Consider the following 72,089-nt stretch of genomic DNA (forward strand, 5'->3'; position numbering starts at 1 on the left):
TCGCCTTTGCTGATTCTCCTTCGCCGATCAGTACTGGCAGGGTCGCTATTCCATCTGTTTCGACCTGATTGTCTCCGACCCCTATCAAGCAAGATTTATAATATTTGAGATGGCGTTCGCTTACCCCGAGTTTTAGGAAGCACGTTCGACTCATGACCTCTGTGGAGCTCCCCGTATCGACCAGAATGCGTCCTATCCTCCAATTGGCGACTACGGCTGTTATTACCAGCGATCTGCGTGTGGAGTTATTACTCAGACCAGATCGTCATCTGTGAAGACAATGGGCGGAGTTTCCATGGAAGGCTTGATTAGAAAGACTGGCCGGTTCTTTGCTTCGTTGGCATATCTGCGCTGCTCGCCTTTGGTTGCTCCTCATAGGGTAGGTCCTCCTGCTATGGTATTGATATTCTCCATTACTCCGGTAGACCCCTCTAGGCCTTTGTTTGCTTTTCTAGAAGTAGGGCCCTGACCGTTGGTTTCAGATCCTGATCCAATTCCTGCCCTGTTTACTGGCTTTTGTTTCGGTATACGTAGGGTCGCTGTTCTTTATGGAAGTATTTATCCAGTTCTCCTTTTCTTACCATCTCCTCAATCAAATTCTTGAGGTGCCGACAGTCGTCGGTCTTGTGGCCGTAACCTCTATGGAAAACACACCACGTCGTCATATCTTTGGATCTGAACTCTCCTCGGTCGTCATTGGGTTTGGGCAGTTCAGCCTTTCCTTTCGCTATCAATACCTGCAAGATTTCCTCCCTCCCTTTCATTAGGGGGTGTAGGTTGTGAAGTCAGCCCTGGGTCTCCTGCCTCGCTCTCGTTCCCTGGGTAGCCTGGCTTCCTCCCGTTTTTTTTTTCGGGGGCGTTCACTTTCGTAAGGAATATTGGCCACCTCCTTCATCCGCAAATAATTCTCCTCTGCCCTGATAAACTGTTGTAATCTTTTTATCAGATCTGCGAGGCTACCTGGCTTTCTCCCCGAGATATTTTTGATTATGTCATCCTGTCTGAGACCTCTCTGCAGGGCGACAAAAGCGACGCTTGTTTCCAGGTCGGGAACCTGTACCATAAGGTTGCGAAATCTCTGCCAGTAGCTTGCTAGAGTTTCGCTCTTTCCTTGTACCACGTTGAACAGCTCGTCGGTTCCTTTCTTGATACTGGTGCTTCCTCGGAAAGCTTCGCAGAAAGCTTGGGCGAGCTGGTCAAAAGTTTTTATTGACCCTGGGGCTAGCGCTTGGTACCATGCCTGAGCTGGTCCTTTTAAGATGGTGGCGAATACCACACACCATATATTTCGGTTGGTTGTACACAAATTCATCCTCGCAACGTAGTTGTTCATGAACACCCCCGGGTCTTCCACGTCGTGATAGTGTTCTAACGTGGGGTATTTGAAGTTTGCCGGTTTTTTGGATTCCAGTATTTCCCGGCAGAGAGGTGGCTTTCGAATTACCGTCCTTCCCTAGAGTTTGTCTTTATCTTTTTCTCTTGTTAGTTCTGCTACCTGGTGTATGAGCAACTCGCAGAGGGTGGGGTCGTCCACGCACCCCTGGCCTATCCCAACATTCTTGGGGGTATAAAGTTCATCTGGATTTTGCCCGCCTTGTTCCCTCAAGATACTCTCCAAGCGCATTTGGTCGCCTGGTTGCAGAGTTAGGGTCTCAGGTGCGTAGGTGTCGCCGGGCGAGAAGAGCCTTCTTGCGAACGTCCTGAGCACTTCTTTCCTTTCATTGGGTGTTGCGGCCTTCCTAGCTATCTCAGCTTTGCGGAGGCTTTCCTCCATTCGCTTTGCATCCTAGTCCCTTCGGAGGGAATCAGTCTTGAGTTGTTCAAGTACAACCGCGAGCTCATCTGCGCTCCGGGATCTGTGGGGTGTCCCACGTGGGATGTGCTCGTCTGAAGACATGTTTGCCTGAAGAGCTCAGGAAGTAGCTAGTTCTGAAAAAAGTATTGAGTAGGGTTTGGGTTACCGAATCTGGTGATTTGCTGGAGAGATCCCCTTCTTCTAGCGCAAAATACTGATGTCGAAAATTGGCTCCCGGTTAAATCAACATGAAAAAGGGAGTTGATGCATGACAACCTCCGTTATGATGGTATATTCTGTTTAGATAGGAGAGATTCCTCTACTCAGCTCTGCTACTCTGCTTCTATCTATTCCTCGCTCCTTGCTCCAGCTCTTGACTCCTTGGTCCAACTCTTGGCTCCTTGGTCCTGTTCGTCTGTTCTCGTGGGGGGAAAACCTGCAAAGGGTTCGAAAACCGCTCCGACGCTCAAGACAGTCAGGGTGCTCTTTGCAGTAAAAGAATGAATATTGATTGATCCTTTTGGGGGGCGAGTTATGAGAACTCTGTTTTTTGGAGGGTGATCCTTCTTGGTATGAAGGGATCGTATTTTTGGGAGAGAGTGTGTGTTTTTCCTCCAGAGAGCGTGTCCTTTGAGGGACGATGTGGGGGGCCTTTTATAGGCGAAGTTAGGCCGACTGTGATTAGTGGCGGTGGTGAGGCGGTGACCGTCAAAACGTAATAGAAGTTACCTCTTTTGCGTATCTAGGGTTTCTCTTCCATGTTCACTAATTAGGGTTCTTTCATTAGATCACGTATCTAATAAACCTACCAGGAACACTCCATTATTTTGGACTGTCATCTAAATTCTAAACCATGATTTAGACGACGAAATAAACTGAGTTTATTTCGGATAACAAGAGTTTGTAAATATTGAGCACCGCGTAAACTCTTTTACGTTTCTCAATTTTAGAAGTCTTTTTAGGATTTTCTTCCTTAATCCTAATTCCTTAGATCCGTTCATCTTCCATGTCCGTTCTAAGGTGACAGTTTAGTTTATGTTTTTCACTTCGCTTATTATTATCATGCTTCAGAATTCCTTCGTAAGCTATTATGATAATGTCAATTTCTTGAACTGAAATCAGCACTTCCCAAGTTCTAATTCTGGTTTCTTATCTAGTAGAGTTAGCAACGACTCCCGGCATGAAAACTCCTTTTCATTTGTTCGCCCTTCCTAAAAGATTTTTATCTTTATTCTCGGAAGATTGCTTTTATGACTTTCTTCAACTTCTGTTTTCAGAGACATAATTTTGAATGCTCTCAGCACTCTCGGTCCTTTCTTTGACTTTCATGGGTGACGACATCTTTTGTATTTTAAGTACATTTTAGATGTGCGGGTAAACATCAATCATCTCCATGACCGATCTTATGTTTTCCTGACATAAGTATTTCTCTCATGTTCTGCTTTCGCTTGTCAGGATTTCCAAATTTTGAGTTTCGCTAGGCAGGTCTCATGTGACATGGGTGGAAACTCTTCTCCAAGAGTTCTTGATCTCTTTCAAAACTTCTTTTGAAATGAGTCTCTTCGTCACTTTAATCTATTGACATAGATTGTGATGCTCTAATAAATTTACCCTCGTCTCTTGTCCTATTGAGTCAATTCTCTAACTGTTTTTCTCAATCCCAGTATGTCTCCACATACAGGATTTTGAAACGATCTTGTTTCTGTCCCACTTACCTTCTTGTCGAACAAGACTATTCATTCTAAGAAATTGAATCCGATCAAATTTCTTTGCGAAAGTTAGAGCCCCACTCCTTTTAGATCTCATCTCTTTAGACTCTCAGTCTAAACTCGGAGTAGTTTTCCTAGTTTCTGTGAATCTTCTCTAAGACTCACTCGGGCTTTTGAGCAATACCTTCTTAGTTTCTTTAAGAGGTTTCATCGTGAGTAATTTCTTACTCTCGTTATGGAAAGTAACTCCTTACTTCCATTATAGTGAGTAACTCTTTACTCCTATTTGTTGCTCTTTTTATTCGAACTTCTTTCGAATGTTTTATTTCCTCCCACTTGTCCCATTATCAAAGAACGCTTTCTTTTTAATAGGACACCATCGAGAGCAACAATCTAATTGTGTTTCGATGATTTGTGAAAAAACCCCGTTATTCTTCGCTTGAAGAATCTATGTCTAAAGGTCTTTAGACTTGGAATAAAAGATCATTTTAGAACTCTTCTAAAATCCATATTCGTATGGAATCCTTTTATTCACTATATCTTTCCAGGTCTTAGTGGTATGGCTTTTGTGCATTTAGACTTTTGCTTTCGGAAGACTTTATGACTTTTAGACTTATGATCTTATCATAATCTTTTAGTCAGATTTGATCCTTACTTGATTTAGGTTTAGTCTCCAAGACTTCCTTAAATCTAGTATTTAGTATATTCTAGTCACATTAATCACTTTCTTATGTCTAACATAAGCTTTTAGTGAGTAATTGACTCTGGAGATCTTGTCAAGTACATTTGTTGAACCATGATTAACTATCGTTGTGGGATACGAGATCACTCAACTTTTAGCGTCATCCATGTTCTTTCAAATTTGTTTGACTAGATTAGAATAACTAAATTGGATTCTTTGGTATAATTCTTTAAAAGTTGAGTAGGCATCTTTTAAGAACATCATAAAATACTGAATATTTTATTTATCTCCATGATCTCATTACAGAGTCAATGTTCGAAAAAGAAAAAGGAAAACTAAAACTAATTTAGAGTTATCCCTATGCCCATGATCCTTCTCTAGCTTTATGCATCAAGTATTGCTCCTTTTAGCTTTTGACAGGTTCATCTCCTTACTCATTAAATACTCAGCTTCCACTTGTTCCTGTCATTCATAATGAAAAGAACAATTTCAGGTATCCAATACCTTTTGTGGAATTCTATTTAATTGAATCAACTTTTAATATATTTTACCTTGACCGGAAACCACCTTTCCGTTCTTTTTATCTTCCTCGAATTTGGGACAACTTCTCTTCCAATGGCCTATGCCATTGCAGTAGAAACAGTTGGAATCAGATTACGCACTTCTGTTTTTGGCAACTTGTTTGCCTTTTCATTTGGCCATCTTCTTCTTCTTGAATCTCTGATTTCCTTCCTTTTTAAATCCCTTTTCCTTTTGAAACATCAGAATTTCTTTCTTAGGTTCCACCACTGCGATATTCTCTTCGGCTGTCTGGAGCATAGCGTGTAGTTCCTCCAGAGATTTATCCCATCCATTCATGTTGTAGTGCATTCTAAATTGACTGAACCCATCATGAAGTGAATGCAGGATAATATGTGTGGCAAAATCTCGGCCATGGTCGACTCCAACTCAAGCTAGTTTCTCAAAATGACTAATCATTTTGAAAACATGTGGCCTTACAGGCTTTCCCTTCTCAAGGCGCATGTCCAATATTGCCTTTGAAGTCTCATACCTTTCCATCCTCGACTTCTTTTGGAACAAATTCCTAAGTTGTCGAATCATGGTGTAAGCATCCATTTGAATGAACTTATCCTGAAGATTAAGTTCCATGGTTTCTAACATAAGGCATGTTATAGGTTCAACCTTCTTTCGGAGACTTCTTTCTGAATCTATCTCTTCATCAGTCGAATCTTCAGTGATTATCGGAAGTGGTGTGTCTTGAATGCTTGCCTTGTTTTCGGATCTGAGAACGAGTTCCAGATTCCTTTCCCATACAATGAAGTTATCTCCGTTCAGTTTTTCTTTCTCTAGTAGCCAGTGGATGTTGAAGGATTCTTTGGTTGTCATAATTAAACTACATGTAAGAAACGCAAAGTGATTTAAACTTGTTATCCTTGCATAATTCCTGTATTCCTATATTATTCTATATTTGTTGTTCCCTAAGAATAATATAAATCGAAGATCCCATTCTTCCGGAATTAAGCGTACTAAGGCATTGCCCTTAATCCATCGTCCTGGGTGAGTAACTCCTTACTGATCATACTCCTATGATTCTTGGTTGACAAATTTCACACTTGTGTGTCAAATTATCCTTTTGCCTCGAAATCCAAAACCCTTTTGCTGACTCGTTGAGAATAACCATTTAGACATGTAGGTCTCTGCTATAGATCTACCCGTATTGTCCCGAGGTAAAAGATGGCACGCGAAAGCCGACCCACCATCGATGAACAAGGGACAACAGGTGTCTTAATCTGGGTAGGCATTTACTCAAAATTCTTTTTGGGACTTTTTATGTGATTTATCAAGTTGTGTTACTGTGAACTCTGGCATAACCAATTAAGATTTATTACGTAAAGTTTATGTGGGTTTACGTAAAGATTTCTTACATCTTTTAGTATTACCCCTAAAAGATCTCATCTTTTAGGTTATTTCTTGTTCGCCTACGGTTCGTACGGATTCTTATCCTTGAACCACCATTGAGTACTCCCACTCGAATCATGATCTCATCATTCGATTCGTCAATGGCTACTTAAGACCCTATACTCTATTATTCGGGCACTTTCACTTGTGATTAAGAACATGAAACGTTTACCTAACTAAAGGTATACTAAGCTACGCAATCACATAAAATATACGTACATCCAGAAATATGACAATGATATAAGATAAAATATGTATCCTAGATTCGTTTCTAAGTTCGCTATGTCTCGTATAGCTAATTGTGGGAAATTGTGACATTCCAATGTCTAATGTGAGTTCTAAGTCTATTTTCTTAAAATACGGACTTATAACATGTTATGTTTCTTCCTTAATGATTTCCAAAATCGATTCTAGAAAATACTCCATTTGGATCATCCGATGGCCCGGGACAATTTCGGAAAAAGAAGTTTGAAATTCGGAGAAAATGTTTGAAAAACTCCCACTCGGGTCAAGATCCAAAATCTTCGAGTCAAACTCAAAATGGACCAAAGTCAGCTTTGGTAAAACCCTAGACAGACCCTTGGTCAAAGTCCTGGTCAAACCCCGGTCAAACCCTTAGTCAAACCCTAGTCAAACTCGGTCCAGGGACCTTTGACCAGTCAAGGGACCTTTGACCACTCAAGGATGAACCAAGATCGGTCAAAGTCAAGGTCCGGACCCGGCTCGGCACGTTCTGAGCCGTGCAGTATCCCTCGGGTGAACGCGTCTAGACGAGTCTGTCCGAGTTCGTAACATCTCGGATCCCATCCGTGATGCTAGGGATGCGTCCGACGCATCCCTAGGACGCGTCCTGGCCCGTCTCGGACTCCTAGTCCGAGACGACCTAGGACTTATCCAGGTCGGGTCTCGGTCTAATCCGAGACGCGTCCGAAGATATCACAGGTCGCGTCTGGAAGATGCGACCTTTTCAAGATATACTCGGATATCCCAGTCCGTGTCGGACTGGGATGCGTCCGAGACAATCTCGGAGTCCCAGTCCGAGACGGACTGGGACGCGTCCTGGCGCACGCGACTGGCCAGACGCATCCAGGCCAGTCCGGCCTGGGACAGACTTCATCTTCGTCCTATTTTCTTGCTGTCCCTTGATTTTTCTGCTGTTCTTTCATGGTTCAGCTGCTGCTTTTCACTGTTTTTTATGATTTTCATCATCAAAACAGTGGGTTTTGACACTTTTTTGCTAAATTTTAAAACCCTAAAACTAGTTTTCGAAAACTTTTTCAAAAAACTAAAGTTTTAGTGTATTAGGCTATTGAATCTACATCAAAAACCCTGATTTTCATGTACAAATATTTATTTAAACAATGGTGTTTTCTAGTCATTCAAGCTCGAATCTTATTCGTCTAGTCAAAGATAGTTGCACGTAACCGGCTCGTGATGCCACTGTAGGGTTACGGATGTGTCTAACACACCTTTTCTAGTGTTTATTGCGGAATCTCAAACATCTAATGTTAACACTAGACTCCCAGGATCTAATTATACATAAACTAATCAATGAACTAGATATGGAAAGATGATTACCTTTAATCGCTTTCCCACGAACAAAATTCCGACAAGATTCGGAAGATCAAGAACTCCAATTGTAGGTCCTCTACTCGAGACACCAAGTGTATGACTTGAACTCCCTCCTTCGAGTTAGCTAGAATTCTCTTGAAGGTTGAGATGAAGAACACCTTCTTCTTGACTAGATAATCGAGAAAACTCCTTTTCTCTCTTTTGGCTTATCTCTCTAAAAGCTCTCTTGAATTGTCTCTTGATTTTCGTCCAAAATTATGTCTTAAGGAGGTCTATTTATAGGGACCAAAGAGAAGGTATTTGACCCAAACTAGGATTCCTAAAATATCTCCTTCAAGACATATCTTTTTGTGTCCCATATGAAACCCTAAAAGGGTTTGTGTGGCCGGCCAATATAAGCCTCTATGGGCTTTATGGCCGGCCACACAAGGGGTCTAACCGGCCATGTGTTGGCCGGCCCCTTCCTAAGGTCGGCCATCACATGGCCGGCCCCTTTATTGGCACCCCCGGGCTCCCTTTTTAGCCCGGGGTTACGTACACTTGTCTGGACTCTTCCGAACTATTTTTGGCCTCAAATAAAAGATCCAATCCACTCATTTGCAACTTTATATCTAGTCAATATCTCTCCGTTCAAACCATCACTCTTATGTGTGACTCTTGTAGGATCCGGTCTATATTAGCCGCGGATTACCGAAGTTATCCGACGATCGTAGTTGGCTTCTAGCTAAGCATTACGACTCCTAATTCGACCGGACTAATGATCTTCCAAATAAGGTCATTACGATCCTATTCGCCAAACCGTACGCATTGTCATCTTGATTGAAGGACATCCCTTAGAAGGATACCATTCCTTCGGACCGAGGGAATATATCCTTCAAGTACGTGGGAAGATTCAACAGGGAGAAGGTGTCAATCCCACATTGCAACACCAAGACAGTTGTGGATGCCTTCAGGCAATGGCTCCTTCATGATGAAGAACTGTACAAAGAGATGACCAGGTTTAACTGTACGACCCTCGACGATGTATTGTCAAGAGTTTGGTTAGAGATAAGGTGGGAAGAAGACAAGACCCATAGAAATAAGGGATTCTCGTACGACGGTCATGTTGGGAATTCGTGGTGTCTACTAATGTCGAGTCGAATATTCCTATTCTTATAGCTAATGAAACTGCGAAATCTCATCGACCTCACGTGCTTGTCTTCCTTAGTCATTGTTGTTCATGCAACGACCTGGACTAGGGAGATGATAATAAATATTCCAAGTTCACTTAATAGGGTTTCATTCATCAGATCATGTATCTGACAAAACCTATTCGGAATATTTTATTATCCGTAGACTGTCGTTTAAATACTAAACCCAATTTACACGACTAATTTATTTCCGATAACGAGAGTTTGTAAGATTGAGCCTCTTCCGTAAAACTCCTTTCACCCACTCAATTTACTTGTTAAGGTTTATTCAAAATATACCTCATGCCTTAGACTTGTGCATGAGTCTCATACTTTGTCTTAGGTGACAGTTTAGTTTTGTTGGGAATTGGTGGTGTCAACTAATATCGTTAGCGGAATCTGAGACATCACATGTCTAACATTAATATCCCAGGATCACATGCATAAACTAATAATCAACTAAGAGTTTAGAGATTATCTTAATAACTAGTTTTCTCTCAAATCTTTCCAATCGCTTTGAGAAGACCAAGAGCTCCAATTGTCGCTCCTCTACTTGGGACACCAAATGGTCTACTTAATCTCCCACCTTGTAAGCTAGCTAGGACTCCAATGGTAGTTTGATAATAAGACTACTTCTTTATTTGACTAGATGATAACTTTTTGGGAATTAGCTCACTTTCCCCTCTCTACTTGATGTTGTATAGTAAGAAAGCTCTTAAAGAAATTCCACACCTTATTCACTGCCCTAAGGGTCATTATATCGAACCCTAATAAGAGTACCACTCAAATTTGGTTTCCTAAAAGACCCTTTTGGATAAGATTAAGAAAATAGTCGAAAATAAAAACCAGTTGCTATTTTCTCAATTCCTTGATGAAGGGACGTCCAAACGAGGCCAAAATTGGCAGATCTGACCTTCCTTATTAGGGTAACTAACGCTCCAATTTTCAGCCAATCTGAGCCGTAAAAGTCCCTTTTTGGCTCTAGGCCGCAAACCCCTCTTTCGGGCCTTTTGTGCTATCTTTGCCTAAACTTGTTTTAGGTGTATGAGACATATTTATGGAACTCTCCCATGATTATATATATATAACTCCCACTAGTCATATCATCTGATTAAATCGCCATTCTTATGTGTAACCCGTTGTAGGATCCGGTCGAAGTTAGCCACAAATTACTTCGTAATTCGACGATCGTAGTTGGTTTTTAGCTAAACACTACGACCCCTAAATCAACTGGACTTCGTATCTTCTTCATCAATTATCCTATCCGATAAATTTCTCGCATTACATTCTTGGTCGAAGGACATCTCCTTCAGACTCCCACTTGTACTTTGAACAAGTGCAATGCTCGATTCCCGTGTCAATTTGTATCTCATCTGATAAGTCACATCTTTCAGACTTTCTTGATACCGAGCTCAACTGTCAAAGACAAACGATTAAATTTTAATCCGTTTGAGCGCGGCCACCCATTTTCAATTGCTACTCATCAAGCGGCCCTGAGACACTTTTCCTAATGTAATTAGGATGACACAATCCATTCTTGTACTCCCACTCAACTTCATGTCTATTATGTCCTTCCCAGTAACCGCCTTTATAACCTCCTTTTACGGCGCGGCGTTTAACGAAATCAAAGTCGGACATTCCTTACATAAGATGAGTGGAGCACTCATGTTTTGAGGAATCTATCCAATTTTGTTAATGAGAAGTGTTTGACGTTTATCACGAGTGATGTACTTCTCATTTGAGGGTTAACCAGTGTATAATCCCTATTATACACCCACGTAGTCGAGTCGAATACTTCTATTCTAAAGCTCATGAAACTGCGCTATCTCATCGACCTCACGTGCTAGTCTTCCTTAGTAATTGTTGTCCATGTAACGACCTTGACTAGGGAGATGATAATAAATATTCCAAGTTCACTTAATAGGGTTTCATTCATCAAATCACGTATCTGACAAACCTATTCGGAATGTTCTATTATCCCTGGACTGTCGTTTAAATACTAAACTAAATTTAGACGACCATGAAATAACTAGTTTATTTCTGATAATGAGAGTTTGTAAATTTGAGCCTCTCCCGTAAAACTCCTTTTACACGTTCAATTTACTTGTCAAAGTTTATTCAAAATATACCTCATGCCTTAGACTTGTGTATGTGTCTCATACTTTGTCTTAGGTGACAGGTTAGTTTGAGTACAGATGTAGTCAGTTTAAACTTTTCCAATTATCAATTAATTTGAAGATTGCTTTCTTCAACCTTGATAATTTTTATTAATCTTTACTAGTATTAAGGCTTTATTTCTTTTGTAGAACTTGCAACAGTTCCCGACTAGAAACACTCTCAGCCTACTTTCCTTCCATGTCTAGAAGCTTGCTAAGATGACTTGTTCAACTTTCATACTACTTCATCCTACAACCTTCTAGGATGTTCTTAAGTAGTGTTCCGGATTCTTCAATCCGAATTTGAATGTTGACATCAGTGCTCTAGATATCTAAATGCTAATCATGTCCTCCATGACCGACTTTATGTTTTGTACATAAATGTCTCTCTCATGCGTGTTTTGCTCATCGGTGTCTTCTAGACTCCGAGTCTTGCAACGCTCTCTGTCATGAGTTTTTAGGTCGAAGTTATCATAGACTTTTCCGAGTGAAGGACCTTTCGAGTTTGGACTTCAAGAATCTTTGGCGTACCAAGGATTCTTAATCCTATCATCTTTTTGATCTATGCTTATAAACCTTTGATACCCAATATGGCATTTTATCCTTTTGTCTGTCGTCCTTTATTGATTCAATTCCTAACTATTTTACTAACATTTCTATGGTGTACTTAATCTCTTGTATGTGTTCTGCATACGAACCTGGAAAGTTTGTTATTCCCACTTACCTTCTTGAAATTTCGTGATTCAAGATTTTCTTCATTCCTCCGGAATCAAACTACTTTTATTACTTTGAAGATTCCAACTCTTGTGTGCTTTAATCTGTTGATTGATTCCTGAAGAATGTGTATGGACATAACTGGACTTAGAAGAATCTTTTTCGTCTTGTCTAGTTTTGGGAAATATTAAGGTTTCCATCTTTATCAGTTTTCTTATCATGGAAAACTAATTTAAGTCTTCCGTTGACTAAATTATCAAGCTTCATGGCTTGATGAGATATGAATTCCATACTTTTCGACTTTTGGCCAAAAGCTAAAGTCGGTTTCCGTCTCTGCGCAGGTCTTTTATCTCTTCAGAAAGAACTTAATCTTATGAGTTCTTGAGATGAACTTTTGACCTTAGGGGCTTTTGAGCAACAATTTAGATTACTCTCAACTACTTGAGATATTCTCGTTTTGAGCTACTTTCAACTACTTGAGAGTTCTCCTGCGAACATTCGCTATGTGCGAATAGGTTTTTAGATTCCATCTTTACCTTTTGTTTCCTTTCGTGAGGAACCGCGGTTGACTATCTTTAACAGTTTTGTTGCTCTTGGTCGAACTTAATCGGTCTGTACAATTCGCATGATTGTTTCTCATGGTCTAATTAAATCGACTTGTACTTTTCTCTTACTTATTCTTGTAATAATTAGTACCTTGGCCCGGAACAATTTCGGTAAAATTTGGGCGGAACCGGGAGGAAAAATTAGACTTTCGTCGAAAAACTCCCACTCGGATCAAGACCCGAAAAACTTCGCCCGTAGCCCGAGACCTATCTCGGAATGGCCCGGAACAAGCCTTGGCGAAGGCCCGAGACCATTTCGGCCCAAGCCCATAGAATTGTGTCGGCCAAGGCCAAGGACACGCATTGGAACGGGCCAAACATGTCTTGGCCAAGGGCTAGTTGTGGCTTGGAAGCTTCCTGGTCACAACTTGGAAGCTTCCTGGTCGCAACCTAGAAGCTTCCTGGTTGCGTCCTTGGTCGCGTCCTTGGTTGCGACCTAAAAGCTTCCTGGTCGCGACTTTGCACGCGTCCTTGGTCGCGTCCCAGACGCGTCCTGGTTGCACCGGGACAACAACCTTGAAGTTTTAGAAACATCTAAAACTTCAAGCTTCCTTTTTTTTTTTCCTTTTTTGCTTCCCAAGCAATTTTCCAACTTTTATAAACTACTAAAATCCCAAACTTTTGAATATCATCCAGTTAATCAAAATTTTAAAAACACTTTTCAATACCGAAATCAATCAAAATTGAATCTTTTGAAACACTTTCAATCATCAATCTTTGATAATCAATTTGAAAACTATTGACTCACATTCAAAACAATCAAATTGAATGTCTAAAACACTTTTAGACAAAACTATCAAGCTAATCAATCATGGATTAGTCTGAAACTTAACAAAATGCAAGGGGCTCTGACGCCACTATTGGGAATTGGTGGTGTCTACTAATGTCGTTAGCGGAATCTCAGACATCACATGTCTAACATTAGTATCCCAGGACCACATGCGTAAACTAATAATCAACTAAAAGTTTAGAGATTACCTTAATCGCTAGTTTTCCCTCGAACCTTTCCAATCGCTTTGAGAAGACCAAGAGCTCCAATTGTAGCTCCTCAACTTGGGACACCGAATGGTCTACTTAATCTCCCACCTTGTAAGCTAGCTAGAACTCCAATGGTAGTTTGATAATAAGAAGAACTACTTCTTTATTTGACTAGTTGATAGCTTTTTGAGAATTAGCTTACTTTCTCCTCTCTACTTGATGTTGTAGAGTAACAAAGCTCTTAGAGAAATTCTACACCTTATTCACTGCCCTAAGGGTCATTATATAGAACCCTAATAAGAGTCCCACTCAAATTTGGTTTCCTAAAAGACCCTTTTGAATAAGATTAGGGAAATAGTCTAAAATAGAAACTATTGCTATTTTCTCAATTCCTTGATGAGGGGACGTCCAAACGAGGCCAAACTTGCAGATCTAACCTTCCTTATTAGGGAAACTGACCGTCCAGTTTTCAGCCCAATCCGAGCCGTAAAAATCCCTTTTTGGCTCTAGGCCCAAAACCCCTCTTTCGGTCCTTTTGTGCTATCTTTGCCTAAACTTGTTTTAGGCCTATAGACACATTTATGGAACTCTCCCGTGATTATATGTCTAACTCCCACTACTCATATCATCCGATTAAATAGTCATTCTTATGCGTAACCCGTTGTAAGATCCGGTCAAAGTTAGCCTCGAATTACTTCGTAATTCGACAACCGTAGTTGGTTTCTAGCTAAACACTACGACCCCTAAATCAACCGGACTTGATGATCTTCTTCATCAATTATCCTATCCGACAAATTGCTCGCATTGCATTTTTGGTCGAAGGACATCTCTTGATGTATTCCTAAAGCATGTATATGGACATAACTGGACTTAGAAGAATCTTATTCGTCTTGTCTAGTTTTGGGAAACTCTAAGGTTTCCATCCTTCTCAGACTTCTTATCATGGAAAAATAATTTAAGTCTTTCGTTGACTAAATTATCAAGCTTCATGGCTTGATGAGATATGGATTCCATATTTTTCGGCCTCCGGCGAAAAAGCTAGAGTCGGTTTCCGTCTCTGCGCAGGTCTTTTATCTCTTCAAAAAGATCTAATCTCCTTTGGCTTGTTCTTGTTTCATCTCTGGTTCGCCTTAGATCACCATCTTCGAACCTCCAATGATTTCTCCCACTCGCCTTTGGATCTCATCCTCGAGCTTCTTCAATGGACTCATAGACCCTAAACTCTAATTACAGGACTCTAACGATACGCAGATCGTATAAACTTGAAATTAAAATTAATTACAAATTTGCACCCATCCGTGCTTAAAACAAGAATAAAAGAAACAATTTTCATGGCCATACTAGTTTCCCACATTCATATCACATGCATGCTGATGTCAAATTTAACCTTCCGTTAGATCAGCATGAAAAAGGGAGTTGATGCATGACAACCTCCGTTATGTGTGATTATTCCGTTATGTTGGGTGTTATTCAGCCTAGTGCTCCTGCTTCCAACTCTGCTTCTCTTTATTCCAGCTCCTCGCTCCTGCTCCTTGCTCATTGCTTCAACTCCTTGTTCTTGTTCCTGTTCGTCTGTTCCAAAGGGACAAAAACCTGCAAAGGGTTCGAAAACCGCTCCGACGCTCAAGCCAGTCAGGGCGCTCTTTGCAGTAAAAGAATGAATATTGATTGATCCTTTTGGGGGGCGAGTTATGTGAACTTTGAGTTTTTGGTCATCTTTTTGGAGTAAAGAGATCGTGTCTTGTGAAGGACGATGTGGGGGGCATTTTATAGGCGATGTTAGGCCGACTGTGATTAATGGCGGCGGTGAGGCGGTTCTCGTCAAACCGAAGGAGAAGTTTCCTCTCTTGAGTATCTAGGGTTTCTCTCTGAGTCTATCTCGGATCTTTGATAAGTGGAAGTTCCTAAGTTAAAGGATTCTTCGTAGATATCTTACCGATGTGATAGACTCTAAAGGAGAAGTTTCCTCCTTTAGATACGTGGAGCCCAAACTGGCTTAACCACTTCGAGATGTGTAGCCGACTGAGATCTTTCTAGAAGTTTCGGGATTAAGTCGGTAGGTCGCTTGGTGATGTGACATGAAAATGTCACATTTGGAGAGCCTAACTTAGACTAATTAGTTCGTTTAGAGTATTATAAATAATATTTTATGTGTTTTTCATGTTAGGTGTCATATTTGGAGTTAACCGTGTGATTCGGAATAAAACGAAGCATTAATCGCTATCATTTCATGTGCCAAAAACGAGAGAAAAAGATTTCAAGCAAATCAAATGACAAGTGGAGTCAATGACGAGTCCGACGGTGAAAATGAAAGTTAATTCGGAGTTCAGACGGGGAAGTTATGGAAGAAAGAAGTCCGAGGGTACTTTAGTCCTTTGTGAGAATTTGAAGATGTAGAGATAAGGATGGAGGCACCCTCTTGGTTTCTAAATCAAAGCCCAAAACCAAGTCCAAGCCCAAGATTTACTAAGAGAAGAAGAAATGTGTAGAGATTTATGGGCACCATTTGTGGTCTAAAGACTTAGTCAAGTTTGAATAAGTCTAGGGTTTTAATCAAGTTAGAGGTGGGTCATCTAATCTTCTACTTATTCATCATCTTCTTCAAGAAGCAAGAGAGAGAAAAAGAAGGGGGCTAAAGGAGTTCTAGGGTTCTTGAGTTTGAAGTCTTGAGAGAGAGAAAAAAAGATAGCAAGAAGAAGGAGGATCCGGCCAAAGCATAGGCCAGCCGAGCTGCTGCTCGGGCTGCAACACGAGCAGCAGCTCGGGAGTGCTTCAGCACCAGGCTGGAACAACAGCTTGCTAGACGCGACCAGCAGCAGCATAGGACGCGTGCAAGCAGCTCGAGTAGCTGCTGCTCCAGATCGGGAAAGCAACACGAGCACGGGTAGCTGCTGCATCTGGCTGGACTTGATGCTTCATAGCTCGGGATGGAGCAGCTATGAACGGGATGGAAGCTTCCTCGGCTCGAACAAGCACGGGAAGGCCGCACCTAGCTCGGATATGCACGGGACAACAAGCAACCTGCTCAGGCGGTGGCTTCTTGGAGAACTTTCATGGATTTGGCCCGAATTTTCATGGTGTTCTAGCCACTTTCTTGGCCGGAAACCTCAGAGCTTTTGTTCCCCTCATCCTTGGCTAGCTTCTCATGTGGTTTGATATGATTTTGGGTTAGAAATTGCTAGAGAGAGGAAGATAGGGTTTAGCTTTAATGGAGGTTTGTGATAAATGGAGAAGATGATGGGGATTGCTAAGGGGAACTCTGATTTTTTTGCTCGGGGACACCATTTTGGCAACTCTAAAGGGAATCCAGAATTTTGCTAAGGGGAGATCGACTGCAACTAAAGACTTATATTTTCCGACGATCTTAGCCTCGAACCACAACGAAAAAGGGAGATTCTCTCATCATTTTCTTTTCATCTATTGTTCATTCAACATTTTAGCTTACTCTTGTATTCGGATACTTATGAAACATGATTTGAATGTGATGAATGACTTATGATTTGTTTCCATGTGACTTTAATTGACTTCGTCTAGTTTTAAAAATTAGAAATCTTGATCTTAATCGTTTATTGACACAAAGTTTGATAATGCGTACTTAGTTTGATAATCGATACTTAACTAACCTTTGATCGATTGTACTTAGTTTGACATTTATACTTATTAGTGTCATACTTGTTCATTTTTAATTCATTAGATAGTTTGTGTCAGTTTGATAGTCGATGCTTAGTGACGTTTGATCGATTATGCTTAGTTAGACACATGATGTTTAGGATTGTCGATGTGGGTGAAGTTAATTACCTTTTCATGCGAATAAGTTATTAGTATTATCACTTTCGATCTTGTGGATCGAAATATCCCTCTCGTTCAACTTTTGCCCGAATCGATTCCTCCCGTCTCCTGACTCTTGTTCCTCCGACACTTCTCTCGAATCTCTCTCGGCCGTTTTGGTTATATTGTTTAATTAGTTTTATTTGTATTCTTTATTTCTTCTTAAATCAATCCTAAACCCCCCCCCCCATTTATCTTTGTTTCCTTTCTTTTTTAGTCTAAGTTAGCTCGTGATATCTAGACCATTGAATAAGACCCTTCGTTATCCGAACTACCTTACTATCCTTGGATCGATCCCGGCTTTGCAGGATTACTACTTGATACCTCCGCTTGGGTGTGTAACCTTTTCGGGTGCATCACTTGGCGCTGCTGCCTCCCCAGTTCTAGGCGTAAGACACTGGCCGAACCTGTGTTGGACCCCCTTACTCCCTTGAAGGCCCAGGGCTAATCTGTCCATGCCAAGGGCGTTTTGCAGGGCTGGTTTCTTTTGGCCGACCTCCCAGTTAGAGAAATATTCGGTGGACCCACAGGGGCTCAGCTGTCCTGATACCTTAAGCCGGGTTGACCTAGTAAACTTCTGGTCTGATCTTGACTCTTCAGGCATTAGTCAACGTTTGGACATTTTGTACATCATCATGAGTCCCGCCATTCCTTAGTCGAAAGTAATGAGACTGAGGAGTAGAAGTAACTCATGTTTTTAAACATTGAAGACCTTGAAGTCAAGGGTTTTATCTGGACCAGAGCTGTTTCGTGAAGCTTGGTCTTTCATTTGGTTTTCTAGAGCTGCATATTTCTGAGCTGATTTGTACCGAGCTGGCAGAGACTGGTGATGGTAAAACCTCTTTTCTCTAAAGCTGTATTCGCAAGAACTGATTCAAGTTGTGTTTTCCTTGGACTGATGGACGCGTGGTTTGTTCTTCCGAGACACGTTTTGACTTCTGCTCAAGCAATTAATTTCCATTCCATGCGTGATTCTGTGATGTCACGCATTTGATCTTCTGATCACGCGTTTTCGGCGCTGATCTTTTGGATTGTTGTACACGACAGTTATTTCAGCATGCAAGGACACGTGGTGCCTTGTTAGTGGGAGGTGTGACGCGTCTCCTCGAAACCCGCTGATAACCCCTCGAATCTGATCAGTCTCGAGCTACTCGTATCTTTTGGTTATTATTCCTTTGAGCGTTCCCGAGATGTGTTTGGTCTTCGCCTTAATGACCCTTCATCTGTTTTCAAGAAGTCTCTTGGCTATTTCTTTCAAGTATAAATAGCCTACTTTGGTTCTTTAACTCCTCAGCACCGAAAGTTGATCAAAAGTATCCTTCTTTTCACACTATTTTTTAACTCTTTTTCATTTTCTTCTGTTTCTACCGAAGATCCGAGATGAGGCCTCTGTTCAATTTCATACTAGTTACCTGCTTGAAGGATGTTTTTTCGACAATGGAGATAGTTAAGGTAGCTCTTCCGATAATGGAGATAGTTACCCGGGATGGCAATTTGGGTCCGGCCCCAAAAATGGTGGTTTGGTCGGGCGCCATTCTTGATCTGGCTTTTGCTCGAAGGTTTCTCCGACCGTTCGTGGGGCGATGCTCTGCATGAGGGGATTCTCTTCTCGATTGCGTGGCCTTTTCCCTTTGCTCTTTTGATGCTTTCTTACCTTCAACTTTTTTTTTTTATTATAACAATTTCTTCTATAATAGGTCCTGCTTTGAGAATTAATGGAATCAATTTTCGCCTTTATGTTGTTTCTCTCGATATTTCCTTTTTGCGCGTCAATCTGTTGGTCTTCTATCTTCTATTCGCTTATGTTCGACGTGACTCTTCGATGGCCGTATCCATTCATGACTGCCCTTTGTGCTATAAATATGCCTGAAAGTGCAGTACGAGTATCTTGCAATTCTCGTCATGGATCTCCTAATGGTTAATGGAACTCTTCCTCGTGGCGACATAGGGGTGGCCTTTTACATGGCCCTCAACGACGACGATTCCTCTTTTAAGAACTTGGGCATGGAAGTGGCTGGTGAAGGTTTCATTGAGGTCCTTCGTCCTCGGGACCTGTTGTATGACGACAATCTTTCGGCGTTGGCTGTAGCCAGTCCCCTCTATCCCCTGGTTTATTCATTTGAAACACTTTCAATCATCAATCTTTGATTATCAATTTGAAAACTAATGAATCACATTCAAAACAATCAAATTGAATATCTAAAACACTTTTAGAAATAACTATCAAGCTAATCAAACATGGATTAGTCTGAAACTTATTAAAAATTAGTTATTTTCAAGAGGCTCTGACGCCACTGTTGGGAATTGGTGATGTCTACTAATGTCCTGTAGCGGAATCTCAGACATCACATGTCTAGCATTAGTATCCCAGGATCACATGCATAAATTAACATTAGTTTTCCCTCGAGCCTTTCCAATCGCTTTGAGAAGACCAAGAGCTCCAATTGTAGCTCCTCTACTTGGGACACCGAATGGTCTACTTAGTCTCCCACCTTGTAATCTAGCTAGAACTCCAATGATGGTTTGATAATGAGAAGAACTACTTCTTCATTATTTTACTAGTTGATAGCTTTTGGGAATTAGCTCACTTTCTCCTCTCTACTTGATGTTGTAGAGTAAAAAAACTCTTAGAAAAATTCCACACCTTACTCACTGCCCTAAGGGTCATTATATATAACACTAATAAGAGACCACCTCTAATTTGGTTTCCTAAAAGACCCTTTTGAATAAGATTAAGGAAATAGTCGAAAATAGAAACTAGTTGCTATTTTCTCAATTCCTTGATGAGGGACGGTCCAAACCAGGCCAAAATTGGCAGATCTAACCTTTCCTATTAGGGGAACCGACACTCCAATTTTCAGCCCAATCCGAGCCCAAAAAGTCCCTTTTTGGCCCTAGGCCCAAAACCCCTCTTTTGGGCCTTTTGTGCTATCTTTGCCTAAACTTGTTTTAGGCCTATGTGACATATTTATGGGGCTCTCCCATGATTATACATCTCACTCCCACTAGTCATATCATCCGATTCAATATTCATTCTTATGTGTAACCTGTTGTAGGATCCGGTCGAAGTTAGCCGCGAATTACCTCGTAATTCGACGATCGTAGTTGGTTTCTAGCTAAACACTACGACCCCTAAATCAACCAGACTTGATGATCTTCTTCATCAATTTTCCTATCCAACAAATTGCTCGCATCGCATCTTTGGTCGAAGGACCTCCTCCAGGTCAAGCGAGCGACCAACGATCCAGAAGACCCGACCGAAGGCCAGAACACAAAGGCAACATCGACCCGAGTCCGCCAAGGCACCCGAGTCCGAGGGAGAACAGGGGACCTCTAGATCCTCCATCCAGACGACCTGATAAGAGGATCCCTGCTTCTCCTAGGGCAAGACTCCCAAAGTACAATCTTAATGTGGAACCCGGCGAGGTCATAGCCGTGATGAAGGTTATGGGCAACACAGTGAGATGGCCAGGTAAGATCAAAACTCCAAGCGAAAAAAGAAACAACTCCAAGTGGTGTGAGTTTCATTCAGATCACGGACATACCACTAGAGATTGTATAACCCTGAGATTGGAAGTGGCGGATGATGGGCCTAAAAGGTTACCCTAAATAGGTCTACACCCGCAAGTGCACGGGTGTCAAGTTGTAATTTCTCGGTAAGACCGGTTCGTTCCTCAGAGACTAAGTCAAACTCAATTTAATCTTAAAACTATTGTGATTTTCAAAAGTGGTTTGATTGGTAATATGATTCAAATAAAAAAAGAATAGCAAATATAACTCAAAAGAAAACAAATAAGTTGATATTCAGAAAAATGGAATCTAGGGTTTTCGAATCCGTCCACATGATAATCCTAAAGACGATGTATTTGTCTTAGTCAACTAAGTTCTTTGTTTTACTCGAGTTCTATCACATGAACGCTCTAGAATCCGGAAGATATTGTCATTAAAAGCAATAAGAACTTTAAAAGATATGAAGATTTAATCTAAAAATTGACTTGCATATAAATCAAAACGATAAAATTCTCGTTATAGACTTCATCTAAACCCTAGATGGAAAAATTAGTTTCTCATAATGGTAGATAGACGTTTAACTACATAAAATATGGGAGAAAAAGTAGAAAAATTGAGTTTCTTACTGATTTTGCAGCCAAACAGAGCCTTAAAGAAGTGATTTCCTTCTGTTTTTCCAAGAATTCTGCCAAACGCACCCTCTGGGAAAACAATTTTCTCGTCTTCCCGGAAATGAATTCTCTGAGAGAAAATTATTTTCTCGTCTTCTTGAATTTCTATTTCTTTTTCACTCTTTCTGTAATCTCTCTCTCTCTCTCTTTCTCTGTAATCTCCCTCTCTCTCACTAAGAAGTAGAAAACAACAAGAACAATCAAAATCAAGAAAATTATAATGATTTCTTAAAACCGAGTTTCTGTTTCTCTCTCTCTCTACAATAACTCTCTTCTTAATCTCTCTGTCTCTCTCTCTAATTCTCTCTCTTCCTCTGTAATCTCTCTCTCTCTCTCACTAAGAAGCAGAGGTTACAAAAGAAAAATCAAAAATCAAGAAAAATCAAAACTCCTAAGCTCCGGTTCTGTCTCTCTCTCTCTCTCTCTCTCTCCTGTTCTTTTCTCTAAAATCCTCCAAAACCGTGATATCTTAATACCCCCAACTCTTTTTTCCTCTTCTGTTTTATAGGAAACCAATGGGGATCTCACCCAAACCGACTCGTAAGATCCCTTTCTATCCTTTCCTCTTTCTGTTTTGAATTTGAAATTGCAAAAGAGGAGGAGAAGATACAGGAGCAGTTCACGTACTGTTGTCAAGGGGAGGGGGATTTGGTGCATTGCGGAGCAATAAATGAGGTTGCAACTCATTCGCAGATGTAGCCGGGATAGAGAGGAAGAACGACAACCGTTGGATCTCGCTACCTGGTCACGGTACATGCGCAAATAGCATAGGAGTGGATACATGGAAACATGTTCATAGTGAATCCAGAATTGCACCGTCCAAGTAACAGAAATTAGCCGAATACCATCCAGACCGTCAGTTTTGCTTCCCATCTGCACGCCACGTGTCTCTGCTGGCTCTTTGTTTCATTTAAGTCAACTGACTTTGATCAAAGCTTTGACTAGGTCTATTTTGCTCTCCCGGACTCCGATTCGACTTCCGTCTTCACCCACGGACTCGTCATGGACCCTTCTTCTCAGTCGAGCATCAACATTATCAAAACTTACCATGCTACCCTTGTCACCAAATGACCAAAAAGCCCCTAACATCAATTTCTCCCGATTTCGCCTGTTTTTCACACCAAACTCCGTAAAAGACACCTGAGAAAGAAAATCAAGCAGTTCATCAGAGTAACGGCTCGATATGGACTAACTAGCTCCAATTAAGAGATTGCATTTTCATGACTCATCAAACATCCCCAAACTTAGATTTTGCTAGTCCTCGAGCAAACCAGAAAAATAAAACTAAACCCATTTCACTACTTTCGTAGGGACCCACGATTGCACTTAGCACGTGCAACAAGCCGTTAAACCTCTAGGTTACCCAAGAGGACGAGTTTTGTCTCGTGAGGGTTTGCAGTGAATATACCCACAAAATTCAAAGATCAAAAATGCAAAAGGGTCTAAATATGATGTGGACTAGAAATGTTCATCCGGTAGATTTTCGAAAGTTAATAGAAATGAAATCCAAGTCAATCAAACCATACAAACGCTAAAAATCTTTTCACTAGTAATCAAGACTCGAAGTGTACGTGACCAGCCAATATGAGTATCATTTCGGTTCTAAAAAGACAAGACCTCGATTACTTTCTCAATACATTTCGCCTCGACTACTGCCTCACGGTCATACACTCAAAAATCAAAGTCACTCATAAATGGTTCACTCTATGTGTTAGTATGAATATGAAGGAAAACTCAACACATGAAAAAGACGGACTATAATTTTTGTGGACGATTGATCTCAAAGAAGGAAACAACCACTAATATGGAATGGGGAAGCTAACCAACTCTTCTCACCTGATCTACTATCTAACAATGCTTCCTAAAGGTCAATAGACACTAATGATGATGTGACTAGAACTCCTGAGAACTCAACGTCTTCAAATCTTCAAGAACTACTTTAAGGGATAAACACTCAAACAAAACTACACAAACACTTTTTTCTTTCATTTTTTTTTTTTGCTACTGACTCTGGTAATAAAACTCAAAATACATAACATACTTTCTTCACATTATTCTTCCTTGGGTAAAATTCTATTCACTTTGCTTCATGCCTTATTCTCAGGGTTCTAAATGATGAAGTTCCTATTTTTAATTGTTCCTCATCAGGAACACATCTCCTAATGATCTGGTCGGGACAATACTTGAATAAGTATGGGTCGTCCCAGAAGAACCGTTTCACCTCAGCTAAAAATTTATCACGATCTTGCTTGGTCCAGTGTTTGGGTATTTGACCAGTAGCAAGATAGTTTACTATATCAGCAAACCAAGGTAATCGGGAGACACTAAAGAGTTGCTCATCAGGAAAGCTCTCTCTCATGGGTAACTTGTCTTAGACAGACTCGACTACAAGTCTAGACAAGTGGTCTGCTACTAAATTTTCGGAACCCTTTTTGTCCCGAATTTCTATTTCAAATTCCTGTAGCAGTAGTATCCATCTAATCAGCCTAGGTTTAGCATATTTTAATGCAGCATGATCAGAGAATATAATGACCTTAGACCCAACGAGATATGATCTGAACTTCTCTAAGGCATACACTACATCTAACAACTCTTTTTCAGTGGTAGAGTAGTTTAGCTGTGCATCATTCAACGTCTTACTGGCATAGTATATAACGTGAAGAAGTTTATTCTCACGTTGACCTAACACGACTCCAATGGCATAATCAGATGCATCACACATGATCTCAAATGGAGTACTCCAGTTGGGAGGTTGAACAATAGGGGCGGAAGTAAGCATAAGTTTAAGTTTTTCAAAGGCTTCTAAGCAAGGACCATCAAAGACAAATTTGTTCTCTTTTGCCAAAAGATTACAAAGAGGTCTAGATATCTTGCTGAAATCTTTCATAAATCGCCGATAAAATCCAGCATGTCCTAAGAACGATCGAATATCTTTGACCGTTTTAGGGACTGGGAGGCTTTTTATCAACTCCACTTTTGCTTTATCTACTTCAATGCCCTTTTCAGAAATGGCATGCCCTAAGGCTATTCCTGAGCGAACCATAAAGTGACATTTCTCCCAATTAAGAACTAAGTTCTTCTCTTTGCATCGAACCAACACGAGTGTGAGGTGATGCAGACATTGATCGAATGATGAGCCAAAGACTGAAAAATCATCCATAAAGACCTCGAGAAACCTCTCTACCATATCTGAAAATATGCTCATCATACATCTTTGAAAAGTGGCGGGTGCATTACACAACCCAAAAGGCATCCGACGATAAGCATAAGTTCCAAATGGACAGGTAAAAATGGTTTTCTCTTGGTCTTCAGGGGCTATTGGGATCTTATTATAGCTAGAATAGCCATCTAAGAAACAGTAGTAGCTATGCCCAGCTAGTCTCTCTAACATCTGATCAATGAAAGGAAGAGGAAAATGGTCTTTCCTCGTGACCGTGTTCAATTTCCTGTAGTCAACACAAACACGCCACCCAGTGGTCATCCTGATGGGTATTTAACTCATTTGACTCGTTCTTGACTACAGTAATGCCTGATTTCTTGGGTACAGTTTGAACATGACTGACCCAAGTACTATCTGAAATAGGGTATATGATACCCGCACCTAATAATTTCAGGACTTCAGCTCTAACTACCTCCTTCATGTGAGGGTTAAGTCTATGTTGCATTTCCCTTGACGGTTTAGCATCTTCCTCAAGGTAGATATGGTGCAAACAGAAGGACTTATACCCTTTAAATCTGATATTGCCCACCCTAAGGCCTCTTTATGGTCTCTAAGGACATCTAACAGTCTACTCTCCTGTTTTTTTTCTAACTCAGAAGCAATAATGACAGGTAGAGTTTCGATGGGCCTAGAAACGAATACTTTAAATTGTCAGGCAAGGGTTTCAATTTTAAGGAAGGTGGTTTTTCTGTGGATATAGACAACTCTGGGATAGATAGACCGCAGGACTCATTGGTAGATGATAGTTGATTTGTCTCTAAAGTTGGCGAGTCAATTGGCTTTGACAAAATGAGGGGTTCAACTTTCGCTTCCACTTATCAGTATCCAGTAATGGGGTAGAATCCAGCAAAGCATTTACCTCATTGATACTTCCCTCCTCATCAAAGTCTAAGCCAAAATGAGCCAACAGTGTTTCTAAGGGATCCTCGGATAAAGTTTCAGGTAAAGAATCCTGAACGAACATATCTATCAGATTCAACTCGGTAAAATCCTCAACATCATCTGGAAAAAGTCCAGCTTTATAGATGTTCATCTCTACAGTCATGTTTCCAAAAGACAATTTTAAGAGTCCACTCCTACAATATATGACAGCATCAGATGTAGCTAAGAATGGTCGTCCTAAAATGACGGGAATTTGACTTTGGGTATCACGAACTGGGTCGGTATCCAAGATGATGAAATCTACAGGAAAGATGAATTCACCAACTTTTATCAAAACATCTTCCACTATTCCACGTGGTCGCCTAATAGACCGATCCGCCAACTAGAGAACTACAGGAGTGGGTTTTATTTCTCCTAAACCTAACTGTAAGTACACCGAGTAAGGAAGAAGGTTAACACTAGCACCTAAATCTAATAATGCTCGTTCGATCTCATGTTCCCTTATGGTGCATGGTAATGTATGACTTCTTGGGTCTTTGTACTTAGATGGAAGGGTTTGTTGGATAATAGAACTCACTTGATTAGTCAAGAAGACTTTCTTATGCACATTCATCTTACGCTTTCTAGTATATATGTCTTTAAGGAACTTAGCATAAGATGGGATCTATTTAATAGCATCTAATATTGGAATGTTAATACTAACCTGTTTGAACATTTCCATTATCTCCTCAAACTGAGACTTCTTCTTAGGTTCTACCAGACGCTGAGGATAAGGGGCTCTAGGAACATATGGCTCAGGCACAATGGGTAGGTTTTCAGACTCAGGAGCCTTCACAGGCTCTTTACTAGGGGTACTAGTTGGTAAGGTTGGTGGTTCAGAGTTTGGTTCACTATCTTCGGGAACTCCTACCTTATTGTCAATTGCCCTACCACTTCTAAGGGTGGTTACTGCATTGGCCTGGTCCATCGACATTTTACCCTTCGGATTTGGCTATGGTTGACTAGGAAATATACCCTATTCTCTCTGCCTAAGGGCTTCTGTAAGTTGACCTACCTCGAATCTTAGACTAGATATAGTCTGGTTGGTCTGTTGTGCAAACTCCATTTGGGCCTTAGCTAGCTACTTCATGGTTTCCTCTAAAGACTCCTTGTTCTGGGGAGGATATTGGGTACTAGATTGACCGTGGTTTTGAGCATAAGGATTCCTAGGAGCATTAAACCCAGGAGGGTTCATTGAACTACTAATCTGACCCTGACCCTTTGACCAAGAAAAATTGGGGTGATTTCTCCAACCCGGATTATAACTGTTCGAATAAGGATCATATTTCTGACGGTTATCTTGCCTAGAGTTTAGATAAAGAGCATTAGCATGCTCTTTCTCGTCAGGAACAAAGAATAGGGGACACTTATTTCCAATATGAGATGGGTCTCCACAAACCGAGCACGGATAAGAGATGGATTCATTTCCAACACTCATGGCTTGAGTGGGATCCTCCCTGAATGCTTTAGGCTGACCAAGTTCTAGGGCTTCTATCCTTCTCGTCATGGCGGCGAGTTTAAGATCTGACTCATCAACTCTATAGATGCCAGCTTTATTCGGAGTAGGATTAGCCCTAGTAGGAGGTCCTCTAGAAGTTTCCCATTGCTGGGATTTCTCAGCCAACTCTTCTAGAAATGCCATACACTCATCGGCGGTTTTACTGATGAACCCGCCACTACAGAATGATTCTACCATGGATGTAGTTGGGTAATCTAGTCCGTCATAGAGAATCTGGACTAATCTTATTTTTTCAAAACCATGGTGTGGACACTGTAGTAAGATTTCTTTAAATCCTTCAAGATATTTATAGAGAGATTCTCCTTCTTGCTGCACAAAACTGTTAAGACTTTGCCTTAAAGAGGTAGTTTTGTGTTTCGGGAAGAATTTCAGAAGGAATGCACTGCTCAATTCTTCCCATGTAGTAATGGAATGGGGTTGTAAGGCATACAACCAAGATTTTGCTTTCTCCTTTAGTGAGAAAGGGAGCAACCTAAGTCTCCATATTTCGTCAGGCATATTAGGGAAATTCATAGTCCCACAGATTTCTTCGAAATCCCTAACATGGTAGTAGGGATTCTAGTTCTCAACCCCACGGAAAACAGGGAGCATTTGAATAGTGCTCGGTTTCAACTCGAATTGAGTCGTGCATTGGGGTAACTGTATGCATGACGGTTGACACGTTCTAGTGGGATTCATGTAATCCCTGAGTGTCATAGGCTGATTTCCAACCCTGGCTTGGTTTAGATTTTCACCCGTAGTGTCACTCAAAGAGAGATTTGCTAAAAGATTACTTAAATGTGCTTCTTTACTGATGAAACGACCTCTCTTATCACGATATCTATTGGGCATAAACTAGAGCCCAACGACCAAGGATATTCGAACCAAAGAATCACTACGAGGAACCTATAGAAAAGCAAACACAATCAAGCTGACTCCACCACACAACCTAAACAAATTTTAGACAATAGACAGGTTTGTCAGATTCACCCTACAAATCTAGACAGCTCCTACTTCGTAACGAAGCTTGAACTAAAATGTTTATGAGGGTTACTCTGTCCAAGTACTACGATCAAACAACTTTTGGAGACGACCAACGATGAACGTTGTGATAGCCGTCCAACCTGGTAACGTTTCCTCTTCTCGAGGCGACCTTATAAAGAGTTGAATGAACTTTCCCTTTAGGAATGCCCAAATAAATATTTAGTCCCTGAATCGTTTCAAAGATCCTATGAGCTCGAGATCTTAGGGGCTAATGTCTAAATCAGATTATAGCTTTTTAGGTGAGGTTTAGGATCGTGAATGTTGTTACCTATGTGGGCAAGAGAACGGTGATGAAATCCGTCTCCTATCTTGTAACTGGGTTAGTTCCCTTACTAGAATGATTACACTAAACAGTTCGGTCACAGCAATTAAGCACACGAATTCACACAAATACCCACTGACAGGAGATTCGTGGGTGTTCAAGAAATTTACCTCCCGTTCAAGACGGGCGATGACCTTTGTAGATGACCCGCGAGTGTTCCAACCCGAGGCTTCGTTTTGGTTTTCAGTTACAATTTAATTAAGCCCTCCAATTTAGGGTCAAAACTTAAAAACCAAAATAAAAGCTAAAAGTCTAAAAGTCTCTCTCTCACAAAAAAAATTAAAACTAACAAAAATAAAATAAAATGTAAATTCTTCTTCTTGAGCTCCTCTCCTTGTTGCACCTTCTCCTTTGCTCCTTAGTTTTTTTTCTACACCAAAAACGGAAAAGCAAGTAAAAGTGTCCAAAAATAAAAACTTACCAAAAATAGAAATAAAATTAGATTAAATTTAAACTAAGTCCCCGGCAGCGGCGCCAAAAACTTGATGGGCCTAAAAGGTTACTCTAAATAGGTCTACACCCGCAAGTGCACGGGTGTCAAGTTGTAATTTCTCGGTAAGACCGGTTCGTTCCTCAGAGACTAAGTCAAACTCAATTTAATCTTTAAACTATTGTGATTTTCAAAAGTGGTTTGATTGGTAATATGATTCAAATAAAAAAAGAATAGCAAATATAACTCAAAAGAAAACAAATAAGTTGATATTCAGAAAAAAGGAATCTAGGGTTTTCGAATCCGTCCACATGATAATCCTAAAGACGATGTATTTGTCTTAGTCAACTAAGTTCTTTGTTTTACTCGGGTTCTATCACATGAACGCTCTAGAATCCGGAAGATATTGTCATTTAGAGCAATAAGAACTTTAAAAGATATGAAGATTTAATCTAAAAATTGACTTGCATATAAATCGAAACGATAAAATTCTCGTTATAGACTTCATCTAAACCCTAGATGGAAAAATTAGTTTCTCATAATGGTAGATAGACGTTTAACTACATAAAATATGGGAGAAAAGTAGAAAAATTGAGTTTCTTACTGATTTTGCAGCCAAACAGAGCCTTAAGGAAGTGATTTTCTTCTGTTTTTCCAAGAATTCTGCCAAACGCACCCTCTGGGAAAACGATTTTCTCGTCTTCCCGGAAATGAATTCTCTGAGAGAAAATTATTTTCTCGTCTTCTTGAATTTCTGTTTCTTTTTCACTCTTTCTGTAATCTCTCTCTCTCTCTTTCTCTGTAATCTCCCTCTCTCTCACTAAGAAGTAGAAAACAACAAGAAAAATCAAAAGCAAGAAAATGATAATGATTTCTTAAAACCGAGTTTCTGTTTCTCTCTCTCTCTACAATAACTCTCTTCTTAATCTCTCTATCTCTCTCTCTAATTCTCTCTCTTCCTCTGTAATCTCTTTCTCTCTCTCTCACTAAGAAGCAGAGGTTACAAAAGAAAAATCAAAAATCAAGAAAAATCAAAACTCTTAAGCTCCGGTTCTGTCTCTCTCTCTCCTGTTTTTTTCTCTTAAATCCTCCAAAACCGTGATCTCTTAATACCCCCAACTCTTTTTTCTTCTTCTGTTTTATAGGAAACCAATGGGGATCTCACCCAAACCGACTCGGAAGATCCCTTTCTATCCTTTCCTCTTTCTGTTTTGAATTTGAAATTGCAAAAGAGTAGGAGAGGATACAGGAGCAGTTCACGTACTGTTATCAAGGGGAGGGGGATTTTGGTGCATTGCGGAGCAATAAATGAGGCTGCAACTCATTCGCAGATGTAGCCGGGATAGAGATGAAGAACGGCAGCCGTTGGATCTCGCTACCTGGTCACGGTACATGCGCAAATAGCATAGGAGCGGATACATGGAAACATGTTCATAGTGAATCCCGAATTGCACCGTCCAAGTAACAGAAATTAGCCCGAATACCATCCAGACCGTCAGTTTTGCTTCCCATCTGCACGCCACGTGTCTCTGCTGGCTCTTTGTTTCATTTAAGTCAACTGACTTTGATCAAAGCTTTGACTAGGTCTATTTTGCTCTCCCGGACTCCGATTCGACTTCCGTCTTCACCCACGGACTCGTCATGGACCCCTCTTCTCATCCGAGCATTAACATTATCCAAACTTACCATGCTACCCTTGTCACCAAATGACCAAAAATCCCCTAACATCAATTTCTCCCGATTTTACTTGTTTTTCACACCAAACTACGTAAAAGACACCTGAGAAAGAAAATCAAGCAGTTCATCAGAGTAACGGCTCGATATGGACTAACTAGCTCCAATTAAGAGATTGAAATGAGGCATTTTCATGACTCATCAGCGGAGCTCTTTGAAAGAGGACACCTCATGGACCTGCTGACAGACAAAGGAAAGAAGACGCTAGCGCTCAGGGATGAACAATCGAAGGAGCCAGAACAGCCAATCCCTACAAGGACATGCTTGACGATCACCGGAGGTTCGTAAGTGAGCAAAGTCAGCCACTCAGCAGCCAAAAGGAGCACAAGGATAACTCACAACTTCACGACACACTCAGCCGAAGCTTCACCACCAACTTGTACTGATAAGATCATTAGCTTCGTAAACAACGAAGGCACAGGGCTCGTCAACCCTCACCACGACGCTCTCGTCCTATCTCTTACAACTGCTAATGTTCTAGTAAAAAGAATTTTAATTAACAACAGGTCATCTACTAATGAACTATTCTTACATGCTTTACAAAGTATGGGCTTAGACGAGACAAGCATATGTCGTCGATCGAATATTGATTCCATACTTGATTTATGTTTCGTTTCTTGAACTAGCCTTTTATCGAGTATTCTTTTAGTTTATTCTAGTCGGATCAATCATCATCTCATATCCAACTATAAGATTCCTATGATTGGTTGACTCATCTTTATTAAAAGTTGATCTAGTCAATTCATTAACTTAAGACGAATCTTAATAGACATACATGACTAGATTAGAATAACTAGGTTAAATCATACGGTATTAATGTTTTAAAAGTTAACTAGGCATTTTTAAGAGCATCATAAAATATTGGGTTAATTCCCACATAGTCCCAAACTTTATGACCAGCTTCCTGCCTAGCCCCCTACTTTATCAAAATTACCCAGATGACCCTCTTTTTCAATTACCGTTATAACTCCGTTAACTAGTCATCACATCTCTCTCCTCCATCTCATCACCTCTCTCTGCCACCTCATCTTCTCGCCACCTCATCGTCTTCACCGGCAAAGGTCGTCGGTCGACCAATTTTCCGGCCGACGACCTTCAAACATAAAAAAAAAAATTCTCTCTTCATCTCTCTCTCTCTCTCTCTAACACTCCGGCGAAGGGGTTTCCCTTTGCCGGAGGTCTGGTTCACCAGATCTAAAAAATCTGGTAAACTAGATTCGGCAGACCTATGAAGGTCTATTGAACAGACCTTCAAAATTACCGAAGCCTGAAAACATAAATCTTTCTGTATAACCTAGAACCAGAATACCTCCTTCATCCTTGCATGAAAAACCCTAATTTCCAAATGAAAGAATCACTGAATAACAATCAAACTTCAAGAATAAAAACTTACAAAATCGTTACTAAAGAAATTCGACGATCTTCAAAACAACCTAAAACATCACCTTCCTACATCCCATTAACTCTTCCATTAAACCCTCCACTATCAATTTCATCATCAGCATCATTTATTTTTTCCTAATTACCACCTCTCCAGTAATACCCATCATCTTAAAACATCAAAATCCATTGTCGCCATTTCTACCCATCATCTTCTTCTTCAACATCCTTAACAATTTTCTCTTGCCTCCCCAAATCTGTCATTAAAACAGAGCTTTAAAAAATGACTATTAGGGTTCTTTTTGTTACTTTGTGAAACTTGAACAGACATTCTGTGTAAGGAAACAAAATTTATACATAAAGCTTCATACTTGGAATTCGTTGACATTTTAAAGTTCATTTTTTGCGCAAGTGGGGTATAACTTCTAAGGGAAACCCAAAAGTGTTAGAGAGAGAGCGAGATTTTTTTTATTTATGTTTAAAAGTCGCTGGCCGGAAAATTGGCCGGCTGGTGACCATCGCCGGTGAAGACGATGAGGTGGCGAAAATATGAGGTGCCAGAGAGAGGTGATGACTAGTTAACGGAGTTATAACGGTAACTAAAAAAGGGGCCATCGGGGTATTTTTGATAAAGTAGGTGGCTAGGCATGAAACTGGTCACAAAGTTGGGGGCTATTTGGGAAATAGCCTTAAAATATTAACCTAAATACTTTACTCTCTCTCCATAACTCTTAAAGTTTACGGAGATGATATCTCAAAATAAAACTAAAACTAATTAAAGTAAATACCTAAAAAGACTATGATCCTTCTCGAGCCTTCTCAGCAACCCTTGCCTTGTTCGCCTTTGACAGGTTCATCTCCTCTTCCATTTAATACTTGGCTCCGGGATCGTATTTTAATTGAATCAACTTTCAATATTTTTACCTGAGATGGAGTTACCAATTCCGTTATTCAGCTCTTCCAAGTAGCGTGGGGAATCTCTAATCCACATGTGAGATGTGCTACCAGAAAATAAACAATTGTCTTTAAGAAGGATAGTCTTGCGCCTAGGAGCTCTCCTGCATCCTCTTCTGCCAGAGCGTCTCCTGTTCCTAACGACTCCCGTTCCCATATTCGTACCCTCTTGATCACTAAGAATTTCTTCTGTAGTTTTAGGTGCACTGAATTTGCATCCAACCACTTCCAGAATTGTGAGTAATCTTTCTAAGGAAGCATGTCCAAACTTTTGTTCAAAGTTTGACTTTACTTCTTCATAACAATCATATAATGAATGTAAGATTATGTCAACCGCCAAGTTGGTTTCCATAGAGGCTCCAATCCATTCCATGTTCTTAAAGTGATCAACCATCTCCAAAACATGGTAACGGACAGGTGTTCCGATGAGAATGGTTTCTCTTCATTCGATAACCAATGCCAAATTTTATGGAATACCTATTCAATGCAAACCTGAACTGATCAGCACCTTCTTCAAACTTCTGACAACACTAGTAAAAACAGAGCCCCGAGCTTCAGGCCGGAGAGGATGTTGGAATAACTTAGAAGATAAACCAACTTGAGTAAAACATGATGAAGCAGTAGATGACTCAGCTAAATCCATTTCCTAAACATTAAAAAAAATGTTAAGAATGGTTCAAATGCAACCACAATTCTCAAACAAACTTTTCAAACACAATTTGTAGAACACATTCATTAGAACTAAAATAATACATTCATCAGAAACAAATAATCATGTACGAAAAGTTATTGGAACACAACATAAAGCTAGATTAAATTGAGTTATTTCTTTATTGGCCGCCTATTTTGTGACCAGCTTCCTTCTTGGCCCCCTATTTTTCATAAATTCAAATATGACCCCCTTTTTAATATAAATGCCATAACTACCTTTCCTATCAATCTTTTTCAAAATAAAATTAAATATTAAATATAAGTTCCACTTCACTTCCACCTCACCACTCTCTCCACCTCACATCTCTTTCCACCTCACTGGGCCAAAATACGTCACCAGGAGCGCCCCTAGAAATCCATGATTAATGGGCCTACACAGTGACCAAGTCCGTGAATTAATAACTAACGGGCCCGACCGATTTATCTTCGGGCACCCCGAATCAACGCCAAAGTAAAGCAGCACTTCCAGCCCTGGAGGAAGAGGTCCGCCCTCGCCTCCTCACCAGGCTGAAATACGTAACCACTTTCAGCCCTGGAAGAAGAGGTCTGTCCTCACCAACAGACCTCCCTTCGCATGTCCGTTGGGAGACGTTACGATTATTGAAGATCCCGAATATACCCGTTAACGGGCTACAATATTCGTATTAATGGTGATAGCTCCAAGCGTTACCCCATTGAAGGCGACAGCTCACGACAGGTGATGGCCGACCACAAACACTATAAAAGGACCAAAAGGAAGATGATACAGATCATCTGGTGATCCTGAGTACACCCCGCTAAACATCATTGAATTCCCGACTAAACGCTCGATCATCGAATCCCGGGCAAAAACATCGAATACTGGCCTAAACATCGTCGCTTATTATCCAAGACACCTTACTTTCTCTCTCATAGAGTTTTTCTCTTTGGTAAAATCCCGTTCTATCGCATAATCCTGTCTGCATTCTCTCACCTAAGGATCGGTCTCATATTATACAAGTCTTTACGAGGAACTGTTCATAGAAGGTTCAGGATCTTGTTGCCTTCTTGACCCGGTAGAATCATCAAAGTACGGGACCTTGAGGGAGCAGACTACTTTCTCTCTCCAGACACTCACGGAATCAAGGGTTCAACCACTTTACCTTTAAGAGCCTGCCTACTTTATCTCTCCTAAAGGTCAGGTCCTTTACTTGTCACCCACGTGATTATCCACAATCAAGGTCAGGACCATAAAGCTTTTCACTTATTTACGGTACATACCCCTGAACAAGCAAGCCTCTCCAGGGCTGTCTCATACACGAGGTAGGCCTAATAATCTCTCTCCGAACAAGTCAGTCTGTCTGTAGAGAGTGAGCTCCGACCACTTTATGAGTCGTGCCTAAAATGCAGCCATTATCCAACTAACGGTAACATTCTAAGGATATATTCACGTACTTTTTATATCTCTTGCAAGCTTACTGACTTGACCGTCGGAGCCTCCTTAGGCCGGCACCATCCCAGTGTCCCCTAAGACCTCACGGTCACGTGCGTTGTTGTCTCTTTTGTCACAGGTTAACACTAATTACCATTGCCTAATAAACGGGTTGGCGGGGGTCGTAAATCGGGTTCGATCCAAATCCATATTCGAGTCACTTCTAAGAATACTTGACCCATCCACGGACAAAGTCCAGTTCTGAGGGTCTGGCTCAGTGAGACAGAGCAATTCTTTTTGGGCCTGCGCTAGAGAGTCAGGAGTAGAATGGTAATGAAGTCAGCTAATACCTGGGACTTGATCGCCGTCCATGGTTGGTACGTGATGTCGTGCTTACTGAGTACGACATGCCACTTAGTCAAGCGTCCAGACATGTTTGGCTTGTGCAAGACATTCTTCATCGGGAAGGCAGTGACGACCACAATAGAATGGCTTTGGAAGTACGTCCCAACTTTCTAGCGGTTGTCCTAGAGCTAATGCCAGCTTTTCCAGTTGACTGTACCGAGTCTCGGCATCGAGTAAAGACTTGCTGATGTAGTAGCCTGGGAGTTACTTACCGTCCTCTTCTCTTACCAAGACAGCACTGTAATTACCATTGCCTTGTAAACGGGTTGGCGGGTCGTAAACCGGATTCGATACCAATCCATATTCGAGTAAAGACTTTACGACCCGCCAACCCGTTTACAAGGCAATGGTAATTACAGTGTTGTCTTGGTAAGAGAAGAGGGCGAGAAGTAACTCCCAGTTTACTACGTCAGCAAGTCTTTACTCGATGCCGAGACTCGGTATAGTCAACTGGAAAAACTGGCATTAGCTTTGGTGACAGCCGCTAGAAAGTTGAGATCGTACTTCCAATGCCATTCTATTGTGGTCGTCACTTCCTTCCCGATGAAGAATGTCTTGCACAAGCCAGACATGTCTGGACGCTTGACTAAGTGGCATGTCGAACTCAGTGAGCACGACATCACATACCAACCAAGGACGGCGATCAAATCCCAGGTATTAGCTGACTTCATTGCCAATTTTACTCCTGACTCTCTAGCGCAGTCCCAAAAAGAATTGCTCTGTCTCACTGAGCCAGGCCCTCAAAAGTGGACTTTGTTCGTGGATGAGTCAAGTATTGTTAGATTTGACTCGAATATGGATTGGTACCGAACCCAGTTTACGATCCGCCAACCCGTTTACAAGGCAATGGTAATTAACGGAGCTGATTACTGAGACAGAGCTGGTATGCGAAGCAGGGCTGTGAGGTAGAGCTGGAATGCGGAAGCTAGGCTTATGTCGGTGATTAGTGTTATCCGTGTATAATGTCGGTTGGAGAGAGAGTCGGTTGTAGAGAGTCGGTGAGGTGGTGGGATTAGGGTTTAATGGCTATATAAACTAAACCCTAAGGAGATATCAGTAAGCACAATCTCACGAATCTCTTGTGTAAACTTGTTTGCTTATCATAGTGGAAATCATCGCGCCATTGTCGCCGTGGAGTAGGTCTCACCAACCGAACCACGTAAATCTCTGTGTTTTGTTCTTGATTGTTCTTTACTATTCCTATTGCTCTTCTTGGAATATGTGTGTATCTAATACACCTAATTGTCTAGTGTTCTAAGCAGAATCTCAAACATCTATATGTTTAACACTAGTTTACCAGGATCTATACATGAACATATCAATGAACTAGATAGAAAGAAGATTACCTCTAATCGCTTTCTCACGAACTAAATCCCGACCAGTATTCGGAAGATAAGAGCTCCAATTGTCGCTCCTCTACTTGAGACACCGAGTATACAACTTGAACTCCCTCCTTTCAGCCAGCTAGGACCTTCTTGAAGGTTTAGACAAAGAACTCCTTCTCCTTGACTAGATAGTTGAGAAAACTTCTTTTTTCTCTCTCTCTGAGATGTGTATTCTGAACTCTTTCAGATGACTTTTCACACACTGAATTGTGTTATGAATTTTTCATGATCTTTAGGTTTGTCTAATTAGGTCCTTATGTAGAAATCCCTAAAGAAGGTATTTGACCCAAACTAGGATTCCTAAAGCCTAATTATAAGATGTTTCCCAAAACACCCTTTTAGGGTTCCCTTAGTGTGGCCGACCAACATAGCCCTTTATGGGCTTCCTTGGCCGGCCCACTTAGGGCCTAACCGGCCATGTAATGGCCGGCCCCTTGCTATGGTCGGCCATCACATGGCCGGCCCACCTAAAGCCTTCTCGGGACCTTCTTTAAGGCCCGGATGTGTTTGTCTTTCTTCGGACTTCTCCGAACTAATTGTCCTTACCAATAATGGATCTAATCCACTTATTTTCCATTCTCTTTCTAGTCAATTCCCTCTGTTCAAATCATTACTCTTATGTGTAACCCTTGTAGGATCCGGTCTATGTTAGCCGCGGATTACCGTAGTTATCCGACGATCGTAGTTGGCTTCTAGCTAAGCATTACGACCCCTAATTCGACCGGACTATTGATCTTCCGAGTAAGGTCATTAAGATCCTATTCGCCAAATCGTACGCATTGCAACCTTGGTTGAAGGACATTCCTTCGGAAGGATACCATTCCTTCTGACCTAGGGAATATATCCTTCAGTCTCCCACTTGTACTTAGAACAAGTGCAATGCTCGATTCTCATGTCTTTTCGTATCTCATCTGATATGTCATATTTATCGGACTCTCTTGATCCCGAGAATAACTTCCAATCCAAATGATTAACTTAATCCATTTGAGCACGGCCATGCATTTTTCAGTTATTTCTCATCAAGTGGCCCAGAGATACTTTGTCCTGATTTTACTCAGGAAGACATATTTCACTCTTGTACTCCCACTCAATTTCATATCTATGGCCTGTCTCCCCTAGTAATCCGCCTTTATAACCACTTTTTACGGCTGGCGTTTAACGGTACTAAAGTTCGACATTCCTTATATAAACTGAGTGAGTAGTTATGTTTTGAGGAATCTCTCCAATTTGCTTAAATGAGAGTCATGACATCTCATAACTTCAACTTTTGTAGTGCTCTCATTTTGTGGGTTTCCAGTGTATCATCTATACACCCATGAAGTTGACTTTGAATAATCCTACTATTCCCATAGCCCAAGAAACAACGCTATCTTTTCAATCACTCATGCTAGTCTTCTTAAGTCATTATTGTCCAATCAATGACCTGGACTAGGGAATGTATGATGGTGTGCTTCCATGTTCACTTAGTAGGGTTTCCTTCATTAGATCACGTCTCTAATAAACCTAACTGGAACACTCCGTTATTTTGGACTGTCGTCTAAATTCTAAACCACAATTTAGATGACGAAATAAACTAAGTTTATTTCGCTTAACAAGAGTCTGTAAAATTTGAGCACCCGCGCAAACTCCTCTACGTTCTCAATTTTACAAGTCTCTTAGGATTCTTTTACCTTGATCCTAATTCCTTAGATCCGTGCATCTTCCATGTTTCGTTCTAAGGTGACATTTTAGTTTCATTTTCACTTCGCTTTTTCATTATCATTCTTTCAAACGCCTTCGTAAGCTTTTACGATAACATCAGTTTCTTCAACTGAAATCAGTACTTCTCAAGTTCTAATTTTACTTTCTTATCTAGTAGAGTTAGTAACGACTCCCAGCATGAAAACTCTTTTCCATCTGTTTGTCCTTCCTAAAAGATTCTTATCTTTATTTTCGGAAGGTTACTTTTATGACTTTCTTCAATCTTTTGATTTCAGAGACTCACTCCTGGATGATCCAAGCATCCTAGGCTGTCCTCTGACATGTTTGGGTGGCGACATCTTTTGTCTCCAAGTATTTCTTAGATGTTCGATAAACACCAATCATCTTCATGATCGTTCTTATGTTTTAAACGTTTTAAACATAAGTTTCTCTTTCATGTTTGTTTTCGCTCATCAGAATTCCCAAATTCCGAATTTGCTTGATAGTTTATCATGGGAGATGGGTAGAATCTCTCTTTAAGAGTTCTTCTATTTAGATCTATTCAAAACCTCTTTTGAACGAGTCTTTATCATCTTTTGATCTATCGTTATAGATTTCGATGCCCAAATTAATTTACCCTCATCAATTGTCCTATTGAGTCAGTTCTCTAACTGATTAGACGTTTCTTATTGTCTTCTCAATTCAAGTATGTTTCCTACATACAGGACTCGAAACTAACTTGTTTCACTCCCACTTACCTTCTTGTCGAACAAGACTTAACCATTCTTACTCTAATCTCTTTGGATATTCGGTCCAATTTTAGAGTGGTTCTGCTATAGTCTGTTTGAATCTTCCCAAGACTCATTCGGGGTTTTTGAGCAAACTTTTGACAACTCCCTTAATTTCTTAAGAAGTTTCTAGGCGATTTATCCCTTTATTCCCAATAAGGTGATATCCCTAATCAGATGAGTAACTTTTGCTCTCATTTGTTGCTCTAATTCGAATATCTGATTCAAATATTTTCCTCCCACTTGTCTTCTTTGAAAGTCTTATCTTTAAAGTAAGACACCATCGAGAGTAACAATCAAATTGTGTTTCGACGATTTGTGAGAAAACCCCGTTCTTCCTTTCCGAAGAACTTTTGTCTAATATGTTTTAGACATTTGAATAAATGACTGGTTTTAGAACTCCTTCTAAAATCCATACTTGTATGGACTCAATTATTCACTATAGCTTATTCTAGGTTTTTAATGGGTTGGCAGATTCGTATTAGACTATCAAATGTTTTGGAAGGTTGATGACTTTTATGATCTCATCATAAGCTTTAGTCATATTGACCCTTTTCTTGATTTAGGTTTGGTTTCTAAAACTTTTACAAAATCTAGTTCTTAGTCTATTCTAGTCACATTAATCATAGGTTTTTATGTCTAACATGAGTTTCTACGATTGATTGACCTCTGTTTTGTCATAAGAAATCTTGTCAAATCAGTTTGTCTAAACCATGATTAACTATTGTTGAGAGATACGTGATCAAACAACTTTAGTTTCATTCACGTTCTTTCAAATTTATTTGACTAGATTAGAATAACTAAGTCGGATCACTCAGTATAATTCTTTAAAAGTTAAGGCTCTTTTAAGAACATTATAAAATACTAAATATTTTGTTCACTTCCATAATCTCATTACAGAGTCAACGTTCTAAAAGAAAAGAAAACTAAAACTGATTTAAAGTAATGCCTATTGAGTCTATGATCCTTCTTGAGCTTTTCCAGTAACTTTTGCCTTCTTAGCTTTTGACAGGTTCATCTCGTCTTCAATAAATACTCAACTCCCACTTGCTCCTGTCATTCACAATGATAAGAGCCTTTTAGGTATCTCATACCTTTTAGGAGGAAATAGTATTTAATTGAATCAACTTTTAATAATTATTACCTTGTCCGGAACTTCCAGTTCCGTTCTTTTTGTCTTCCAGGAATTTTGGACAGTTTCTTTTCCAATGACCTGTGCCATCGCAATAGAAACATTTGGAATCAAATTGAGCACCTTTGTTCTTGGCAACTTGTTTGCCTTTCACTTTGCCCATTTTTTTTTTTTTTGAATTTCTGCTTTCCATCCTTCTTAAATCCCTTATCTTTATGAACCATCAGAACTTCTTTCTTAGGTTCAACTATTGCGATGTTCTCTTCGACTGTCTGGAGCATAGCGTGTAGCTCCTCCAGAGATTTATCCCATCCATTCATATTGTAGTGCATTCTAAATTGACTGAACCCATTATGAAGTGAATGCAGGATAATATCAGTGGCGAAATCTCGGCCATTGTCGACTCCTAGTCTGTTTAGTTTTTCAAAAAGACTAATCATTTTGAAAACATGTGGCCCTACAGGCTTTCCCTTTTCAAGGCGCTTATCCAATATTGCCCTTGAAGTCTCATACCCTCTCCATTCTTGAATTCTTTTGGAACAAATTCCTAAGTTGTCGTATCATGATATAGGCATCCATTTCGATGAACCTATCTTGAAGATTAGGTTTCATGGTTGCCAGCATAAGGCATGTTATGGGTTCGGACCTTTTCCGAATATTTCTTTCTTGCTCCTTTTCTTGATCAGTCGAATCTTCACTAAGAATCGGAATAGGTGTGTCTAAGACGTTTGCCTTATGTTCGGATATTAGGACAAGTCCCAGATTCCGTTCCCAAACCATAAAATTGTCACCATGAAACTTTTCTTTCTCCAGAAGCCAACGTATGCTGCTGGAGTCTTTTGTCGTCATAATTAAACTACATGTAAGAAACGCGAAAGTGATTAAACTTGTTATCCTGACATGTTTCTTTAATGTGCCTATATTATTCTATGTTTGTTGTCCCCTAAGAATAATATAATTCCAAGATCCCATTTCTTCGAAACGAAGCGTACTTTGGCACTGCCTTTAATTCGTCGTCCTGGGTGAGTAACATCTTACTGATCATACTCCTATGATTCTTGGTTAACGAATTTCATATTTAAACGTCAAATCGTCCTTTAGCCCGGAAATCCAAAACCCTTTTGCTGACTCGTTGAGAATAACCATTTAGACATGTAGACCTCTTCATAGATTTACCCGTATTGTCCCGAGGTAAAAGATGGCACCCTGTTTTGGCATGACCCACCATCGATAAACAAGGGATCAATAGTTGTCTTAATCTAGGTAGGCTCTACTCAAAATTCTTTTTGGGACTTATTACGTAATTTATCAAGTTGCGTTACTGTGAACTCTAGCATAACCATTCATGATTTATTATGTAAAAGTTTATGTGGGTTTGCATAATGATTTGTTAAATCTTAGTATTACCACTTGAAAGATCTCATTTTTTAAGTTATTTCTTGTTCGCCTATGGTTCGTTTGGATTCGTATCCTTGAACCTCTATTGACTACTCCCACTTGAACCATGATCTCATCGTTCGGTTCGTCAATAGATTCTAAGACCCTATACTCTAGGTATTATTCGGGCACATCTACTTGTGCTTAGAAACAAGAAACGATAATCTTATCTAAAGGTATACTAATCTACGCAATCACATACATTCATTACATACAATAATATGACATTCATAATTATACAAAGTATGTATCCTAGATCCGTTTCTAGGTTTGCTATGTTTTCGTATAGCTAATTGTGGGAAATTGTGACATCTCTATGTCTAATGGGCTCTAAAGTTTGTTTTCCATTATACTCAAACTAAATGCACATTATGTTTCTTCCTTAATGGTTTCCTAAATAAATTCAAAGAAAAACTCTCTTTGGGCTCTCCGATGACCCGGGTCAATGTCGGAAAAAATGCATGGAACCGGGAGAAAAAGGTTTGAAAACTCCCACTTAGGTCAAGGCCCAAAAGCCCTTGAGTCAAAGTCAAAAGGACCTAAGTCAACCCTGGTTAAAGTCCCTTGACTGGTCTCGGGTCAACCCTAGACTTTGTCTCGGATCAGCCTAATCATAGGCCGAGCCTAGGGACAACACGTTCCTCTCGTGCTCTTTCCCCTGGCTAGACGCGTCCTTACCGGGTCAGATGCGTCCTAGACGCTTCTGGCTTAGGACAGACCATAGGCATCCTGGACGCTCCTGTTCTGCAGAGAGAGAGAGAGATTGAAGTTAAATAATAAGACTCCATTATTTCATCTTCTTCTCCTTCCTTTACTGTTTCGGTTAGAGAAAGAAAGAGAGAGTTATATTATTATAGAGAGAGAAAGAGAAATTTTAGAGTGAGAAAGAAAGAGAAAACAGTAAAGAGAGAGAGAAATCAGTTGAGGAAAATAATATTCCCACAGAGAAGTATTTTCCGAGAAGACGAGAAAACTATTTTCCCTAAGGGTCTGTTTGGCTGCACAGAGTGAAATTTCGTGAAAAAAGGTGTTTTCTTCTCCGATTATTTTTCTTTCTTTAATGTTATTATTTTTCTTCTCTTTAATCGTTATTATGCTCTCATCCATCATGAGTAACTAACTTTCCCGATATAGGGTTAAGGCTAAGCTTTAGTTTTGCGTGATTTTCTGACTTAATCACTTTTAAGTACTTAAATACTTTGATTTCTTCGCGTAACTTCCACGATAACCCCTTTCATTAGTTATGCTTATGTTTGATGTTTCATATTTAGGCTTTAGGTCTTTAATGTTTCATGCTTACGTTTGATATCTAATAGTTAGAGTAACCGTGATTTTAGGTATTGAAATTGAAAGTTTTAAAGTAAGTGTTCTGAAAAGTCAAAATCATCCGAGGTTGGTTATTCTTCCTTGAGTTATATAAGAAGAAGATCTGAATTGCATAAGTTAGATGTCATACTTGCTAAAGTGGATCCTGAAACCCTAGATTCTCCATTCTCATAAGTTTCCCGATTATCAACTTTTTATTGTTTATGTTTTAGCTATTTCACTTTAAAACAATCTTTAAGAGAGAAATCACCATAGATACAAGTTTTACAATAGATTATACTTAGTCCCTGAGGATTCGATCCTGGTCTTATCAAAGTAGTTGAAAGTGTCTCTAAAGGAAAAATCTCGAAGTAGTTGAGAATATTCCGAATTGTTGTTCAAAAGCCCTAAAAGGTCAAAAGTAAAATCTCAAAGATTTAGAAGATAAAGGTTGTTTCTGAAGAGATAAAAGACCTGCGCAGAGACGGAAACTGACTCTAGATTTTGGCTAGAAACCAAAAATCATCATGGAATCCATATCTCATCAAGACATGTAGCTTGATAATTTAAGTCAAGGGAAGACCAAAATTAGTTTTCTAGAATAGAAACCTGAGAAGGATGGAAACATTAGAGTTTCCCAAAACTAGACAAAAGGAATTGGATTTCCCCAGTCCAGTTATGTCTATACGTATGCTTAAAGAATCCATCGACGGATTAAAGCACGCAAGAGTCAGAATCTTCGATTCATAAAGGCAATCAAAATGGTTTTGATCCCTGAGGAATGAAGAAATTCTTGAATCACGTACTTCAAGAAGGTAAGTGGGAGCAACAAACCTTCCGGGTCCGTATGCAGAGTACATACAAAAGATTGAGTACGACATAAGATGTTGTGTAACAGTAAACGTACTGACTCAATAAAAGAACCACACGCAAGGATAAAATGCCATTTTGGGCATCTAAAGGTCTATAAGCGTAGATCATGAAAGATGATATGATTAGAAAGACTCAGTACGCTTAGACGCTTGAGATCCAAAACCGAAAATCTAAGACTCGAAAAGTCTACAAGAATTTCAACCCAAAAACTCATGACAAAGAGCGTTGCAAAACCCGGAGTCTGAAAAGACACCGATGAGCAAGCACGCATGAGAGAGACACTTATGTTTGAAAACATAAAGTCAATCATGTTGGACATGATTAGCATTTAGACATCCAAATTCGGATTGGAATATCGAAACACTACTTAAAACATCCTAGAAGGCTAAAGGATGAAGTAGTACAAGAGTTGAAACAAGTCATCGTAGCAAACTTCTAGACATGGAAGGAAAGTAGGCTAAAAGTGTTTAGGCCGGGAACTGTTGCAAATACTACATGAGAGTTAAAAGCCTTAACTCTAGTAAAGGTTACTAGAAATTATCAAGGTTGAAGATAGCAATCTTCAAATTAATTGATAATTAGCAAAATTTAAAACGGACTACATCGATAGTCAAACTAAACTATCACCTAAGACAAAGTATGAGACTCATACACAAGTCTAAAGGCATGGGGTACATTTAGAATAGACCTTGACAAGTAAATTGAGCGGGTAAAAATGAGTTTTACGGAAGAAGCTCAAATTTACAAACTCTCGTTATCGGAAATAAAGTTAATTATTTCACAGTCGTCTCTTAGTTTGGTTTAGTACTTAATCGACAGTCCACAGATAATAAAGCATTCCGAATAGGTTTGTCAGATACGTGATCTGATGAATGAAACCCTATTAAGTGAACTTGGAATATTTATTATCATCTCCCTAGTCCTGGTCATTGCATGGACAGCAACGATTAAGGAAGACTAGCACGGGATGTCGATGAGATAGCGCAGTTTCATGGGCTATAGAATAGGAGTATTCAATTCGACTACGTGGGTGTGTAAAAGGTTATACACTGGATAACCCTCGATATGAGAAGTACATCACTCGTGATGAAACGTCAAAATACTTCTCATAAAAGACAATTGGAGAGATTCATAAAAACATGAGTGCTCCACTCATCTTATGTAAGGAATGTCCGACTTTGGTTCCGTTAAACGCCGCACCGTAAAAGGAGGTTATAAAGGCGGATACTGGAAAGGACAGGATAGACATGAAGTTAAGTAGGAGCACAAGAATGAATTGTGTCATCCTAATCACATTTGGTACAAAGTGTCTCAAGGCCACTTGATGAGTAGCAACTGAAAAATGCGTGGCCACGCTCAAACGGATTAGGAGTTAATCGTTTGTCTTTTACAGTTGTACTCGGATATCAAGAAATTTTGAATGACGTGACGTATCAGATGGGATACTAATTGACAAGGGAATCGAGCATTGCACTTGTTTTAAGTCCAAGTGGGAGTCTGAAGGAGTTGAAGGAGATGTCCTTCGACCAAGGTGGCAATGCGACAAATTTGTCAGCTCGGACAATTGATGGTGAAGATCATCAAGTCCGGTTGATTTAGGGGTCGTGGAGTTTAAGCTAGAAACCAACCACGATCGTCGAATTACGAAGTAATTCGCGGCTAACTTCGACCGGATCCTACAACGGGTTAGACATAAGAGTGTCAATTTGATCTAGGATATGATTAATGGGAGTGAGATATAATAATGGGAATGTCCCATAAATATATCTCATAGGCCTAAAGAGAAATTAGGCAAAGATAGTACAAAAAGCCCAAAAATGGGGTTTTCGGCCTAATTTTGGCTGGGTTTGGACGTCATCTCCTTAGGGAATTGAGAAAATATCAACTAGTTGTTGTTTTCGATAATTTCCCTAAATCTTATTCTGAAAGGTGTTTTAGGAAACCTAAAAGGAGGTTGATTCTTATTAGGGTTCTATATAACCACTCTTAGGGCAGAGAATAAGGTGTGGAATTTCTCTCTAAGATTTCTTACCCTACCACATCAAGTAGAGAGGAGAAAGTGAGCTAATTCCCATTACTATCTATCTAGTCAAAGAAGAAAGGTGTTCTTCTTCCAACCACCATTGGTGTGCTAGCTAACAACAAGGCGGGAGATCAAGTTGATTGCTCGTGTCCCAAGTAGATGAGCTACGTTTGAAGCTCTTGGTCTTCTCAAAAGAAATTGGAAAGGTTCGAGGGAAAAACTAGCGAATAAGGTATTCATCTTCTAGTTTTGCTTAGTATTATTAGGGGCTTATGCATGTGATCCAGGGAATACTAATTTAGACATTAGATGTCTTATTTCCGCCATTAACTGCGTGGTGCGCCTTTCACCGAGGCTACGGTCACAAAACTGACAATTGTCGACATCTCAAAAACCTCATCGAAGAAATGGTGAGGAAAGGTGAGCTGGATAAATACATCCGGAAGGAGAAACAACCCTATGAATACAAGAATAAAAGGTCGTCAAACGGAGCAGGAATCGGTCTGGGCTAGATTCTGACGAACAGATCCCGACCATCAAGAAAGCAACCAAAGGCTTAGAGGCGCCAACCGGGGTCATGGGAAACATCAATACTATCTCAGGAGGACCGACTCTCGGCGGAACTACCAAAGGAGAACAACGCAGATATGCCAACGAGGCTAAAAACCCACCAGTTCTGTCTATCAAACCCAGTGTGGAGACGCCACCCATCGTCTTAAGTGGCGACGACCTAGTGGGGGTAATAAACCCCCACGCAGATCCACTGGTGATAACGACAGTAGTAGCCAATTGGAGGGTAGGGCGTATCGTAGTCGACACGAGAAGCTCGACTGAAGTCATGAGCCGAACATGCTTCCAAAAACTTGAGTAAGTCTTCACCATCTCAAATCATAAAAGTCTTGCTTGACAGTGTTCGGCGACAATCAGGTCGAAACCGATGGGACAACATCGTAACCCGTCCTGATAGGAAAAGGAAAAAACGAAGAAAGCGATAATGTTAAATTTCGCCATAGTCAATAAGATGCATGTCTACAACATCATACTGAACAGGAACTTCCTGAGAGAGTCGGGGGCGATAATCTCTATGAACCACCTCATGATGAAATTCCCAATCCCAGGAACGAATCTCATAGGGACGGTCAGAGAAAATCAAGAAGTAGCCAGAGAGTGCTACCTAATCTCCGCTCAGGGCTGTGAAAAAGAAACCACAAACCCGGCCCCCGTCGGAGGAGATCAAGTTTTCTACCGAGACCCCACAGCAAACATGCAGGACTGAAAGTCAACGCCCACGTTGGTTGCCATCACTTCTTAATTTCCTTTTAATTTTGCGAATTAAGCCGTTAGGCGGGAGAAGTAGGGCTACAAGCTACATATTTTATGAATAAACAAAATATTTTTAGCAAAAAGGCGACACCATAAAAGGAGGAGTCCTAGTCAAATTCACTTTGCTTTGCCAAAACAGATAGCTCTGGTATCTAAGGCGACGACCAGAAACCTTAAGGAGTAGTCCTAATTAAACATAAACTTTACACGAGTAAAACTGACCCTTCACCAAGGTCCAAAGGAGGAGTCGTAGTTAAACTGACCGTGCTCAAGCCGACAAATTAGGCAGCTCTAATAGCTACGACAACGCCCAGAAACCTTGTAAGGAGAAGTCCTAGTTAAATTCATTTTACTCAAGTGAAACGCGGTCCCCACTGAGGATCTTAAGGAGAACTCCATGTTAACCTATAACCCTAGCGAAGGTGACCGGGGGTATAAGGAGAAGTCCTTGCGAAACTATTCATGCTTAAGTAGACAAAACAACCCTGGTAGCGAAAGCAACGACCAGGGATGCGGGAAGAGTCCCGGCGAAAACAAGTTGCGATCAAGCCAACGAAACCATCCCTTGTAGCGAAAGCCACGATCAGGGGTCCAAGGAGAAGTCCTAGTTAAACTAGTTGCGCTCAAGCCAACGAAACCATCCCTGGTAGCGAAAGCCACGACCAGGGGTCCAAGGAGAAGTCCTAATTAAACTAGTTGCACTCAAGCCAACGAAACCAGCCTTGGTAGCGAAAGCCACGACCAGGGGTCCAAGGAGAAGTTCTAGTTAAACTAGTTGCACTCAAGCCAACGAAACCAGCCCTGGTAGCGAAAGCCACGACTAGGGGTTCAAGGAGAAGTCCTAGCTAAACTAGTTGGGCTAAAGGCAACGAAAAACAGCCTTAGAAGCAGCAGCATGATCACGGGAAAAAAAATCCAGACCCAAAAATTTCCTAAAAAAAACATTTAAAGCTATACAGTTACACTAATTCGGGATCTATTTTGCAGAAGGAATTAGTAGACCTAGGTCATACTAGAATAAATTTGAGTTTAAGTTGCTTTTTTTTGCTGGGGCGATCATTTGGAGCATGCGTAGTAAGATTAGGGAAAGTACATTAGTAAGCATAGAACTAATCAAATTGACTACTTGTTTTGGTATATACATACACACACACACACACACACACACACACACACACACACATATATATATATATATATATATATAAACAGGGAAACATCATCCGTGAACAACTGTGATGCATCATCGACCTTTTACACGTTAGACGAAGAAGAAGAAGCAGGAAAAGGAAAAGACAGTGAGATTACATCAGAAGGAACTAGTTCTATAGAGGTCCGTATATTGACCGCCTCAAGACTACCGTCTAGCAAACGAACCAGGTATCCCATCACTTCAAAGGTCACCCGTCGGCCATCGTTCAACACCCCTCTCTGGGAAAATTGCAGGGGACAGAAAGGCTCGCCAAACAGAATCACCTCTAGATTCTCAAGGACATATAAGCCGATAAAGCGAAAAAACCCCGATGGGACCTTCGCCTTCGACATCAACATGATAACGACGGACGTAAAATTCATCAGTAAAATGCGTCAGACGAAAACTAATTCTAAGGTTACCACAGGGAAGAAGCCTTTGGATAGACAAACTGGCCATGAAGGAAACGAATGAAACTGTCCGCCCATTCGAGTCATATTTATAGGTCCGGGCCGTGGGAAAACGGAACGAACAGGCGGTTCGGTCGAAAAAGTATTAATAAAGCAATAAATATTAAAGACGAATCAGCGCTCCTTCGCGAATAGGTGGTTAACATCCAGAAAAAAACAAACGATAGAGGGAGAGCCATAATAGATAATTTTATTCAGCAGGATCTATTACAAAAGAAATTGCAGAGAAGGACACCGAAGCTACAACAGGGATTCGGGTCTATTACAGAAGAAATTGCTTAAAATAAGAGAAAAAGAAGTTGAAGGTAGGAAAACATCAAAAGAGCAAAGGGATAAGCCCACAATGCAATTAGGAGGAAAATCCCCTCATTCAGAGCGTCGCCCCACGAACGACCGAAGAAGCCTTCGACCAGGAGCCAGATCAAGAATGGCGCCCGACCAAACCACCATTTTTGGGACTGGACCCAAATTGGTATCCCGGGTAACTATCTACATTATCGAAAAAGTTACCCTTAACTATCTCCATTGTCGGAAAAACATTCTTCGAGCAGGAAGCCAGTATGAAATCAAACAGAGGCCTCATCTCGGATCTCCAATGAAAACAGAAGGTAAGGAGCAAGGTTAAAATATATTTACAAGAAAGGATCTTCTCTTCTCTAACTTTTGATGATGGGGAGTTAAAGAACCAAAGTAGGCTATTTATAGTTGAAAGGAATAGCCAATAGACTTCTTGAAAAGAGATGAAGGGTCATTAAAAGCGAAGGCCAAACACACCTTGGGAACAAACAAATGAATGCTGACCAAGGGATGCACACAGCTCGAAATCAATCAGGTTTGATAGGATACCAGTAAATTTCGAAGAGACGCGTCGACTCTCCCACTAATAATGCACCACGTGTCCAAGCATGCTGAAATAACTGCCGTGTACAACAACCCAAAAGATCAACGCCGAAAATGCGAGATCAGAAGATCAATCATGTGATGTCATAGAATCACGCATGGAAAGGGAATTATTTTCTTAAGCAGATGCAGTAACGTGTCTCGGGAAAACCAACCACGCGTCCACTAGTCCAAGGCAAACACAACTTAAATCAGTTCTGGCGAAAAAAGAAGTTGCACCATCAGCTCGGTGTAAATCAGCTCAGGAATATGCAGCTCTGGGAAAACCAAAAGAAATACCGAGCTTCGCAAAACAACTCTGGTCCAGGTAAAATCCTTGACTTCAGGGTCTTCAATGTTTAAAACACATGAGTTACTTTCGATTAAGGAGTGGCGTGACTCATGATGATGCATAAAATGTCCAGCCGTTGACTAACGCCTGAAGAGTCAAGATCAGACCTGAAGCCTACTGGGTCAACCCGGAGCAGCAACTCGCTGAGCCGTGGATGGTCAATCCAATATTCCCCTAACTTGGAGGTCGGCCAGAAGAAACCAGCTCTACAAAACGCCCTTGGCATGGACAGATCAGCCATAGGGTCTTTAAAGGCGTAAGGGGGTCCACACAGGTTCGGCTAGTGTCTTACGCCAAGAACTAGTAGGCAGCAGCGCCAAACGATCTACGGACTTAATCCCAAAACTTTTAGAAAGATCACAGTCAACCACACATCTCGAAGTGTTTAAGCTAGTTTGGACTCCACGTATCTGAAGGAAGAAACTTCTCCTTTAGAGTCTATCACACCTGATGATGCATAAAATGTCCAGACGTTGACTAACGTTTAAAGAGTCAAGATCACACCTGAAGTCTACTGGGTCAACCCGGCTTAAGGTAACAGGACCACTGAGCCCCTGATGGTCCACCAAATATTCCCCTAACTGGGAGGTTGGTCAGAAGAAACCAGCCCTGCAAAACGCCCTTGGCATGGACAGATCAGCCCTGGGGTCTTCAGAGAAGTAAGGGGGTCCAAACAGATCCGACCAATGTCTTACACCCAGAACTAGGGAGGCAGAAGCGCTAGGAGATCTATCGACTTAATCCCGAATCTTCAAGGAAGATCTCAGTCGGCTACACATCTCGAAGTGTTTAAGCCAGCTTGAGCTCCACGTAACTAAAGGAAGAAACTTCTCCTCCAGGATCTATCACATCAGCAAGATACCTACGAAGGATCCTTGAACTTAGGAACTTCCACTTATCAAAGATCCGAGATACCCTCGAAGAGAAACCCTAGATACTCAAGAGAGAAAATTTCTCTTTGGTCTGACGGCAACCGCCTCACCGCCGCCACTAATCATAGTCGACCTAACATCGCCTATAAAAGGCCCCCCACATCGTCCTTCCAAGGACACGATCTCTTTACCCTAAAAAGATCACCCAAACCTCAGAGTTCCCATAAGTCGCCCCCAAAAGGATCAATCAATATTCATTCTTTTACTCCAAATAGCACCCTGACTGGCTTGAGCGTCGGAGAAGTTTTCGAACCCTTTCCTGGTTTTCCCTCCTTGGGAGCAGACGAACAGGAACAGGAGCAAGGAGCAGAAGCAGGGAGCAAGGAGCAGGAGCAAGGAGCGAGGATCAGGAAGAAGGAGGTAGAACGGGAGGCAAAACAGAAAGCAGAGCAGGATTCGGGAACTCTAAACCGAGGGAAACTCAACTTAACAGAATAATCAAACATAACGGAGGCTGTCATGCATCAACTCATGCTGATCTAACGAAAAGCCATTTTTTGATATCAACAACACCAATAAGAAATCTACGGAGAATCCTTGAACTTAGGAAATTCCACTTATCAAAGAGACGGGATAGACTCAAAGAGAAACCTTAGATACTCAAGGGAGGATACTTTCCCTTCGGTTTGACGGCAACCGCCTCACCACCGCCACTAATCACAGTCGACCTAACATCGCCTATAAAATGCCCCCCACATCGTCCTTCACAGGACACAATCTCTTTACCCTAAAAAAGATCACAAGAAACTCAGAGTTCTTATAACTCGCCCCCCAAAAGGACCAATCAATATTCATTCTTTTACTGCAAAGAGCACCCTGACTGGCTTGAGCGTCGGAGGGACTTCGAACCCTTTGCAGGTTTTTCCCCCTCGAGAACAGACGAATAGGAGCAAAGAGTTGGAGCAAGGAGCAAGGACCAGGAGCAAAGAGCGAGGAATAGGAACCAGGAGCTGGAACAAAGAGAAGCAGAGCTGAAAGCAGGAACACAGAGTTAATCAATCCCCAACATAACGGAGGATTTGAACATAATGGAGGCTGTCATGCATCAACTCCCTATTTCATGTTGATCTAACGGAAAGACATTTTTTGACATCAGTAGCGTCGACCTCCTTTTGATCAGTCGTAGGTGATTAAATTGATGTTTGATTAGTCCATCACAGAGAAATAATAAGACAATTGTAGTCGTGGAAGTGTCGTAGACACCTGGTTGATTCCACGGTATGAGAGAGAAAGTAGTGGGGTGTGTTAGGCGATAACCAGATGATAGAGTGTATTAGTCAGGAATTCGATGATGAGTATTTTTGTCTGAGATCGCATGATCCGTATCATTCTTGGTTCCATCCTCTTATAGTGTCTTGGGTCGACTGTTACCCGGTGATGAGCTGTCATCTTGAATCACTGTAATGTCTCTCCAACGGATATACGAGAGGAGGTTTGTTGAGGATTTGAGGGGGACCTCTTTATCCAGGGTTAGATGTGCTTTCGTATTTGGGTCTGTTGAGAAGGCGAGGGCAGACCTCTTCTTCCAGGGCTGGAAGTGCTTACATATTTTATCCTGGTGAGGAGCCGAGGGCGGACCTCTTCCTTCAGGCTGGAAGCGTTTCTTTATTTTGGCATTGCTTTGGGGTGCCTGAAGATGAATGGGTCGGGCCCATTAGCCATTAGTTCATGGGCTTGGTCACCGGGTAAGCCCATTAATCGTGAATTTCTTGGGGCACTCCTGGTGACGTATTTTAGCCCATACACTTGTCTAGTTCGCCTTTCCTTACCATTTCTTCTATGAGCTGTCGGCAGTCGCCAGTGCTATAGCCGTATCCTCGGTGAAAAGCACACCATGCGGGCATGTCTATAGTGTCGAACTCCTCTCTGTCGTCGTTAGGTTTGGGCAGCTCTACTTTGCCTTTCGACTTAAGTATCTACCGGATTTCCTCTTTGCCCTTTGTTAGCGGGGTATATGTGATGAAATCGAGTCTTGATCTTCTACTCCGATCTTGTTCTCTGAGGGGCTTTGCGTCCTCTCGTTCTTTCCTCCTGAGCGACTCTCCTTAGTTTGGGATGTTGGCCACTTCCTTCATTCTTCGATAATCTTCCTCCTTTCTTATAAATTGTTGGGCCTTTTCTATCAGTTCTCCGAGCGTGCCTGGCAGTCGGCTTGAGATTTCTTTTATGATGTCATCCTGTCGGAGACTCCTTTCCAAGGCGGCGAATGCAACTTTTGGTTCCAATTCGAGTATCTGCACCATGATGTTCCCAAACCTTTGACAGTAGGTGGCAAGGGGTTCGTTTCTTCTTTGGACTATATTAAACAGTTCGTCGGTCTCTCTCTTGATTGTAGTGCTTCCTCAAAAGGAGTCGCAGAAGACTTGGGCGAGCTACTCGAAGGATTTGATCGAACCTGGTGCCAATGCTTGGTACCATGCCTGGGCTGGTCCTTTTAGTATGGTGGCGAAAACCACATACCATACATTCTGGTTGGTGGTATAAAGGTTAATCACTGAGGTGTAATTATTGATGAATACTCCTGGATCCTCCAAACCTTGATAGTGGTCGAGTGCCGGGCATTTGAAGTACTTTGGTTTTTCCGACTCTAACATCTCCAGATTTAGAGGGGGCTGGAATATCACTGCTCTTCCCCACTACTTTTCTTTTTCTCTCTCTCTCGGGTCAGCTCTCCTACTTGGTGTATAAGCACCCTCGCAGACCGTCGGATCGTCGATGCATCCTTCGCCGATCCCCTTGTGTTTTGGGGACGTATGGGCAGTTCTGGTCCAATACTTCGTATTCGTCTAAGATGTCCTCTAAGTGCATATGGTCGCCATGCTGTAATTCCAGAGCTCTGGTAGAGAATGCGTTACCTTGCGAGAAAAGTCTTCGGGCGTGCATCCTGATTGCTTCCTTTCTTTCCTCCGTTGCTGTGCTTTTCCTGACTGTGTCGGCCTTACGGAGGCTTTCTTGTAATCGTTTTACCTCTTCGTTCGCAGTCCGCCTTAAGCTGTTCAATTGTGGCCATGAGCTCGGCCGCGTTGGATATCTGGTTCTGGGATCCGCGTGGAGTGTCCTCCTCCGAAGACATGTTTGCCTGAGGGTCTTGAAGAAACGGTTAGTTCTAAAAAGTGAATGAAAATAGTTCGGGTTACCGGACTGATGATTTTGCTGAGAGATCCCCTTCTTCTAGCGCCAAATGCTGATGTGAAAAAATGGACTTCCGTTATATCAGCATGAACCAGGGAGTTGATGCATGACAGCCTCCGTCAAGTTGAATGTTCTGTTAAGTCAGGTTATATCTTATCGGTTGAATCTGCTTCCAGCTCAGATTCTCTGCTTCTCCTGCTCTCTGCTCCTTGCTCCTGTTCCTTGCTCCTGTTCCTTGCTCATGTTCCTTGCTCGTGTTCCTCGCTCCTCGCTCCTGCTCCTGCTTACCGCTCCTGTTCGTCTGTTCCCAAAGGGGGAAAAACCTGCAAAGGGTTCGAAAATCACTCCGACGCTCAAGCCAGTCAGGGTGCCCTTTGCAGTAAAAGAATGAACATTGATCGATCCTTTTGGGGGCGAGTTATGAGAACTCAGAGTTAACAGTGATCTTCTAGGGTTTAGAGATCATGTCCTTTGAAGGACGATTTGGGGGCCTTTTATAGGCTTAAGAGGCGGTGGTGATTGCCATAGAGGGAAGTTTTTCCCTTTGTGTTTATCTCACATCCAGGATATATGAAAGTTCCTAAGTTCAAGGATCTTTCGTTGATATACTGCCGATGTGATAGATCTTTGGAGAGAAGTTTCCTCCCTTGGACGCGTGAAGTCCACACTTGCTTAAACACTTAGTGATTTCTAGCCGAATGAGATCTCTGCAGAGATTCTGGGATTAAGTCAGTAGATTGCTTGGTGCGCTTTGCCTTCCCAGTTCTGGGCGTAAGACATCGACCGAACCTAGGTGGTTTCCTTTAGCCGACCTCCCAGCTACGGGAGTACTTGGCGGATCGTCGAGGGTTCAGCTGACCTGCTACCTTAAGCCGGGTTGACCCGATGGACTTCAGGTCTGATCTTGACTCTTCAGACGTTAGTCAACGTCTGGACATTTTGTGCATCATCAAGAATAGGTCTAACTTTCCTTTTTGCGCAGGAGCAATCATCTGGAGCATGGGTAGTAAGATAGGAGAATCGCATTAGTAAAATTAGGGCTAATCAACGATAACGTGTGTGTGTTCCATGATCTTTTAATACAGGAGCAAACAAAAGAGAGACAAGCAAGTAGAATGAATAAAGGTGATTTGATTCTCGAAGAAGGATCTATTACAGAAGAAATTGCACCCAAAATATATCAAGAAGATTGTGACCATTCAGATCTATTACAGAAGAAATTGCAAAAAGAAAAAGGTGAATATAAAACCAACAAAAAAAAGAGACAAGATAAGAAAAAAACCAAAAAATGAGAAAGGCTAGAAGAACAGTCGCGCAGATCGGCCAAAAAAAATTGAGAGGCCATCCAGAGCCACCTTCCAAAGGACAGCCAGAGCCAGAACGCAACAAAGGAAAAAATAACCCTCTTTCCACCACCGTCACCTTCTCTGCATCCCAGTTGGAGACGGCACTGGTAACCACGGACCTCTGGGGAACTCCCCAATATGGCACGTAGGGTTACCACGGCCATTATCGGAAATGTTACCATTAACTATCTCCATCATCGGAAAAACATCGCCAAAGAGAACACCGAGCATAAACTCGAACAAAGGGCTCATCTGGAAATCCTAGTAGGCGAAAAAAGATATTAGAAAGTTCAATGAGAGAGGAATACAAGCTTAAGTGTTGATGAGAAATCAGGAACTAGAGGAGTCTATTTATAGTCGCGAAAGGATCTCCTCAACGAACGAAAATCATTATGACTAGAAGGAACTCGCAACTCGAAGAGGTTAATTCGAAGGAGACGTTAGCAGAGCTCGAGGAGACGCGATGGTTTCTCCACACGCAAAACGCCACGTGTCCACGAATGGTGATAAAAACTGCCGTGCGCAGTTACCTAAAGGGCTAGCGTCGAAAATGCGTAATCAGAAGATCAAATCTGTGACGTCACCAAATCGGGCATGGAAAGAAAATTGATTTGCTCCAACAGAACTCGAGACATGTCACACGAGAAGAAAACGTGTACCTCGTCTCAAAGAAGATAGCACCATAAGCAGCTCTGACAAAAATAGCCAAGCAAAGAAGACCTTATGGGTACTGATTAGAAAGACGATTTCACAAAGAAACCCAAAATGGCTCGGTACAAATCAGCTCGGGAATGTGCAGCTCCGGAAAACCAAAAGTAAAGACCAAGCTTCTCAAAACAGCTTTTATCCAAGTAAACCCTCTGTCTTCAGGGTCTTCTATGTTTGAGAAACACGAGTTGCTTCTACTCCTCAGTCTCATTACTTTCGACTAAGGAGTGGTGAGACTCATGATGATGCATAAAATGTCCAGACATTGACTAACGTTTGAAGAGTCAAGATCAGACCTGAAGTCCATCGGCTCAACCCAGCTTAAGGTAACAGGTCCGCTGGACCCTTGACAATCCGTCACGTACTTCCCTAACTGGGAGGTCGGCTAAAGGAAACCACCCCTGTAACGCCCTTGCCATGAACGGATCAGCCTCGGGGTTTCTAAAGGAGTAAGGGGGGTCCACGTAGGTTTGGTCGATGCCTTACGCCCAGAACTAGGAAGGCAAAGCGCACCAGCAATCTACCGACTTAATCCTAGAATCTCCACAGAGATCTCAGTCGGCTACAAATCTCTAAGTATTTAAGCAAGTTTGGAGTTCACGCGTCCAAGGGAGGAAACTTCTCCCGAAACATCTATTACATCGGCAGGATATCTACGAAAGATCCTTGAACTTAGGAACTTTCATCTATCCTAAATGCGAGATAAACACAAAGAGAAAACTTCCCTCCGCAGCAATCATCGCCGCCTCTTAAGCCTATAAAAGACCCCCAAATCGTCCTTCAAAGCACACGATCAAAAAACCGTAGATGATCACAAGAAACTCTGAGTTCTCACAACACTCCCCCAAAAGGATCAATCAACATTCATTCTTTCACTGCAAAGAACACCCTGACTGTCTTGAGCGTCGGAGCGGTTTTCGAACCCTATGCAGGTTTTTCCCCCTTTGGGAACAGACGAAAAAGAGAAGTAAGCAGGATCAAGAAGCTAGGAGCAGGAGCGAGGAGCAGGGGCAAAGGAGCAGAGAACCAGAACAGGAGGCAGAAGCACTCGGTTGAATCTAACTTGACTTAACAGAACATTCATCATAACAGAGGTTGTCATGCATCAACTTCCTATTTCATGCTGATATAACGGAAGGCCATTTTTTGAGATCAGCAAGGATCTTCCATGATATCCTGCCAATGTGATAGATCTTCTGGGAGAAGTTTCCTCCCTTAGACGCGTGGAGTCCAAACTTGCTTAAACACTTCGAGATCCGTAACCGACTAAGATCTCTAAAGATAGTTCTGGATTAAGTCGGTAGGTTTCTAGTGTGCTTACTGCCTCCCTAGTTCTGGTCATGAGGCATCGACCGAACCTACATAGACCCCCTTATTCGTTCAGAGACCCCAGGGCTGATCCATTAATGTCGAGGGCGTAACAGGGCTGGTTTCCTCTAGCCGACCTCCCGGTTAGGGGAGGGTGTAGTGGATCGTCATGGATTCAGTGGTGATGCTGCCTTAAGCCAGGTTGACCCGTTAGACTTCAGGTCTGATCTTGACTCTTCAGACGCTAGTCAACGTCTTGACATTTAATGCATCATCATGAGTCCCGCCACTTCTTAGTCGAAGGTAATGAGACTGAGGAGTAGAAGTAACTCTCGTGTTAAACAATTGAAGACCCTGAAGACAAAGGGTTTTACTAAACAAGTATTTTATAAAGGAAAAGTCATGGAAAAACTAGTGGTAATCCAGCCAACAGAACGGACAACCCTGGTAGCTAAGCCAATGACCAGGGGCCCTAAGGAGGAGTCCTAGTTAAACACACTGTACGCGAGCAAAACAGGTAGCCCTGATAGCAAAAGCTATGACCAGGGGCCTCAAGGAGGAGTCCTAGTTAAACTTACTTTGCAAAAGCAAAACGGATAGCTCTGGTAGCGAAAGCCATGACCAGGGGCCCAAGGAGAAGTACTAGTTAAACTAGTTGTGCCCAAGCCGACGAAACAACCCTAGTACCAAAATCCACGACCAAGGGCCCTAGGAGAAGTCCAAGTTAAACTAGTCGTGCTCAAGCCGGCGAACAACCCTGGTAGCGAAAGCCACAACCAGGGGCCCAAGGGGAACTTCTAGTTAAAACTCCAGAGCTACTAAAAACTTGATTATGCAGGGCTAATTAGGTTTCTATTTTTCAGAGGGAGTTAGTAAGACTAGGCATAATAGAATAAGACTGACTTTCTCAACTGTGTCGCAGGAGCGATCATACGGAGAATGCGTAGTCAGTTAGGAAAGTCTCGGTAGTAAGCCTAGGATCGGACTAACCATAACATGAACTTTTTCGTCATTATCTTTGTATAGTTGAAGGAAAAAAAAAGAAAAAACAACTAAATGGCAACAATGAACAAAGATACACTGCCATCAGAAAAAGGAAGGAATAACCATTGAAAAAAAGTAAAGTTCATTCAACGCAGACCAAAAAGCCAAAAAATAAAAAAAGTAGCATAAAACTACAATGGTCCATGTTAGAAGGAAGAGAAGTTGGAGGGTCGATCACATCCACTAGCCCTGAAGAATACAGCGAGAAGACGACCACCTCCCGAGCCGGCGAACTATAAAACAGACCGCCGAAAAAGGCGATGGTTGGAAGTTGCTTAAGATCCCATTTAGTGAGTAAACTAGAGGGTAGAGAGGATCAGCAGAAAGCAAGACCGAAAGATTATCTTCATCTAATAGATCACGAGGGCGAAAGATATCGATAAAACCTTCACCAGCCACTTCCACAGGAAGATGCTCTATGGCCGCATCATCGTCATTCAGAGCCATGTAAAAGCCGATCTTCACGTCGCGTCCCACAGACCATCAGAAGAGCCATAACAAAAAGAATAATCGTTTTCATCCTACCCGTGGCATACTTATAGAACACGACGGTCTTGATAAATAAACACGATCACCGAAGGGTCGCAATCAAAGAATATAAACGAAAAATATAAGACTAACAAGTTCGTACACGGAAAAGTAAAGGGAAATACAGGAGAAATTACAATCGAAGGACATTAAGAAAAGTGCGACCATTCAGATCTATTACTGAAGAAATTGCAGCAAAAGACACCGAGACGATTGTGGGCGTTCGAGTCTATTACCGAAGAAATTGGAAAAACAGATAACAGATCAAAACTCTAAAAAGCCTGAACTGAAGAAAAAGAAAGAAGAGAGAAGAAAGGGTATAGAACCCACAACAAGAAAAGGAAACAGAAAGCCCAGACTAGGAATGAGTCAAAGAAGCCACAAAAATCGTCAAACCCCCAAGTATCACCTTCCAAAGAGCTGCCCAGGAAGGGGACAACCCTGAAAAAAATTCTCCTTCACTCGCATCACCAACTTTTCGATGAGACAAAGAAGAGGCGGCACCGGGATCAACACCTTCCTCGGAGAATATACCAAAATGGCACATAGGGTTACCACGACCATTATGAAGAAGTCCACCCTTTACCACGGTCATTTTGAACAGGGACCTCATCTTGAAGTCCTTAACGGAGCAGGGGCTGAAGAAAAATATCAAAAAATACTGAAGATATTAGAAAAAAAAAAAAAGCAAAGTGTTGAAGAAAGAAAGCCAAAAGGGACTATTTATAATGGAAGAAGAATATCGAGGGATTCTCTCAAACAGATAAAGAGAATAGCCTCGATAGCGCACCAAGTAATAATGACTAGGTGTCAACACACGGCTCAAGACTGACCAAGTCAGAAAGAATCAATAAGACCCGACAGAACTTGCCTGTGTCTCCGATCGCGAAGCGCCACATGGCCACGCATGGCAGCAGAGAGTACCGTGGGCAGTTACCCAAAAGATAAACGTCGACAAACGCGTGATCAGAGGATTGGATCCATGACATCCCAAAATCACGCATGGAGTGGAAATCGCTCCCCTTGAGCAGAAACCAAAACATGTCATGAATAACAGAATACGTGTATACAGAAACCAAAACATGTCACGAACGCCCCTCAGCAGCAGTCACGAAGAAGAACTTCCCCAAGAGTTTGAACAGAATCAGCTCTGAACGCAGAGCTCAGGGAACTCAAGAGAATGACCGAGCTTCACCAGACAACTCTGGTCCATGTATGCCCCTTGTCTTTAGAGCCATTTATAATATTTAGAGACAAGACCCAAGAGTCACTTCTACTCCTCAGTCTCTCTACTTTCGACTAAGGAGTGGCGGGACTCATGATGATGCATAAATTGTCCAGACGTTGAGTGACGTCAAAAAGTCAGAAACGGACCTGAAGTCCAACGGGCCAACCTGACTTAAGGCAAACAGAATGGCTACACATCGCTACCTACGCCCCTAATTGGCAAGTCAGCTGAAAGTAACATCCCTGTTTCGCCCTCGGCACATACAGGTTAGCCTTGGGATCTTTAGAGGAATGAGGGGGGTTCGCATAAGTTAGGTTGATGCCTTACGCCCTAAACTGGGAAGGTCGAAGCGAGCCAAACTTTCCGACTCAATCCCGGAATGTCCTTAAAAGATCTTAGTTGGTTACAGATCTTAAGTGTTTAAGCAAGTTTGGGCTTCAAGAGTCCCACGGGAGGAAACATCTCCCAGAATATCTATCACTTCGGAAAGATATCTATGAAGAATCCTCAAACTTAGGAACTTCTATTTATCCTAGCTACGAGATAACTACAAGGAAAACCCTAACTACGAACAATGGGAAACTTCCCTAAACGGTGGATAATCACCGCCCAATCTCGACTGTCTAAATCACAGTCGGTCTAACTAAGCCTATAAAAGGGCCCCCTGATGTGACATGAATATGTCACACTTGAGGCGCCTAACTTAGACTAATTAGTCCGTTTCGAGTGTTATTTCTAATAATTTGTGTGTTTTTATTGCTAGGTTGTTTATTAGGAGTTTAGTGTCAAAATTTGGACTAAAGAGAGCGAATTATTACATTTTCATCTTATGCGGAAAAAAGGGAAGAAAAGAGCATCAGGAGTATTTTGGTCAAAATCAGAAGTACAAGAAGTGGAGTCAATGACGAGTCCGACGGTGAAAACGGAAGTCGATTCGGAGTTCGGACGGAGAAGTTGTGAATGAAAGAAGCCGAGGTTCGGTCTTGAAACAAGGATTTTATGAAGGCACCACGCCTTGGTTCTAAATGTAGAGACAAGATGAAGGCACCCCCTTGTTTTAGAAACAAGCCCAACCCTAAGAGCCGAATAGGAAGAGAACAATAGAGATTCTATGGGCACCCTTTTTAGTCCAAGTCAAGAGTCTTTAATGATGGACCAAGTCAAGGGTTTGAAGTAGTCTAAAAGGGTCTTCAATGACCAAGTCCAAGACAAGAGTCTTTAATGATGGACCATCATTAAAGTCAAGAGTCTTTAATGATGGTCATCATCTTCTAACAAGTATTTTAGGTCTGAAAAAGATCAAAGAAGAGTGAAAACCTAGGGTTTCTTTTAGGGTTTTTTTGTTCTTCATCACGAGAGCTTGAGAGAGTTGAAAGAGAGGAGAGGTGCCGACCAACTTGGCCGGCACCATAGAGAGCGCGGGCAAGACCAGCACACACGGGACAACAAACAGCAGCTCGTATTGGGAGCGTGAGAAAAGCACGGGAGCTGCTGTTCTTGCTCGGATGGCAGCAATGGGACGCGCGGGATAGCTCGCAGCAGCAGCTAGGAGCAGCAAACAACACGGCCATGGAAGCTTCTCATATGCTCGGACAGTGCACGGGATGCTCGGATCTTGGTACGGGACAGCTCGGACAAGCACGGAACAGTGAGACTTGGGCGGATCTTGGTTTTGGCCGGAATTTCATCATCTTTGACCGGATTTTTCTAGGTGTTCCGACCACTTTCTTGGCCGGAAACCTTAGGGCTTTTGTTCTCCATGTCATTGGCTAGCTTCCTATGTTGTTTGATTTGATTTTGGTTGAAAATCTCTAGAGAGAGAAAGCTTGGTGAAGCTTTAATGGAGTTTGTCTTCTAAATGGAGAAGATGATGGTGGTCGCTATGGGGAGATCTGATTTTTGCTCGAGGACACCTAAATTGCACTATTAAAGGAAAATCCAGAATTTCGCTACGGGGAGATCGACTACACTTAGAGACTCACTCTTTTCGACGAACCTAGCCTCGAGCCACATCGAAATAGGGGGATTTCTCATCATTTATTATTCATTCAACATTTTACCTAACTCTTATATTCAGATACTTTTGAAACATGATTTGATGTGATGTATGACTTATTATTTGTTTTCATGATAGTTAATCGACTTCGTCTTATTTTATAAATTACAAACCTTGATCTTAATTGTCTATGGACCCAGTTTGATAATGCGTACTTAGTTTGATAATTGATGCTTACTAATCTTTGATCGATTATAATTAGTTTGAAGTATTATGCTTATTAGTGTCATACTTATTCATTGTCAATTCATTAAATATCGTGTGTTAAGTTTGATAGTCGATGATTAGTGATGTTTGATCGATTATGCTTAGTTGGACACGTTATACTTATGATTGTCAATGTCGGTGAAGTTAACTAACTTTTCATGCGAATAGATACTTAGTATTTGTTACTTTCGATCTTGTAGACCGAAGTACCCCTCTCAATCGACTTTTTCCCGAATCGACTCTTACCCGTCTCGACTCGTGTTCCTCCGACTCTTCTCTCGAATCTCTCTCACCCATTTACTTTAACTGTCTAGAAGTTTTATTTGTTTCTTTATTTCCTCATAAATCAATCATTAAAAACCCCTTTTACTTGGTTTATTTTCCGTTTTGTCTAAGTTCGCTTGTGATACTTAAACCAGTGAATTAGACCCTTCGATATCCGAATTACCTTCCTATCCTTGGACCGACCCCGGCTTTGTCGGGTTACTACTTGATACCTCCGCTTAGGTGTGCAACCTTTTGGGTGCATCACCCCCCCCCCCCCCCCCATCGTCCTCAACAAGACATGAGCTTTCTCCCCAGTACACAAGCTTCTTACTAGAACATAAGCTTTTGATATGATCTCTCCAACCAGAGAGATCCCCAATCACTACAGAGTTCCCATAACTCGCCCCCCAAAAGGATCAATCAATATTTATTCTTTTACTACAAAGGGCAACCTGACTGTCTTGAGCATCGGAGCGGTTTTTGAACCCTTTGCAGATTTTCCCCCAAGATCGAGGAGCGCGATGGAAGAGCACGAGCAAGGAACCAGAGCAGGAGTAAGGAACTAGAGCAACAATAAGGAGTCGGAGCTAGAGCAAAGGAGTCAAAGCAGGTATCCAGAACCATAACCAATCTAACAGATTTTTTAACCTTAACAGACGCTGTCTCGGGGTCCAGCTCTGCCTCGGAGCCCTGCTTCGCACACCAGCTTATCTAAAGGCAATGCTATTCTACGCATTCACATATATATATACATACATACATACAGAAATATGACATTCATAAGATAAAGTATGTATCCTACATTCATTTCTAGGTTCGCTATGTTCTATATAGCTATTTGTGAGAAATTGTGACATCTCTATGTCTAACGGCCTTCTAAGTCAATTTTTCATAAAATATGGACTAATAACACGTTATGTTTATTCCTTAATGACTTCTAAGTCAATGTCGGAAAAACATGTTTGGAACTGGGAGAAAAGGTAAGAAAAATCTCCCACTTGAGTCAAGGCCCAATAGGTGTATGGGCCAAAATACGTCACCTGGGGCGCCCCAGAAATCCACGATTGATGGCCTTACGCGGTGACCAGTCCCATGAACTAATAACCAATGGGCCGACCTGTTTATCTTCAGGCATCCCGAAGTAAGGTTAAAGTACGGAAGTACGTCGAGCTCTGGATAAAGAGGTTCGTCCTCACTAGCAGGCCAAAATACGGAAGTACATCCAGCTCTGGATAGAAGAGGTCTGTCCACTCCTCCTCAGCTGACCTCTCTTCGTATATCTGTTGGGGAGGCGTTACCGTCATTCAAAATGACAATATCCCCAACATATTTGTTGGATGGGAGTTACGATATCCCCATTCATGGAAATAACTCTGTGCGTTACCATACTCAAGGCAACAGCTCACCACCAGGTGACGGTTGACCAAAACGGACAGTTGACCAGAAAACTCTATATAAGGGTCAGCTGGTAATCGACTAAGGCATCCAACAACGGATAACAACACCCGACATCCAAATTCACTTGCAATCAGCTAACCACCTATTTTCTCTCCTATATCAAATCATCCAAACCTTTGGCAGACAACCAACGATTGCTACTACCATCATCTCCTTACCTGCTGAAAGAAGACGAGCGATCCTTCTCTCTACTACACGATCACATGCTCAAGGAAGACGGGTGATCTTTCTCTGTCCTAATAACCTGACAACCAAGGAAGGACGACCAGACAACCGTTCATTTCTCTCTCCACACGACTAAGGGGTGCAAGCGCTCGACGACCAGAGAACTAAGGCAGGCATACACTTGCCTGTATCACCTTTTCTCCCAAGGACCGACTCACTCAATCAGCATATCTAACTCCATAGCTCCAACTCTGGTTTACAGTTCTTATTTACTCTTTGCCAAGTTTACTGACTTGACCGTCGGAGCCCCCTTGGGCCGACACCATCCCGGTGTCCCCTAAGATCTCACGGTCACGTGCGTTGTTGTCTCTTTTGTCACAGGTTAAGCCCAAAGACGTTGTCGGTGCCCGCAAAATTATTGACAGGTGGAGGTTCGATTCCCGGTTAACGACCCGGTCTCCGCTGACTTCTTGACCAGCGAATTCTTACCACCACAATAGTGAAGGAGTTGAAGGAGATGTCCTTCGACCAAGATGGCAATGCGAGCAATATGTCGGCTAGGAAAATTGATGAAGAAGATCATCAAGTCCGATTGATTTAGGGGTCGTAGCGGTTAGCTAGAAACCAACTACGATCGTCGAATTACGAAGTAATTCGCGGCTAACTTCGATCGGATCCTACATCGGGTTACACATAAGAATGGGTATTTAATCGGATGATATGACTATTGGGAGTGTGATATAACATTGGGAATGTCCCATAAACATATCTCACAGGCCTAAATAGAATTTGGGCAAAAGATAGCAAAAAGGCCCGAAATAAGGGTTTTGGGTCTAGGCCGATTCGGGCACTTTTAGGGCTCGAATTGGGCTGATTTTTGGAGGGACGTTTCCTTATGTTCTGAACATTAAATCTGCTAATTTTGGCTGGGTTTGGACATCATCTCCTTAGGGAATTGAGAAAATATCAACTAGTTGCCATTTTCGACTATTTCCCTAAATCTTATTCTAAAGGGTGTTTTAGGAAACCTAAAAGGAGGTGGATTCTTATTAGGGTTCTATATAAACACTCTTAGGGCAGAGAATAAGGTGTGGATTTTCTCTCTAAGCTTTCTCACTCTACCACATCAAGTAGAGAGGAGAAAGTGAGCTAATTCTCAAGCTATCTTCTACTCAAGCAAGAAGGTCTTCTTATTATCAAACCACCATTGGAGTGCTAGCGAGCTTTCAAGGAGGGAGATTAAATACACTATTCTGTGTCCCAAGTAGAGGAGCTACGTTTGAAGCTTTTGTTCTTCTTTAATCTATACAACTAGTTCGAGGGAAATAGCGATTAAGGTAATCTACTATCTTCTTATTGGTTAATTACTAGTTTTGCATGATCATCCTGGGGATACTAGTGTTAGACATTAGATGTCGTTATCCGCTATAAACACTAGTATAAGGGTATAATTCCCTTCAGTGGCGTCAGAGCCTCTTGCAATTAACTAGTTCTTGGTAAGAATCGAACTAATTGATATTTGATATGCTTGATAGTTTGATAGATTGAGTTTATAAAGTATTTTAAAAGTGTTTTAAAAGTACTTCAAACTCATAATTTGATTACAATGTATATGATTCAACTAGTTTTTCAAATTAAAATCAAAATTGATGATTGAAAGTATTTCAAAACATTGAATTTCATTGATTTTGAATTGGTTTTCAAAATTGTTCTTGAAAAAGTTTCAAAAACCTAGAATTTTGATCCAAAATTGGTTGATTAAAAGAGTTGTTTTTGAGTTTTAGGAAACTCCCAAAAACAAAAAAGTTTGGAATTTAGAAGTATTCTAAAAGAATTGTTTTTGAGTTTTAAGAAACTCCCAAAAACAAAGTTTGGAAATTTTATAAAATTTCTAAAAGTTTTGAAAAATTTTGGAAGTGTTCTAAAAGGATTTCAAAATTTAGAAAGAGTTTAAAATTTGGAAGTTAGCAAATAGAAATTTGGAAGCTTCCTGGCCGGACTGAAGCTGTTGGTCACGTCCACTGGACGCGTCCAGCAACTGCGACCAGAATGCTACTGGACGCGTCTTAGAGACGCGTCCAGAGCAGCTGGTACGCGTCTTGGAGACGCGTCCAGGTCGAGTCTAGGACTCGACCACCAGCTGTGATGGAAGCATCTGGACGCGTCTTGGAGACGCGTCCAGAGCAGCTAGGACGCGTCTAGGACGCGACCAGAAGCTGCACTGGTAGCTTCCTGGACGCATCTAGGACGCGTCCAGAGCTCTCGACCAGACGCGTCTTGGAGATGCGTCTGGGAGGTTCTGGGTGTCTCGGACTAGGACGCATCTGGTACATGGACTAACGTCCTGGCTCCGGCCAGGACGAGACCAGGCCGTGATAGGCCTCGGCCAGGACATGTCGGCCCTATGGGCCGTGCTATGTCCGGACCTTGTCCGAGCCTTTTTGTGGGCTTGGGCCGGGACTTGTCTAGGACTTGTCCTGGGCTTTTTCGAGGCTTTTCAGACCACGAATAGGGACCATCATTCGAGTGGGAGTTTTTGCCAAATTTTCTTCCGATTCCAACCAAATAATTCCAAAATAAATCCGGGCCATCCAGAAGGCCAAAAACGGATTTCTCTTTATATTGATTTATGAAATCATTACGAATCGAACCAATATTTTTCCGAAATAGACCCGGGCTTTCAAAACCTAAAAATGGAATTTTTCTTGAAGTTGATTTTAGAAATCATAAAAGATAAAACTGGAACGCACCGTTGGTCGAATTCTTCGAATTTAGACTTAGGTTCGTAATGTGACATGTGATGTCGACAAAGTGTCTCCCAAGATAATCATGCATATATAATTCTTAGCTGTAATATATTATATGAATGCATGTGATGTGAATGCGGGAAACTAGTATGGCCATAGATTTATTTCTATATTCTTGTTTTAAGCAAGGATGGGTGCATATTTGTAATTAATTTTAATTTCAAGTTTATACGATCTGCGAATCGTTAAAGTCTCGTAATTAGAGTTTAGGGTATATGAGTCCATTGAAGAAACTCAAGGAAGGAATCCAAAGGCGAGTGGGAGAAATCAATGGAGGTTCAAAGATGGAGATCTAGACGAACCAAAAGGCGAAACAAGAAGCAAACCAAAGGAGATTAGATCTTCTAGGTTAGGGGCCATACTAGGATCCATGTCTGCTTGATTTATTTTATCGCGCGCATTTACTTACTTATTTACGCTTTATGTCGTCGATGTTAGTTAGGATAAATAGTTCACTATAACAAACGCCAGACTAGCGTAAAAGTCCCCAAAACGTAATCTTGAGTAATCGCCTATCCAGATTAAGACACTCGTTGCGCCCTTGTTCGAGGAAGGTGGGTCGGCCTTCGCAGAGTACCTCCTCTAGCTTGGGACAATGCGGGTAGGTCTATAGAAGAGGCCTACACGTCTAAATGGTTCTACTCAACGAGATCAGCAAGAGAGTCTTGGATACTCGAGGCAAAAGTGTAGATTAGTCATTCATTAATGAAATCTATCAACCAAGAGTCATAAGGTATGATCAGTGAAGTAGTTCACTCACTCGGAACGACGGAGTCAAAGGGTAGGGCCTTCGTCCGCTTTACTCCGAAGAACTGAGATCTTGGAATCACTTATTCAATCGGGGACGATTTTTATTGAATAATGTGGGAAAACTAAGTTTTTCAAACTGATAACGAGTTTTAAAACTTTGCCATTTCTTTTATGTAGTTCAAAGATGACAAAAGATATTTTCAACTTCCGCTCACTTCTCGACAAGGAGAAGCTGAATGAGCACAACTTCCTTGGCTGGGAGAGGAACCTGGGAATAGTTCTCAGGATGGAAGAAAAGCAACATGTACTAGAAACTCCAATTCCTGTATTGGATGATAATTCGACTAAAGAAGAGATAGATGAAGAAAGGAGTGTGCGGAAAAAGGCAGAGCCTGTAACTTGCTTAATGCTATCAACCATGGAACCGACTCTGCAAGAGCAGTTCATAGACATGGATGCTTACTCCATGATACGACAACTTCGGGAAATGTTCCAGAAACAGTCGAGATTGGAGAGGTTTGAAACCTCTAAAGCAATTATGGACATGCGCCTTGAAAAGGGAAAACCAGTTGGGCCTCATGTTCGTCAAATGATCAGGCTCATGGGCAAGTTGGCTAAACTAGGTTTCCCTTATAGCCAACAAACGGCTACCGACACTATCCTTCACTCCCTCCATAGTGGTTTTAATCAGTTTAAGATGAACTACAACATGAATGGATGGGATAAAACGTTGGAGGAACTTCATTCTATACTTCTAACAGCCGAAAAGGACGTCGCTATAGTGGAGACTAAGAAGGACGTTCTTATGGTACAAAAGGACAAAGGGTTTAAGAAAGGTGGAAAACAGAAGAAGAAAACCGCGTCAAAAGGAAAAGGCAAACGGGTTGCCAAACCTAAAGACAAAGGTCCTCCTCCTGACACCAAATGTTTCTACTGTGATGGCAAGGGCCACTGGAAAAGAAACTGCCCTAAATTCTTGGAGGACAAGAAGAATGGAACAGTGGCTTCCAATTCAGGTATAAACAGTTAACTCATCAAATACTGTAAAGTTCCCAAACTTTGGTATGTGATACCTAAAATTGCCCTATCATTGTGAATGGACAGGTGCAACTGGGAACTGAGTATTTGGCTAAGGAAGACAAGATCCAAGAGGGAGCAGAAGCCTCGACTGCTAAGGATGCTGAAAGGGATCGAAGTCTACTTCAGGCACTAATCTAGATTAAGCGTTTTTCTAGTTTTTAACATCATCTCTGTACTAGGTATTATGGAGAATCAATAAAGAACTTTATTTCTAAATTGAGATGTTATTAAAAGTGCTAAATTAAACAAACTATACCTAAGGATTCTAAACTTGGTTAAACACCTACAAGATAGGTTCAAATAACCAAAACATGAATCAACTGACAAGAAAGAAAGTCTTGAGTCAGAAACAGAGATTGATCGTCAAACGTACTTCTAACCTATCCATATTTGGAGTGTCCAAAAGGATTAAGATGAAGAACACGAATCAAACTCTATCCTCCAAAATCCATTAAGTCTAGACATAGCTTCCCACAAAACTACCAAAATTCTGTCTAAAGCTAGAACATGTAAAAAGCGTCACAAAACTAGATAATATCTTGCGCGATTTCTTTTGAAAGAAATTTGGGCTTCTTCCACAACCAATCAAGAGAACAAAGTGTTTGTTGCTCATGATAGTATTCTTCTAGTAATTAGCACACCTAGTATTGTGGGAGAAAAGTACTAATTATTACAAGAATAAGTGGGAGAAAAGTACAAGTCGATTTAATTCGATCATGAGAAAAATCATGGAGGTTCATGAAGAACAATCATGAAACTTGTACAAGACGATTAAATTCGACCAAGAGCAACAAACTGCGGCTCCTCGGAAAAGGAAAGGTTAAAGATATGATCTTGTAAACCCACCGCACAAAAGCGAATGTCATTCGCAGGAGAACTCTCAAAGCGAGTGAAAGTGTCTCTAAAGGAATATCTCAAAGTAGTTGAGAAAATTCAAAGTTGTTGTTCAAAAGCCTTGAAAGGTCAAAATAAAATCTTAAAGACTCAGAAAATAAGGTTATTTCTGAAGAGATAAAAGACCTGCGCAGAAACGAAAACTGACTCTAGATTTTGGCTAGAAGCCAAAATCATCGTGGAATCCATATCTCGTCAAGACATGAAGCTTGATAATTTAAGTCAACAGAATACCTAAATTGGTTTTCGATGTGACACTAAAATGTCACATTTGGAGAGCCTAACTTAGACTAGTTATTCCCTTTTGAGTGTTATCAATAATATTTTATGTGTTTTTAATGTTAGGTACCTATTTTGGAGTTAAACATGTAAATCGGAATAAAGAGAACGAATTGTCACTATCATTTCATGTGTCGAAAACGAGAGAAAAAGACTTCAAACAAATCAAATGACAAGAGGAGTCAATGACGAGTCCGACGGTGAAAACGGAAGTCAATTCCGAGTTCGGACGGGGAAGATATGAAAGGAAGAAGCCAAGGTCTTTTCTTGAAGGCACTCTCCTTTGTTTCTAGTTGGGAATCAAAGTCAAGCCCACAAAGAAAAGAAGAAGAAAGAAAGGAGTAGAGATTTTAGAGGCACCTCTTTAGGGTCCAAGATGGAATGGTCTAAAGACTTAGTCAAACTTTGACTAAGTCTAGGATTTGACTCAAGTTAGAGAAAGGGGTCAAAGGCTACTATTCTACTATTCATCATCTTCTAGCTTGGGCAAGAAGGAGGGAGGGAGGAAAAAAAGAGGCTAGGGTTTGTGAAAGTTTTTTATCTTCTTCACCAAGAGAGTTTGAGCTAGAGAGATAGAGAGTAGAAAGAGAGAAGAAGGAGGAGTGCCGGCCAAGTTGGCCGGCACCACAGATCGGCACGGGAAAGAGGGTTGCTCGGGTTGGAAGCAAACAGCAGCCTAGCACGGGAGCTGCCATGGACGCGCGTCATCAGAGCACGGGACAGACGCGCACAGCAGCAGCTGCGGCACGGGTGATGCACCCGAAAAGGTTGCACACCCAAGCGGAGGTATCAAGTAGTAATCCGGCAAAGCCGGGATCGATCCAAGGATAGGAAGGTAGTTTGGATATCGAAGGATCTTATCCCTCGGTCTAGATATTAAACGCTAACTTAAACTAAAAAGGAGAGGAAGAAACATTAATAAGGGGTTTTGATGAATAAGCAACAAAGAAAACAAATAAACTAATTAAACGATAAAAGTAAAATGGGCGAGAGAGATTCGAGAGAAGAGTCGAAGGAACAAGAGTCGGGAGGCAAATAAGACTCGATTCGGGCAACAAATAAGTGATAGAGGTGTCGAACCGGGAATCCATAATGATAAATCTATAACTATGTATGGTCCGATCTAATGTTCCTAAGTATAATCGATGTTCGACTCCTAAAGTGATGTCTATAAGCACTACGTATATCCGGAGATCATACTTAGTCAAACAAACATCATAATCGGTTTATCCTGAGTCAACGAAAGTGTTGTCTAGTCGCCTAACTATGTGAAATGCATGACAAGACACATGAAATTATGACTTAGACTACGATCGATATCGAATACTTCGTTTCGTCTATTAACTATGCGAAGTGCTTGACAAGACACATGAAAATACGATCAAAACGATAATCGAAATAAATGAACATCAATTTATAATCAAAACATCAAATCATATTAAATATAATCACGAATTCATCACATTTCATCTCATATAATCGACAAACTAAAGTTAGCTAAATATGGTGATTGAATAAGAAATGGAAAGGAAATGATAAGAGAATCCCCCTTTTCCGATATGGTTCAAGGCTAGGTTCGTCGGAAAATTTGAGTCTTTAAGGTGCAGCCGATCTCCCCTTAGCAAATTCTGGGTTCCCCATAGCGACCACCATCATCTTCTCCATTTATCACAAACCTCCATTAAAGCTAAACCTAGCTTTCTC

The sequence above is a fragment of the Eschscholzia californica genome, unplaced genomic scaffold, assembly GCF_041429995.1.
Source record: "Eschscholzia californica isolate CP2 unplaced genomic scaffold, dmEscCali1.0.p SCAF_4, whole genome shotgun sequence".
Classification (NCBI taxonomy): domain Eukaryota; kingdom Viridiplantae; phylum Streptophyta; class Magnoliopsida; order Ranunculales; family Papaveraceae; genus Eschscholzia; species Eschscholzia californica.